The sequence below is a fragment of the Triturus cristatus genome, chromosome 1_1 (genome assembly GCF_964204655.1).
Source record: "Triturus cristatus chromosome 1_1, aTriCri1.1, whole genome shotgun sequence".
Lineage (NCBI taxonomy): Eukaryota > Metazoa > Chordata > Amphibia > Caudata > Salamandridae > Triturus > Triturus cristatus.
The window spans coordinates 485,789,959-485,862,047 of record NC_140579.1 but is presented as its reverse complement, the minus strand read 5'-3'; positions in this window follow the sequence as shown (position 1 = coordinate 485,862,047).

Genomic DNA, 72,089 nt, shown 5'->3' with positions numbered 1-72,089 from the left:
CAGCACAACCCCCTACACTACCCGAACACCACTGCTCACCCTAAACCCTGAAACACCAACCCAAGCACGTCCCTCTACACTGCCAGAGCACTACTGCTCTGCCCTAAACCCTGAAACACCAGCCCCAGCACGAACCCTACACTGCCCGAACACCACTGCACTGCCCTATACCCTGAAACACCACCCCCAGCAAGACCCCCTACACTCCCCGAACCCCACTGCACTGCCCTAAGCCCTGAAACACCACCCCCCTGCATGACCCCCTACACTGCCCAAACACCACTGCACTGCCATAAACCCTGAAACACCACCCCCAGCAAGACCCCCTACACTGCCCGAACACGACTGTCCTACACACTGAAACACCACCCCCAGGAAAACCCAAACACTGCCTGAACACCACTGCTCTGCCCTTAAACACCACCCCCTGCACGAACCCCTACACTGCCCGAACACCACTGCAAACCCCTAAACCCTGAAACACCACCCCCAGGACTACACCCTACACTGCCCGAACACCACTGCTCTGCCCTAAACCCTGAAACACCACCGCAAGCACGTCCCCCTACACTGCCCGAACACCACTGCTCTGCCATAAACCCTGAAACACCAGTCCCAACACGACCCCCTACACTGCCCTAAACCCTGAAACACCTGCCCCAGCAAAAGCCTATACACTGCCCGAACAGCACTGTACTGCCCTAAACCCTGAAACAATAGCACCAGCATGACCCCCTACACTGCCCGAACACCACTGCACTGCCCTAAACCCTGAAACACCATCCCCAGCACCACCACCCACACTGCCCGAACACCATTGCACTGCCCTAAACCCTGAAACACCAGCCCCAGCAAGACCCCTTACACTGCCCTAACACTACTGCACTGCCCAAAACCCTGAAACACCATCCCCAGCACGACCCCCCACATTGCCCAAACACCACTGCACTGCCCTAAACCCTGAAACACCACCCCCAGCAAACCCACCTACACTGCCCGAACACCACTGCCCTAAACACTGAAAGACCACTCCCAGCAAAACCCCCAACACTGCCCGAACACCACTGCACTGCCCTAAACCCTGAAACACCACCCCCAGCAAGACTCACTACACTGCCCAAACACCATTGCCCTAAACACTGAAACACCACCCCCAGCAAAACCCCCAACACTGCCTGAACACCACTGCACTGCCCTAAAACCTGCAACACCACCGCCAGCACGACCCCTACAATGCCCGAACACCACTGCACTGCCCTAAACCCTGAAACACCAACCCCAAAATAACCGCCTACACTGGCCGAACACCACTACACTGCCCTAAAACACCACAACCAGCACCAACCCTATACACTGCCCGAACACCACTGCTCTGCCCTAAACCCTGAAACACTACCCCAAGCACGTCCCCCTATACTGCCCGAACACCACTGCTCTGCCCTAAACCATGACACACCAGCCCCAGCACGACCCCCTACACTGCCCGAACACCACTGCACTGCCCTAAACCCTGAAACACCCCCCGCATGAACCACTACACTGCCTGAACACCACTGCACTGCCCTAAACCCTGAAACACCACCCCAGCACAACCCCCTGCACTGCCTGAACAACACTGCACTGCCCTAAACTGTGAAACACCAGCCCCAGCACGACCCCCTACACTGCTCGAACACCAGTGCACTTCCCTAAACTCTGAAACACCAGCCCCAGCATGACCCCCTAAACTGCCCGAACACCACTGAACTGCCCTAAACCATGAAACATCAGCCCCAGCACGACCCCCATACTGCCCGAACACCACTGCTCTGCCCAAAACCCTGAAACACCAGCCGCAGCATCATCCCCTACACTGCCCGAACACCACTGCACTGCTCTAAACACTGAAACACCACCTCCTGCAAGACGCCATACACTGCCCGAACACCACTGCACTGCCCTAAACTCTGCAACACCACCCCCAGCACGACCCCTACAATGCCCGAACACCACTGCACTGCCCTAAACCCTGAAATACCACCCCCAGCAAGACCTCCTACACTACCCGAACACCACTGCACTGCCCTAAACCCTGAAACACCACCCACAGCACGACCCCCTACACTGCCCGAACACCACTGCACTGCCCTAAACCCTAAAACACCACCCCCAGCACGAACCCCTACACTGCCCGAACACCAATGCACTGCCCTAAACCCTGAAACACTATCCCCAGCACAACCCCCTACACTACCCGAACACCACTGCTCGCCCTAAACCCTAAAACACCAACCCAAGCACGTCCCTCTACACTGCCAGAGCACTACTGCTCTGCCCTAAACCCTGAAACACCAGCCCCAGCACGAACCCCACACTGCCCGAACACCACTGCACTGCCCTATACCCTGAAACACCACCCCCAGCAAGACCCCCTACACTCCCCGAACCCCACTGCACTGCCCTAAACCCTGAAACACCACCCCCCTGCATGACCCCCTACACTGCCCAAACACCATTGCACTGCCATAAACCCTGAAACACCATCCCCAGCACCACCCCCCACACTGACCGAACACCATTGCACTGCCCTAAACCCTGAAACACCAGCCCCAGCAATACCCCTTACACTGCCCGAACACTACTGCACTGCCCAAAACCCTGAAACACCATCCCCAGCACGACCCCCCACATTGCCCAAACACCACTGCACTGCCCTAAACCCTGAAACACCACCCCCAGCAAACCCACCTACACTGCCCGAGCACCACTGCCCTAAACACTGAAAGACCACTCCCAGCAAAACCCCCAACACTGCCCCAACATCACTGCACTGCCCTAAACCCTGAAACACCACCCCCTGCATGACCCCCTACCCTGCCCCAACACCACAGAACTGCCCTAACCCCTGACACACCACCATCACGACCATCTAGCCTGCTTGAACACCACTGCTCTGCCCTATACCCTAAAACACCACCCCGCACATCCCCCATACACTGCCCGAACACCACGGCTCTTCCCTAAACCCTAAAACACCTGCCCCAGAATGACCCCTACACTGCCGGAACACCACTGCTCTGCCCTAAACCCTGAAACACCATTCCCAGCATGACCCCCTACACTGCCCGAACACCACTGCACTGCCCTAAATCCTGAAACACCAGCCCCAGCATGACCCACTACACTGCCCGAACACAACTGCACTGCCCTAAACCCTGAAACACCAGCCCCAGCACGACCCCCTACACTGCCCGAACACCAGTGCACTCCCCTAAACCCTGAAACACCACCCTCTGCAAGACCCCCTACACTGCCCAAACACCACTGCATTTCCCTAAACCCTAAAAACACCACCCCTAGCGCGACCCCCTACACTGCCCCAACACCACTGCACTGCTCTAAACCCTGAAACACCACCCCCTGCAAGACCCCCTACACTGCCTGAACACCACTGCACTAAACGAAACCCTGCAACACCACCCCCAGCATGACCCCCTACAATGCCTGAACGCCACTGCACTGCCCTAAACCCTGAAAGACCACCCCCAGCACGACCGCCTACACTGCCCGAACACCACTGCACTGCCCTAAACCCTGAAACACCACCCACAGCACGACCCCCTACACTGCCCGAACACCACTGTACTGCCTTAAACCCTAAAACACCACCCCCAGCACAACGCCCTACACTGCCCGAACACCACTGCACTGCCCTAAAACACCACCCACAGCATCAACCCCTACAATGCCCGAACACCACTACACTGCCCTAAACCCTGAAACACCATCCCCAGCACCACCCCCCACACTGCCCGAACACCATTGCACTGCCCTAAACCCTGAAACACCAGCCCCAGCAAGACCCCTTACACTGCCCTAACACTACTGCACTGCCCAAAACCCTGAAACACCATCCCCAGCACGACCCCCCACATTGCCCAAACACCACTGCTCTGCCCTAAACCCTGAAACACTACCCCAAGCACGTCCCCCTATACTGCCCGAACACCACTGCTCTGCCCTAAACCATGAAACACCAGCCCGAGCATGACCCCCTACACTGCCCGAACACCACTGCACTGCCCTAAACCCTGAAACACCCCCCTGCATGAACCCCTACACTGCCCGAACACCACTGCACTGCCCTAAACCCTGAAACACCACTCCCAGCACGACTCCCTGCACTGCCTGAACAACACTGCACTGCCCTAAACCCTGAAACACCAGCCGCAGCATGATCCCCTACACTACCCGAACACCACTGCACTGCTCTAAACACTGAAACACCACCTCCTGCAAGACGCCATACACTGCCCGAACACCACTGCACTGCCCTAAACTCTGCAACACCACCCCCAGCATGACCCCTACAATGCCCGAACACCACTGCACTGCCCTAAACCCTGAAATACCACCCCCAGCACGACCGCCTATACTACCCGAACACCACTGCACTGCCCTAAACCCTGAAACACCACCCACAGCACGACCCCCTACACTGCCCGAACACCACTGCACTGCCCTAGACACTAAAACACCACCCCCAGCATGAACCCCTACACTGCCCGAACACCAATGCACTGCCCTAAACCCTGAAACACCACCCTAGCACAACCCCCTACACTACCCGAACACCACTGCTCGCCCTAAACCCTGAAACACCAACCCAAGCACGTCCCTCTACTCTGCCAGAGCACTACTGCTCTGCCCTAAACCCTGAAACACCAGCCCCAGCACGAGCCCCACACTGCCCGAACACCACTGCACTGCCCTATACCCTGAAACACCACCCCCAGCAAGACCCCCTACAATCCCCGAACCACACTGCACTGCCCTAAACCCTGAAACACCACCCCCCTGCACGACCCCCTACACGGCCCGAACACCACTGCACTGCCATAAACCCTGAAACACCACCCCCAGCAAGACCCCCTACACTGCCCGAACACAACTGTCCTACACACTGAAACACCACCCCCAGGAAAACCCCCAACATTGCCTGAACACCACTTCTCTGCCCTAAAACACCACCCCCTGCATGAACCCCTACACTGCCCGAACACCACTGCAAACCCCTAAACCCTGAAACACCACCCCCAGGACTACACCCTACAATGCCCGAACACCACTGCTCTGCCCTAATCCCTGAAACACCACCCCAAGCACGTCCCCCTAAACTGCCCGAACACCACTGCTCTGCCATAAACCCTGAAACACCAGCCCCAACACGACCCCCTACACTGCCCGAACACCACTGCACTGCCCTAAACCCTGAAACACCTGCCCCAGCAAAACCCTATACACTGCCCGAACAGCACTGCACTGCCCTAAACCCTGAAACAATAGCACCAGCATGACCCCCTACACTCCCCGAACAACACTGCACTGCCCAAAACCCTGAAACACCAGCCCCAGCACGACCCCCTACACTGCCCGCACACCACTGCACTGCCCTAAACCCTGAAACACCATCCCCAGCACGACCCCCCACACTGCCCGAACACCACTGCACTGCCCTAAACCCTTAAACACCAGCCCCAGCAAGACCCCTTACACTGCCCGAACACTACTGCACTGCCCAAAACCCTGAAACACCATCCCCAGCACGACCCCCCACACTACCCAAACACCACTGCACTGCCCTATCCCCTGAAACACCACCCCCAGCAAGACCTCCTACACTGCCCGAACACCACTGCACTGCCCTAAACCCTGAAACACCACCCCCTGCACTACAACCTACATTGCCTGAACACCACTGCACTGCCATAAACCCTGAAACACCACCCCCAGCAAACCCACCTACACTGCCCGAACACCACTGCTCTAAACACTGAAAGACCACTCCCAGCTAAACCCCCAACACTGCCCGAACACCACTGCACTGCCCTAAACCCTGAAACACCACCCCCTGCATGCCCCCTACCCTGCCCAAACACGACAGAACTGCCCTAAACCCTGACACACCACCAGCACGACCATCTAGCCTGCCCGAACACCACTGCTCTTCCCTAAACCCTAAAACACCTGCCCCAGAATGACTCCTACACTGCCGGAACACCACTGCTCTGCCCTAAACCCTGAAACACCAGTCCCAGCATGACCCCCTACACTGCCCGAACACCACTGCACTGCCCTAAATCCTGAAACACCAGCCCCAGCATGACCCCCTACACTGCCCGAACACAACTGCACTGCCCTAAACCCTGAAACACCAGCCCCAGCACGACCCCCTACACTGCCCGAACACCAGTGCACTGCCCTAAACCCTGAAACACCACCCTCTGCAAGACCCCCTACACTGCCCAAACACCACTGCATTTCCCTACACCCTAAAAACACCACCACTAGCGCGACCCCCTACACTGCCCTAACACCACTGCACTGCTCTAAACCCTGAAACACCACCCCCTGCAAGACCCCCTACACTGCCCGAACACCACTGCACTAAACTAAACCCTGCAACACCACCCCCAGCATGACCCCCTACAATGCCTGAACACCACTACACTGCCCTAAACCCTGAAAGACCACCCCCAGCACGACCGCCTACACTGCCCGAACACCACTGCACTGCCCTAAACCCTGAAACACCACCCACAGCACGACGCCCTACACTGTCCGAACACCACTCTACTGCCTTAAACCCTAAAATACCACCCCTAGCACAACGCCCTACACTGCCCGAACACCACTGCACTGCCCTAAAACACCACCCACAGCATCAACCCGTACAATGCCCGAACACCACTGTTCTGCCCTAAACCCTGAAACACCACCCCCAGCAAGACCTCCTACACTGCCCGAACACCACTGCACTGCCCTAGACCCTGAAACACCACCCCCCTGCACCACAACCTACACTGCCCGAACACCACTGCACTGCCATAAACCCTGAAACACCACCCCCAGCAAATCCACCTACACTGCCTGAACACCACTGCCCTAAACACTGAAAGACTACTCCCAGCAAAACCCCCAACACTGCCCGAACACCACTGCACTGCCCTAAACCCTGAAACACCACCCCTGCATGACCCCCTACCCTGCCCGAACACCACAGAACTGCCCTAAACCCTGACACACCACCAGCACGACCATCTAGCCTGCTCGAACACCACTGCTCTGCCCTATACCCTAAAACACCACCCCCGCACATCCCCCTACACTGCCCGAACACCACTGCTCTTCCCTAAACCCTAAAACACCTGCCCCAGAATGACCCCTACACTGCCGGAACACCACTGCTCTGCCCTAAACCCTGAAACACCAGTCCCAGCATGACCCCCTACACTTCCCGAACACCACTGCACTGCCCTAAATCCTGAAACACCAGCCCCAGCATGACCCCCTACACTGCCCGAACACAACTGCACTGCCCTAAACCCTGAAACACCAGCCCCAGCACGACCCCCTACACTGCCCGAACACCAGTGCACTGCCCTAAACCCTGAAACACCACCCTCTGCAAGACCCCCTACACTGCCCGAACACCACTGCACTAAACTAAACCCTGCAACACCACCCCCAGCATGACCCCCTACAATGCCTGAACACCACTGCACTGCCCTAAACCCTGAAAGACCACCCCCAGCACGACCCCCTACACTGCCCGAACACCACTGTACGGCCTTAAACCCTAAAACACCAACCCCAGCACAACACCCTACATTGCCCGAACACCACTGCACTGCCCTAAAACACAACCCACAGCATCAACCCCTACAAAGCCCGAACACCACTGTTCTGCCCTAAACCCTGAAACACCACCCCCAGCAAGACCTCCTACACTGCCCGAACACCACTGCACTGCCCTAGACCCTGAAACACCATCCCCCTGCACTGCAACCTACACTGCCCGAACACAACTGCACTGCCATAAACCCTGAAACACCACCTCCAGCAACCCCACCTACACTGCCCGAACACCACTGCCCTAAACACTGAAAGACCCCTCCCAGCAAAACCCCCAACACTGCCCGAACACCACTGCACTGCCCTAAACCCTGAAACACCACCCCTGCATGACCCCCTTCCCTGCCCGAACACCACAGAACTGCCCTAAACCCTGACACACCACCAGCACGACCATCTAGCCTGCTCGAACACCACTGCTCTGCCCTATACCCTAAAACACCACCCCCCGCACATCCCCCTACACTGCCCGAACACCACTGCTCTTCCCTAAACCCTAAAACACCTGCCCCAGAATGACCCCTACACTGCCGGTACACCACTGCTCTGCCCTAAACCCTGAAACACCAGTCCCAGCATGACCCCCTACACTGCCCGAACACCACTGCACTGCCCTAAATCCTGAAACACCAGCCCCAGCATGACCCCCTACACTGCCCGAACACAACTGCACTGCCCTAAACCCTGAAACACCAGCCCCAGCACAACCCCCTACACTGCCCGAACACCAGTGCACTGCCCTAAACCCTGAAACACCACCCTCTGCAAGACCCGCTACACTGCCCGAACACCACTGCACTTCCCTAAACGCTAAAAACACTACCCCTAGCGTGACCCCCTACACTGCCCTAACACCACTGCACTGCTCTAAACCCTGAAACACCACCCCCTGCAAGACCCCCTACACTGCCCGAACACCACTGCACTAAACTAAACCCTGAAACACCACCCCCAGCATGACCCCCTACAATGCCTGAACACCACTGCACTGCCCAAAACCCTGAAAGACCACCCCCAGCACGACCCCCTACACTGCCCGAACACCACTGTACGGCCTTAAACCCTAAAACACCAACCCCAGCACAACGCCCTACACTGCCAGAACACAACTGCACTACCCTAAAACACCACCCACAGCATCAACCCCTACAATGCCCGAACACCACTGTTCTGCCCTAAACCCTGAAACACCACCCCCAGCAAGACCTCCTACACTGCCCGAACACCACTGCACTGCCCTAGACCCTGAAACACCACCCCCCTGCACTACAACCTACACTGCCCGAACACCACTGCCCTAAACACTGAAAGACCACTCCCAGCAAAACCCCCAACACTGCCTGAACACTACTGCACTGCCCTAAACCCTGAAACACCACCCCCTGCAATGACCCCCTACCCTGCCCGAACACCACAGAACTGCCCTAAACCCTGACACACCACCAGCACGACCATCTAGCCTGCTCGAACACCACTGCTCTGCCCTATACCCTAAAACACCACCCCCCGCACATCCTCCTACACTGCCCGAACACCACTGCTCTTCCCTAAACCCTAAAACACCTGCCCCAGAGTGACCCCTGCACTGCCGGAACACCACTGCTGTGCCCTAAACCCTGAAACACCAGTCCCAGCATGACCCCCTACACTGCCCGAACACCACTGCACTGCCCTAAATCGTGAAACACCAGCCCGAGCAAGACCCCCTACACTGCCCGAACACCACTGCACTGCCCTAAACCCTGAAACACCAGTCCCAGCATGACCCCCTACACTGCCCGAACACAAGTGCACTGCCCTAAACCCTGAAACACCACCCTCTGCAAGGCCCCCTACTCTGCCCAAACACCACTGCACTAAACTAAACCCTACAACACCATCCCCAGCATGACCCCCTACAATGCCTGAACACCACTGAACTGCACTAAACCCTCAAAGACCACCCCCAGCACGACCGCCTACACTGCCCGAACACCACTGCACTGCCCTAAACCCTGAAACACCACCCACAGCACGACCCCCTACACTGCCCGAACACCACTGTACTGCCCTAAACCCTAAAACATCACCCCAGCACAACGCCCTACACTGCCCGAACACCACTGCACTGCCCTAAAACACCACCCACAGCATCAACCCCTACAATGCCCGAACACCACTGTTCTGCCCTAAACCCTGAAACACTAGCCCATCACGACCCCCTACACTGCCCGAACACCACTGCACTGCTCTAAACCCTGAAACACCCCCCCCGCATGAACCACTACACTGCCCGAACACCACTGCACTGCCCTAAACCCTGAAACAACACCCCCAGCACGACCCCCTGCACTGCCTGAACAACACTGCACTGCCCTACACCCTGAAACCAGCCCCAGCACGACCCCCTACACTGCCCGAACACCACTGCACTTCCCTAAACCCTAAAACACCACCCCCAGTGCGACCCCCTACACTGCCCGAACACCACTGCACTGCTCTAAACCCTGAAACAGCACCCCATGCAAGACCCCCTACACTGCCCGAACACCACTGCACTAACCTAAACCCTGCAACACCACCCCCAGCATGACCCCCTACAATACCCGAACACCAGTGCACTGCCCTAAACCCTGAAACACCACCCCCAGCACGACCGCCTACACAGCCCGAACACCACTTCAATGCTCTAAACCCTGAAACACCACCCACAGCACGACCCCCTACACTGCCCGAACACCACTGCACTGCCCTAAACCCTAAAACACCACCCCCAGCACATCGCACTACACTGCCCAAACAGCACTGCACTGCCCTAAAACACCACCCACAGCATAAACCCCTACACTGCCCGAACACCACAGTTCTGCCCTAAACCCTGAAACACCAGCCCCATCATGACCCCCTACAATGCCCGAACACCACTGCACTAACCTAAACCCTGAAACACTAGCCCTAGGAAGACCCCCTATACTGCCCAAACACCACTGCACTGCCCTAAACCCTGAAGCGCCACCCTCAGCAAGACCACCGCTGCCCTAAACACTGAAACACCACCCCCAGTAAAACCCCCAACACTGCCCGAACACCACTGCACTGCCCTAAACCCTGAAACACCACACCCTGCACGACCCCCTACCCTGCCCGAACACCACTGCACTGCCCTAAACCCTGAAACACCACCAGTACGACCCTCTACCCTGCTCGAACACCACTGCTCTGCCCTAAACCCTAAAACACCACCCCGCACATCCCTCTACACTGCCCGAACACCACTACTCTGACCTATACCCTAAAACACCTACCCCAGAACGACCCCCTACACTGCCCGAACACCACTGCTCTGCCCTAAACCCTGAAACACTAGTCCCAGCATGACACCCTACACTGCCCAAAAACCACTGCACTGCCCTAAACCCTGAAACACCACCCCCCGCACATCCTCCTACACTGCCCAAACACCACTGCTCTTCCCTAAACCCTAAAACACCTGCCCCAGAATGACCCCTACACTGCCGGAACACCACTGCTCTTCCCTAAACCCTGAAACACCAGTCCCAGCATGACCCCCTACACTGCCCGAAGACCACTGCACTGCCCTAAATCCTGAAACACCAGCCCCAGCATGACCCCCTACACTGCCCGAACACCACTGCACTGCCCTAAACCCTGAAACACCAGCCCCAGCACGACCCCCTACACTGCCCGAACACCAGTGCACTGCCCTAAACCCTGAAACACCACCCTCTGCAAGACCCCCTACACTGCCCAAACACCACTGCACTTCCCTAAACCCTAAAACACCACCCCTAGCGCGACCCCCTACACTGCGCTAACACCACTGCACTGCTCTAAACCCTGAAACACCCCCCCCTGCAAGACCCCCTACACTGCCCGAACACCACTGCACTAAACTAAACCCTGCAACACCACCCCCAGTATGACCCCCTACAATGCCTGAACACCACTGCACTGCCCTAAACCCTGAAAGACCACCCCCAGCACGACCGCCTGCACTGCCCGAACACCACTGCACTGCCCTAAACCCTGAAACACCACCCACAGCACGACCCCCTACACTGTCCGAACAACACTTTACTGCCCTAAACCCTAAAACACCACCCCCAGCACAATGCCCTACACTGCCCGAACACCACTGCACTGCCCTAAAACACCACCCACTGCATCAACCCCTACAATGCCCGAACACCACTGTTCTGCCCTAAACCCTGAAACACTAGCCCCAGCAAGACCTCCTATACTGCCCGAACACCACTGCACTGCCCTAAACCCTGACCTGAAACACCACCCCCAGCAAGACCACCTACACTTCCCGAACACCACTGCCATAAACACTGAAACACCACCCCCAGCAAAACCCCCAACACTACCTGAACACCACTGCACTGCCCTAAACCCTGAAACACCACGCCCTGCATGACCCCCTGCCCTGCCCGAACACCACTTCACTGCCCTAAACCATGAAACACCACCAGCATGACCCTCTACCCTGCTCGAACACCACTGCTCTGCCTTATACCCTAAAACACCACCCCCGCACATCCCCCTACACTGCCCGAACACCACTGCTCTTCCCTAAACCCTAAAACACCTGCCCCAGAATGACCCCCTACACTGCCCGAACACCACTGCTCTGCCCTAAACCCTGAAACACCAGTCCCAGCATGACCCCCTACACTGCCCGAACACCACTGCACTGCCCTAAATCCTGAAACACCAGCCCCAGCACGACCCCCTACACTGGCCGAAAACCACCGCCATAAACCCTGAAACACCACCCCCTGCAATACTCTCTACACTGCCCGAACACCACTGCTCTGCCCTAAACCCTGAAACACCAGCCGCAGCATGACCCCCTATATTGCCCGAACACCACGGCACTGCCCTAAACCATGAAACACTAGCCCCAGCACAAACCCCTATACTGCCCGAACACAACTGCTCTGCCCTAAACCCTGAAACACCAGCCGCAGCATGAGCCCCTACACTGCCTGAACACCACTGCACTGCTCTAAACCCTGAAACACCACTCCCTGCAAGATCCCCTACACTGCCCGAACACCGCTGCACTGCCCTAATCCCTGAAACACCAGCCCCAGCACTACCCCCTACACTGTCCGAACACCAGTGCACTGCCCTAAACTCTGAATCACCAGCCCCAGCACGACTCCCTACACTGCCCGAACACCACTACCCTAAACCCTGAAACACCATCCCCAGCACGAACCCCCACACTGCCCGAACACTACTGCACTGCCCTAAACCCTGAAACACCCGCCGCAGCATGAGCCCCTACACTGCCTGAACACCACTGCACTGCTCTAAACCCTGAAACACCACCTCCTGCAAGATCCCCTACACTGCCCAAACACCATTGCACTGCCCTAAACCCTGAAACACCAGCCCCAGCACGACCCCCTACACTGCCCGAACACCACTGCACTGCCCTAAACCCTGAAACACTAGCCCAGCAAGACCCCCTATACTGCCCGATCATCACTGCACTGCCCTAGACCCTGAAACACCACCCCCAGCAAAACCACCTACACTTTCCGAACACCACTGCCCTAAACACTGAAACACCACCCCCAGCAAAACCTCCAACACTGCCCGAAAACCACTGCACTGCCCTAAACCCTGAAACACCACACCCTGCACGGCCCCCTACCCTGCCCGAACACCACTGCACTGCCCTAAACCCTGAAACACCACCAGTACGACCCTCTACCTTGCTCGAACACCACTGCTCTGCCCTATACCCTAAAACACCACTCCGCACATCCCCCTACACTACCCAAACACCACTGCTCTGCCCTAAACCCTGAAACACCAGCCGCAGCATGACCCCCTATACTGCCCGAACACCACTGCACTGCCCTAAACCATGAAACACTAGCACCAGCACGACCCCCTATACTGCCCGAACACCACTGCTCTGCCCTAAACCCTGAAACACCAGCCGCAGCATGAGCCCCTGCACTGCCTGAACACCACTGCACTGCTCTAAACCCTGAAACACCACCTCCTGCAAGATCCCCTGCACTGCCCGAACACCACTGCACTGCCCTAAACCCTGAAACACCAGCCCCAGCACTACCCCCTACACTGTCCGAACACCAGTGCACTGCCCTAAACTCTGAATCACCAGCCCCAGCACGACCCCCTACACTGCCCGAACACCACTGCCCTAAACCCTGAAGCACCATCCCCAGCACGAACCCCCACACTGCCCGAACACCACTGCACTGCCCTAAACCCTGAAACACCAGCCCCAGCACGACCCCCTACACTTCCCAAACACCACTGCTCTGCCCTAAACCCTGAAACACCAGCCACAGCATGAGCCCCTACACTGCCTGAACACCATTGCACTGCTCTAAACCCTGAAACACCACCTCCTGCAAGATCCCCTACACTGCCCGAACACCACTGTACTGCCCTAAACCCTGAAACACCAGCTGCAGCACGACCCCCTACACTGCCTGAACACCACTGACCTAAACCCTGAAACACCATCCCCAGCACGACCCCCCACACTGCCCGAACACCACTGCACTGCCCTAAACCCTGAAACACTAGCCCTGCAAGACCCCTATACTGCCCGAACATCACTGCACTGCCCTAAACCCTGAAACACCACCCCAGCAATACCACGTACACTTTCCGAACACCACTGCCCTAAACACTGAAACACCACCCCCAGCAAAACCTCCAACACTGCCCGAACACCACTGCACTGCCCTAATCCCTGAAACACCACACCCTGCACGACCCCCTACCCTCCCCAAACACCACTGCACTACCCTAAACCCTGAAACACCACCAGTATGACCCTCTACCCTGCTCGCACACCACTGCTCTGCCCTATACCCTAAAACACCACCCCGTACATACCCCTACACTGCCCGAACACCACTACTCTTCACTAAACCCTAAAAAACCTGCCCCAGAATGACCCCTGCACTGCCGGAACACCACTGCACTGCCCTAAATCCTGAAACACCAGCCCCAGCATGACCCCCTACACTGCCCGAACACCACTGCCCTAAACCCTGAAACACCATCCCCAGCACGAACCCCCACACTGCCCGAACACCACTGCACTGCCCTAAACCCTGAAATTCCAGCCCCAGCACGACCCCCTACACTGCCCAAACACCACTGCTCTGCCCTAAACCCTGAAACACCCGCCGCAGCATGAGCCCCTACACTGCCTGAACACCACTGCACTGCTCTAAACCCTGAAACACCACCTCCTGCAAGATCCCCTACACTGCCCGAACACCACTGCACTGCCCTAAACCCTGAAACACCAGCCCCAGCACGACCCCCTACACTGCCCGAACACCACTGCCCTAAACCCTGAAACACCATCCCCAGCACGACCCCCCACACTGCCCGAACACCACTGCACTGCCCTAAACCCTGAAACACTAGCCCAGCAAGACCCCTATACTGCCCGAACATCACTGCACTGACCTAGACCCTGAAACACCACCCCCAGCAATACCACCTACACTTTCCGAACACCACTGCCCTAAACACTGAAACACTACCCCCAGCAAAACCTCCAACACTGCCCGAAAACCACTGCACTGCCCTAAACCCTGATACACCACACCCTGCACGACCCCCTACCCTGCCCGAACACCACTGCACTGCCCTAAACCCTGAAACACCACCAGTACGACCCTCTACCCTGCTCAAACACCACTGCTCTGCCCTATACCCTAAAACACCACTCCGCACATCCCCCTACACTACCCAATCACCACTGCTCTGCCCTAAACCCTGAAACACCAGCCGCAGCATGACCCCCTATACTGCCCGAACACCACTGCACTGCCCTAAACCATGAAACACTAGCACCAGCACGACCCCCTATACTGCCCGAACACCACTGCTCTGCCCTAAACCCTGAAACACCAGCCGCAGCATGAGCCCCTACACTGCCTGAACACCACTGCACTGCTCTAAACCCTGAAACACCACCTCCTGCAAGATCCCCTACACTGCCCGAACACCACTGCACTGCCCTAAACCCTGAAACACCAGCCCCAGCACTACCCCCTACACTGTCCGAACACCAGTGCACTGCCCTAAACTCTGAATCACCAGCCCCAGCACGACCCCCTACATTACCCGAACACCACTGCCCTAAACCCTGAAGCACCATCCCCAGCATGAACCCTCACACTGCCCGAACACCACTGCACTGCCCTAAACCCTGTAACACCAGCCCCAGCACGACCCCCTACACTTCCCGAACACCACTGCTCTGCCCTAAACCCTGAAACACCAGCCGCAGCATGAGCCCCTACACTGCCTGAACACCACTGCACTGCTCTAAACCCTGAAACATCACCTCCTGCAAGATCCCCTACACTGCTCGAACACCACTGTACTGCCCTAAACCCTGAAACACCAGCCCCAGCATGACCCCCTACACTGCCCGAACACCACTGCCCTAAACCCTGAAACACCATCCCCAGCACGACCCCCACACTGCCCGAACACCACTGCACTGCCCTAAACCCTGAAACACTAGCCCAGCAAGACCCCTATACTGCCCGAACACCACTGCTCTGCCCTAAACCCTGAAACACCAGCCCCAGCACGACCCCCTACACTTCCCAAACACCACTGCACTGCCCTAAACCCTGAAACACCACCAGTACGACCCTCTACCCTGCTTGAACACCACTGCTCTGCCCTATACCCTAAAACACCACCCCGCACATCCCCCTACACTGCCCGAACACCACGGCTCTTCCCTAAACCCTAAAACACCTGCCCCAGAATGACCCCTACACTGCCGGAACACCACTGCTCTGCCCTAAACCCTGAAACACCAGTCCCAGCATGACCCCCTACACTGCCCAAACACCACTGCACTGCCCTAAATCCTGAAACACCAGCCCCAGCATGACCCACTACACTGCCCGAACACAACTGCACTGCCCTAAACTCTGAAACACCAGCCCCAGCACGACCCCCTACACTGCCCGAACACCAGTGCACTGCCCTAAACCCTGAAACACCACCCTCTGCAAGACCCCCTACACTGCCCAAACACCACTGCATTTCCCTAAACCCTAAAAACACCACCCCTAGCGCGACCCCCTACACTGCCCTAACACCACTGCACTGCTCTAAACCCTGAAACACCACCCCCTGCAAGACCCCCTACACTGCCTGAACACCACTGCACTAAACGAAACCCTGCAACACCACCCCCAGCATGACCCCCTACAATGCCTGAACACCACTGCACTGCCCTAAGCCCTGAAAGACCACCCCCAGCATGACCGCCTACACTGCCCGAACACCACTGCACTGCCCTAAACCCTGAAACACCACCCACAGCACGACCCCCTACATTGCCCGAACACCACTGTACTGCCTTAAACCCTAAAACACCACCCCCAGCACAACGACCTACACTGCCCGAACACCACTGCACTGCCCTAAAACACCACCCAAAGCATCAACCCCTACAATGCCCGAACACCACTGTTCTGCCCTAAACCCTGAAACACCACCCCCAGCAAGACCTCCTACACTGCCCGAACACCACTGCACTGCCCTAAACCCTGAAACACCACCCCCTGCACTACAACCTACACTGCCCGAACACCACTGTACTGCCATAAACCCTGAAACACCACCCCCAGCAAACCCACCTACACTGCCCGAACACCACTGCCCTAAACACTGAAAGACCACTCCCAGCAAAACCCCCAACACTGCCCGAACACCACTGCACTGCCCTAAACCCTGAAACCCCACCCCCTGCATGACCCCCTACCCTGCCCAAACTCCACAGAACTGCCCTAAACCCTGACACACCACCAGCACGACCATCTAGCCTGCTCGAACACAACTGCTCTGCCCTATACTCTAAAACACCACCCCCCGCACATCCTCCTACACTGCCCAAACACCACTGCTCTTCCCTAAACCCTAAAACACCTGCCCCAGAATGACCCCTACACTGCCGGAACACCACTGCTCTGCCCTAAACCCTGAAACACCAGTCCCAGCATGACCCCCTACACTGCCCGAAGACCACTGCACTGCCCTAAATCCTGAAACACCAGCCCCAGCATGACCCCCTACACTGCCCGAACACCACTGCACTGCCCTAAACCCTGAAACACCAGCCCCAGCACGACCCCCTACACTGCCCGAACACCAGTGCACTGCCCTAAACCCTGAAACACCACCCTCTGCAAGACCCCCTACACTGCCCAAACACCACTGCACTTCCCTAAACCCTAAAACACCACCCTAGCGCGACCCCCTACACTGCGCTAACACCACTGCACTGCTCTAAACCCTGAAACACCACCCCCTGCAAGACCCCCTACACTGCCCGAACACCACTGCACTAAACTAAACCCTGCAACACCACCCCCAGCATGACCCCCTACAATGCCTGAACACCACTGCACTGCCCTAAACCCTGAAAGACCACCCCCAGCACGACCGCCTGCACTGCCCGAACACCACTGCACTGCCCTAAACCCTGAAACACCACCCACAGCACGACCCCCTACACTTTCCGAACAACACTTTACTGCCCTAAACCCTAAAACACCACCCCCAGCACAATGCCCTACACTGCCCGAACACCACTGCACTGCCCTAAAACACCACCCACTGCATCAACCCCTACAATGCCCGAACACCACTGTTTTGCCCTAAACCCTGAAACACTAGCCCCAGCAAGACCTCCTATACTGCCCGAACACCACTGCACTGCCCTAAACCCTGACCTGAAACACCACCCCCAGCAAGACCACCTACACTTCCCGAACACCACTGCCATAAACACTGAAACACCACCCCCAGCAAAACCCCCAACACTACCTGAACACCACTGCACTGCCCTAAACCCTGAAACACCACGCCCTGCATGACCCCCTGCCCTGCCCGAACACCAGTGCACTGCCCTAAACCCTGAAACACCACCCTCTGCAAGACCCCCTACACTGCCCAAACACCACTGCATTTCCCTAAACCCTAAAAACACCACCCCTAGCGCGACCCCCTACACTGCCCTAACACCACTGCACTGCTCTAAACCCTGAAACACCACCCCCTGCAAGACCCCCTACACTGCCTGAACACCACTGCACTAAACGAAACCCTGCAACACCACCCCCAGCATGACCCCCTACAATGCCTGAACACCACTGCACTGCCCTAAGCCCTGAAAGACCACCCCCAGCATGACCGCCTACACTGCCCGAACACCACTGCACTGCCCTAAACCCTGAAACACCACCCACAGCACGACCCCCTACATTGCCCGAACACCACTGTACTGCCTTAAACCCTAAAACACCACCCCCAGCACAACGACCTACACTGCCCGAACACCACTGCACTGCCCTAAAACACCACCCAAAGCATCAACCCCTACAATGCCCGAACACCACTGTTCTGCCCTAAACCCTGAAACACCACCCCCAGCAAGACCTCCTACACTGCCCGAACACCACTGCACTGCCCTAAACCCTGAAACACCACCCCCTGCACTACAACCTACACTGCCCGAACACCACTGTACTGCCATAAACCCTGAAACACCACCCCCAGCAAACCCACCTACACTGCCCGAACACCACTGCCCTAAACACTGAAAGACCACTCCCAGCAAAACCCCCAACACTGCCCGAACACCACTGCACTGCCCTAAACCCTGAAACCCCACCCCCTGCATGACCCCCTACCCTGCCCAAACTCCACAGAACTGCCCTAAACCCTGACACACCACCAGCACGACCATCTAGCCTGCTCGAACACAACTGCTCTGCCCTATACTCTAAAACACCACCCCCCGCACATCCTCCTACACTGCCCAAACACCACTGCTCTTCCCTAAACCCTAAAACACCTGCCCCAGAATGACCCCTACACTGCCGGAACACCACTGCTCTGCCCTAAACCCTGAAACACCAGTCCCAGCATGACCCCCTACACTGCCCGAAGACCACTGCACTGCCCTAAATCCTGAAACACCAGCCCCAGCATGACCCCCTACACTGCCCGAACACCACTGCACTGCCCTAAACCCTGAAACACCAGCCCCAGCACGACCCCCTACACTGCCCGAACACCAGTGCACTGCCCTAAACCCTGAAACACCACCCTCTGCAAGACCCCCTACACTGCCCAAACACCACTGCACTTCCCTAAACCCTAAAACACCACCCTAGCGCGACCCCCTACACTGCGCTAACACCACTGCACTGCTCTAAACCCTGAAACACCACCCCCTGCAAGACCCCCTACACTGCCCGAACACCACTGCACTAAACTAAACCCTGCAACACCACCCCCAGCATGACCCCCTACAATGCCTGAACACCACTGCACTGCCCTAAACCCTGAAAGACCACCCCCAGCACGACCGCCTGCACTGCCCGAACACCACTGCACTGCCCTAAACCCTGAAACACCACCCACAGCACGACCCCCTACACTTTCCGAACAACACTTTACTGCCCTAAACCCTAAAACACCACCCCCAGCACAATGCCCTACACTGCCCGAACACCACTGCACTGCCCTAAAACACCACCCACTGCATCAACCCCTACAATGCCCGAACACCACTGTTTTGCCCTAAACCCTGAAACACTAGCCCCAGCAAGACCTCCTATACTGCCCGAACACCACTGCACTGCCCTAAACCCTGACCTGAAACACCACCCCCAGCAAGACCACCTACACTTCCCGAACACCACTGCCATAAACACTGAAACACCACCCCCAGCAAAACCCCCAACACTACCTGAACACCACTGCACTGCCCTAAACCCTGAAACACCACGCCCTGCATGACCCCCTGCCCTGCCCGAACACCACTTCACTGCCCTAAACCATGAAACACCACCAGCACGACCCTCTACCCTGCTCGAACACCACTGCTCTGCCTTATACCCTAAAACACCACCCCCGCACATCCCCGTACACTGCCCGAACACCACTGCTCTGCCCTAAACCCTGAAACACCAGTCCCAGCATGACCCCCTACACTGCCCGAACACCACTGCACTGCCCTAAATCCTGAAACACCAGCCCCAGCACGACCCCCTACACTGGCCGAACACCACCGCCATAAACCCTGAAACACCACCCCCTGCAATACTCTCTACACTGCCCGAACACCACTGCTCTGCCCTAAACCCTGAAACACCAGCCGCAGCATGACCCCCTATATTGCCCGAACACCACGGCACTGCCCTAAACCATGAAACACTAGCCCCAGCACAAACCCCTATACTGCCCGAACACAACTGCTCTGCCCTAAACCCTGAAACACCAGCCGCAGCATGAGCCCCTACACTGCCTGAACACCACTGCACTGCTCTAAACCCTGAAACACCACTCCCTGCAAGATCCCCTACACTGCCCGAACACCACTGCACTGCCCTAATCCCTGAAACACCAGCCCCAGCACTACCCCCACACTGTCCGAACACCAGTGCACTGCCCTAAACTCTGAATCACCAGCCCCAGCACGACTCCCTACACTGCCCGAACACAACTACCCTAAACCCTGAAACACCATCCCCAGCACGAACCCCCACACTGCCCGAACACTACTGCACTGCCCTAAACCCTGAAACACCCGCCGCAGCATGAGCCCCTACACTGCCTGAACACCACTGCACTGCTCTAAACCCTGAAACACCACCTCCTGCAAGATCCCCTACACTGCCCAAACACCATTGCACTGCCCTAAACCCTGAAACACCAGCCCCAGCACGACCCCCTACACTGCCCGAACACCACTGCACTGCCCTAAACCCTGAAACACTAGCCCAGCAAGACCCCCTATACTGCCCGATCATCACTGCACTGCCCTAGACCCTGAAACACCACCCCCAGCAAAACCACCTACACTTTCCGAACACCACTGCCCTAAACACTGAAACACCACCCCCAGCAAAACCTCCAACACTGCCCGAAAACCACTGCACTGCCCTAAACCCTGAAACACCACACCCTGCACGGCCCCCTACCCTGCCCGAACACCACTGCACTGCCCTAAACCCTGAAACACCACCAGTACGACCCTCTACCTTGCTCGAACACCACTGCTCTGCCCTATACCCTAAAACACCACTCCGCACATCCCCCTACACTACCCAAACACCACTGCTCTGCCCTAAACCCTGAAACACCAGCCGCAGCATGACCCCCTATACTGCCCGAACACCACTGCACTGCCCTAAACCATGAAACACTAGCACCAGCACGACCCCCTATACTGCCCGAACACCACTGCTCTGCCCTAAACCCTGAAACACCAGCCGCAGCATGAGCCCCTGCACTGCCTGAACACCACTGCACTGCTCTAAACCCTGAAACACCACCTCCTGCAAGATCCCCTGCACTGCCCGAACACCACTGCACTGCCCTAAACCCTGAAACACCAGCCCCAGCACTACCCCCTACACTGTCCGAACACCAGTGCACTGCCCTAAACTCTGAATCACCAGCCCCAGCACGACCCCCTACACTGCCCGAACACCACTGCCCTAAACCCTGAAGCACCATCCCCAGCACGAACCCCCACACTGCCCGAACACCACTGCACTGCCCTAAACCCTGAAACACCAGCCCCAGCACGACCCCCTACACTGCCCGAACACCAGTGCACTGCCCTAAACCCTGAAACACCACCCTCTGCAAGACCCCCTACACTGCCCAAACACCACTGCATTTCCCTAAACCCTAAAAACACCACCCCTAGCGCGACCCCCTACACTGCCCTAACACCACTGCACTGCTCTAAACCCTGAAACACCACCCCCTGCAAGACCCCCTACACTGCCTGAACACCACTGCACTAAACGAAACCCTGCAACACCACCCCCAGCATGACCCCCTACAATGCCTGAACACCACTGCACTGCCCTAAGCCCTGAAAGACCACCCCCAGCATGACCGCCTACACTGCCCGAACACCACTGCACTGCCCTAAACCCTGAAACACCACCCACAGCACGACCCCCTACATTGCCCGAACACCACTGTACTGCCTTAAACCCTAAAACACCACCCCCAGCACAACGACCTACACTGCCCGAACACCACTGCACTGCCCTAAAACACCACCCAAAGCATCAACCCCTACAATGCCCGAACACCACTGTTCTGCCCTAAACCCTGAAACACCACCCCCAGCAAGACCTCCTACACTGCCCGAACACCACTGCACTGCCCTAAACCCTGAAACACCACCCCCTGCACTACAACCTACACTGCCCGAACACCACTGTACTGCCATAAACCCTGAAACACCACCCCCAGCAAACCCACCTACACTGCCCGAACACCACTGCCCTAAACACTGAAAGACCACTCCCAGCAAAACCCCCAACACTGCCCGAACACCACTGCACTGCCCTAAACCCTGAAACCCCACCCCCTGCATGACCCCCTACCCTGCCCAAACTCCACAGAACTGCCCTAAACCCTGACACACCACCAGCACGACCATCTAGCCTGCTCGAACACAACTGCTCTGCCCTATACTCTAAAACACCACCCCCCGCACATCCTCCTACACTGCCCAAACACCACTGCTCTTCCCTAAACCCTAAAACACCTGCCCCAGAATGACCCCTACACTGCCGGAACACCACTGCTCTGCCCTAAACCCTGAAACACCAGTCCCAGCATGACCCCCTACACTGCCCGAAGACCACTGCACTGCCCTAAATCCTGAAACACCAGCCCCAGCATGACCCCCTACACTGCCCGAACACCACTGCACTGCCCTAAACCCTGAAACACCAGCCCCAGCACGACCCCCTACACTGCCCGAACACCAGTGCACTGCCCTAAACCCTGAAACACCACCCTCTGCAAGACCCCCTACACTGCCCAAACACCACTGCACTTCCCTAAACCCTAAAACACCACCCTAGCGCGACCCCCTACACTGCGCTAACACCACTGCACTGCTCTAAACCCTGAAACACCACCCCCTGCAAGACCCCCTACACTGCCCGAACACCACTGCACTAAACTAAACCCTGCAACACCACCCCCAGCATGACCCCCTACAATGCCTGAACACCACTGCACTGCCCTAAACCCTGAAAGACCACCCCCAGCACGACCGCCTGCACTGCCCGAACACCACTGCACTGCCCTAAACCCTGAAACACCACCCACAGCACGACCCCCTACACTTTCCGAACAACACTTTACTGCCCTAAACCCTAAAACACCACCCCCAGCACAATGCCCTACACTGCCCGAACACCACTGCACTGCCCTAAAACACCACCCACTGCATCAACCCCTACAATGCCCGAACACCACTGTTCTGCCCTAAACCCTGAAACACTAGCCCCAGCAAGACCTCCTATACTGCCCGAACACCACTGCACTGCCCTAAACCCTGACCTGAAACACCACCCCCAGCAAGACCACCTACACTTCCCGAACACCACTGCCATAAACACTGAAACACCACCCCCAGCAAAACCCCCAACACTACCTGAACACCACTGCACTGCCCTAAACCCTGAAACACCACGCCCTGCATGACCCCCTGCCCTGCCCGAACACCACTTCACTGCCCTAAACCATGAAACACCACCAGCACGACCCTCTACCCTGCTCGAACACCACTGCTCTGCCTTATACCCTAAAACACCACCCCCGCACATCCCCGTACACTGCCCGAACACCACTGCTCTGCCCTAAACCCTGAAACACCAGTCCCAGCATGACCCCCTACACTGCCCGAACACCACTGCACTGCCCTAAATCCTGAAACACCAGCCCCAGCACGACCCCCTACACTGGCCGAACACCACCGCCATAAACCCTGAAACACCACCCCCTGCAATACTCTCTACACTGCCCGAACACCACTGCTCTGCCCTAAACCCTGAAACACCAGCCGCAGCATGACCCCCTATATTGCCCGAACACCACGGCACTGCCCTAAACCATGAAACACTAGCCCCAGCACAAACCCCTATACTGCCCGAACACAACTGCTCTGCCCTAAACCCTGAAACACCAGCCGCAGCATGAGCCCCTACACTGCCTGAACACCACTGCACTGCTCTAAACCCTGAAACACCACTCCCTGCAAGATCCCCTACACTGCCCGAACACCACTGCACTGCCCTAATCCCTGAAACACCAGCCCCAGCACTACCCCCACACTGTCCGAACACCAGTGCACTGCCCTAAACTCTGAATCACCAGCCCCAGCACGACTCCCTACACTGCCCGAACACGACTACCCTAAACCCTGAAACACCATCCCCAGCACGAACCCCCACACTGCCCGAACACTACTGCACTGCCCTAAACCCTGAAACACCCGCCGCAGCATGAGCCCCTACACTGCCTGAACACCACTGCACTGCTCTAAACCCTGAAACACCACCTCCTGCAAGATCCCCTACACTGCCCAAACACCATTGCACTGCCCTAAACCCTGAAACACCAGCCCCAGCACGACCCCCTACACTGCCCGAACACCACTGCACTGCCCTAAACCCTGAAACACTAGCCCAGCAAGACCCCCTATACTGCCCGATCATCACTGCACTGCCCTAGACCCTGAAACACCACCCCCAGCAAAACCACCTACACTTTCCGAACACCACTGCCCTAAACACTGAAACACCACCCCCAGCAAAACCTCCAACACTGCCCGAAAACCACTGCACTGCCCTAAACCCTGAAACACCACACCCTGCACGGCCCCCTACCCTGCCCGAACACCACTGCATTGCCCTAAACCCTGAAACACCACCAGTACGACCCTCTACCTTGCTCGAACACCACTGCTCTGCCCTATACCCTAAAACACCACTCCGCACATCCCCCTACACTACCCAAACACCACTGCTCTGCCCTAAACCCTGAAACACCAGCCGCAGCATGACCCCCTATACTGCCCGAACACCACTGCACTGCCCTAAACCATGAAACACTAGCACCAGCACGACCCCCTATACTGCCCGAACACCACTGCTCTGCCCTAAACCCTGAAACACCAGCCGCAGCATGAGCCCCTGCACTGCCTGAACACCACTGCACTGCTCTAAACCCTGAAACACCACCTCCTGCAAGATCCCCTGCACTGCCCGAACACCACTGCACTGCCCTAAACCCTGAAACACCAGCCCCAGCACTACCCCCTACACTGTCCGAACACCAGTGCACTGCCCTAAACTCTGAATCACCAGCCCCAGCACGACCCCCTACACTGCCCGAACACCACTGCCCTAAACCCTGAAGCACCATCCCCAGCACGAACCCCCACACTGCCCGAACACCACTGCACTGCCCTAAACCCTGAAACACCAGCCCCAGCACGACCCCCTACACTTCCCAAACACCACTGCTCTGCCCTAAACCCTAAAACACCACCCCCAGCACAATGCCCTACACTGCCCGAACACCACTGCACTGCCCTAAAACACCACCCACTGCATCAACCCCTACAATGCCCGAACACCACTGTTCTGCCCTAAACCCTGAAACACTAGCCCCAGCAAGACCTCCTATACTGCCCGAACACCACTGCACTGCCCTAAACCCTGACCTGAAACACCACCCCCAGCAAGACCACCTACACTTCCCGAACACCACTGCCATAAACACTGAAACACCACCCCCAGCAAAACCCCCAACACTACCTGAACACCACTGCACTGCCCTAAACCCTGAAACACCACGCCCTGCATGACCCCCTGCCCTGCCCGAACACCACTTCACTGCCCTAAACCATGAAACACCACCAGCACGACCCTCTACCCTGCTCGAACACCACTGCTCTGCCTTATACCCTAAAACACCACCCCCGCACATCCCCCTACACTGCCCGAACACCACTGCTCTTCCCTAAACCCTAAAACACCTGCCCCAGAATGACCCCCTACACTGCCCGAACACCACTGCTCTGCCCTAAACCCTGAAACACCAGTCCCAGCATGACCCCCTACACTGCCCGAACACCACTGCACTGCCCTAAATCCTGAAACACCAGCCCCAGCACGACCCCCTACACTGGCCGAACACCACCGCCATAAACCCTGAAACACCACCCCCTGCAATACTCTCTACACTGCCCGAACACCACTGCTCTGCCCTAAACCCTGAAACACCAGCCGCAGCATGACCCCCTATATTGCCCGAACACCACGGCACTGCCCTAAACCATGAAACACTAGCCCCAGTACAAACCCCTATACTGCCCGAACACAACTGCTCTGCCCTAAACCCTGAAACACCAGCCGCAGCATGAGCCCCTACACTGCCTGAACACCACTGCACTGCTCTAAACCCTGAAACACCACTCCCTGCAAGATCCCCTACACTGCCCGAACACCACTGCACTGCCCTAATCCCTGAAACACCAGCCCCAGCACTACCCCCACACTGTCCGAACACCAGTGCACTGCCCTAAACTCTGAATCACCAGCCCCAGCACGACTCCCTACACTGCCCGAACACCACTACCCTAAACCCTGAAACACCATCCCCAGCACGAACCCCCACACTGCCCGAACACTACTGCACTGCCCTAAACCCTGAAACACCCGCCGCAGCATGAGCCCCTACACTGCCTGAACACCACTGCACTGCTCTAAACCCTGAAACACCACCTCCTGCAAGATCCCCTACACTGCCCAAACACCATTGCACTGCCCTAAACCCTGAAACACCAGCCCCAGCACGACCCCCTACACTGCCCGAACACCACTGCACTGCCCTAAACCCTGAAACACTAGCCCAGCAAGACCCCCTATACTGCCCGATCATCACTGCACTGCCCTAGACCCTGAAACACCACCCCCAGCAAAACCACCTACACTTTCCGAACACCACTGCCCTAAACACTGAAACACCACCCCCAGCAAAACCTCCAACACTGCCCGAAAACCACTGCACTGCCCTAAACCCTGAAACACCACACCCTGCACGGCCCCCTACCCTGCCCGAACACCACTGCACTGCCCTAAACCCTGAAACACCACCAGTACGACCCTCTACCTTGCTCGAACACCACTGCTCTGCCCTATACCCTAAAACACCACTCCGCACATCCCCCTACACTACCCAAACACCACTGCTCTGCCCTAAACCCTAAAACACCAGCCGCAGCATGACCCCCTATACTGCCCGAACACCACTGCACTGCCCTAAACCATGAAACACTAGCACCAGCACGACCCCCTATACTGCCCGAACACCACTGCTCTGCCCTAAACCCTGAAACACCAGCCGCAGCATGAGCCCCTGCACTGCCTGAACACCACTGCACTGCTCTAAACCCTGAAACACCACCTCCTGCAAGATCCCCTGCACTGCCCGAACACCACTGCACTGCCCTAAACCCTGAAACACCAGCCCCAGCACTACCCCCTACACTGTCCGAACACCAGTGCACTGCCCTAAACTCTGAATCACCAGCCCCAGCACGACCCCCTACACTGCCCGAACACCACTGCCCTAAACCCTGAAGCACCATCCCCAGCACGAACCCCCACACTGCCCGAACACCACTGCACTGCCCTAAACCCTGAAACACCAGCCCCAGCACGACCCCCTACACTTCCCAAACACCACTGCTCTGCCCTAAACCCTGAAACACCCGCCACAGCATGAGCCCCTACACTGCCTGAACACCATTGCACTGCTCTAAACCCTGAAACACCACCTCCTGCAAGATCCCCTACACTGCCCGAACACCACTGTACTGCCCTAAACCCTGAAACACCAGCCGCAGCACGACCCCCTACACTGCCTGAACACCACTGACCTAAACCCTGAAACACCATCCCCAGCACGACCCCCCACACTGCCCGAACACCACTGCACTGCCCTAAACCCTGAAACACTAGCCCTGCAAGACCCCTATACTGCCCGAACATCACTGCACTGCCCTAAACCCTGAAACACCACCCCAGCAATTCCACGTACACTTTCCGAACACCACTGCCCTAAACACTGAAACACCACCCCCAGCAAAACCTCCAACACTGCCCGAACACCACTGCACTGCCCTAAACCCTGAAACACCACACCCTGCACGACCCCCTACCCTCCCCAAACACCACTGCACTGCCCTAAACCCTGAAACACCACCAGTATGACCCTCTACCCTGCTCGCACACCACTGCTCTGCCCTATACCCTAAAACACCACCCCGTACATACCCCTACACTGCCCGAACACCACTACTCTTCACTAAACCCTAAAAAACCTGCCCCAGAATGACCCCTGCACTGACGGAACACCACTGCACTGCCCTAAATCCTGAAACACCAGCCCCAGCATGACCCCCTACACTGCCCGAACACCACTGCCCTAAACCCTGAAACACCATCCCCAGCACGAACCCCCACACTGCCCGAACACCACTGCACTGCCCTAAACCCTGAAATTCCAGCCCCAGCACGACCCCCTACACTGCCCAAACACCACTGCTCTGCCCTAAACCCTGAAACACCCGCCGCAGCATGAGCCCCTACACTGCCTGAACACCACTGCACTGCTCTAAACCCTGAAACACCACCTCCTGCAAGATCCCCTACACTGCCCGAACACCACTGCACTGCCCTAAACCCTGAAACACCAGCCCCAGCACGACCCCCTACACTGCCCGAACACCACTGCCCTAAACCCTGAAACACCATCCCCAGCACGACCCCCCACACTGCCCGAACACCACTGCACTGCCCTAAACCCTGAAACACTAGCCCAGCAAGACCCCCTATACTGCCCGAACATCACTGCACTGACCTAGACCCTGAAACACCACCCCCAGCAATACCACCTACACTTTCCGAACACCACTGCCCTAAACACTGAAACACTACCCCCAGCAAAACCTCCTACACTGCCCGAAAACCACTGCACTGCCCTAAACCCTGATACACCACACCCTGCACGACCCCCTACCCTGCCCGAACACCACTGCACTGCCCTAAACCCTGAAACACCACCAGTACGACCCTCTACCCTGCTCAAACACCACTGCTCTGCCCTATACCCTAAAACACCACTCCGCACATCCCCCTACACTACCCAATCACCACTGCTCTGCCCTAAACCCTGAAACACCAGCCGCAGCATGACCCCCTATACTGCCCGAACACCACTGCACTGCCCTAAACCATGAAACACTAGCACCAGCACGACCCCCTATACTGCCCGAACACCACTGCTCTGCCCTAAACCTGAAACACCAGCCGCAGCATGAGCCCCTACACTGCCTGAACACCACTGCACTGCTCTAAACCCTGAAAACACCACCTCCTGCAAGATCCCCTACACTGCCCGAACACCACTGCACTGCCCTAAACCCTGAAACACCAGCCCCAGCACTACCCCCTACACTGTCCGAACACCAGTGCACTGCCCTAAACTCTGAATCACCAGCCCCAGCACGACCCCCTACATTACCCGAACACCACTGCCCTAAACCCTGAAGCACCATCCCCAGCATGAACCCTCACACTGCCCGAACACCACTGCACTGCCCTAAACCCTGTAACACCAGCCCCAGCACGACCCCCTACACTTCCCGAACACCACTGCTCTGCCCTAAACCCTGAAACACCAGCCGCAGCATGAGCCCCTACACTGCCTGAACACCACTGCACTGCTCTAAACCCTGAAACACCACCTCCTGCAAGATCCCCTACACTGCCCGAACACCACTGCACTGCCCTAAACCCTGAAACACCAGCCCCAGCATGACCCCCTACACTGCCCGAACACCACTGCCCTAAACCCTGAAACACCATCCCCAGCACGACCCCCCACACTGCCCGAACAGCGAACACCACTGCACTGCCCTAAACCCTGAAACACCACCAGTACGACCCTCTACCCTGCTTGCACACCACTGCTCTGCCCTATATCCTAAAACACCACCCCGCACATCCCCCTACACTGCCTGAACACCACTACTCTGACCTATACCCTAAAACACCTACACCAGAACGACCCCCTACACTGCCCGAACATCACTGCCCTAAACCCTGAAACACCACCGTCTGCAAGACCGCCTACACTGCCCAAACACCACTGCACTTCCCTAAACCCTAAAACACCACCCCAGCGCGACCCCCTACACTGCCCGAACACCACTGCACTGCTCTAAACCATGAAACACCACCCCCTACACTGCCCGAACACCACTGCACTGCCCTAAAACCTGAAACACCACCAGTACGACCCTCTACCCTGCTCAAACACCACTGCTCTGCCCTATACCCTAAAACACCACCCTGCACATCCCCCTACACTTTCCGAACACCACTACTCTGACCTATACCCTAAAACACCTACCCCAGAACGACCCCCTACACTGCCCGAACACCACTGCTCTGCCCTAAACCATGAAACACCAGTCCCAGCATGACCCCCTACACTGCCCAAACACCACTGCACTGCCCTAAATCCTGAAACACCAGCCCCAGCACAACCCCCTACACTGCCCGAACACCACTGACCTAAACCCTGAAACACCACCTCCTACAAGACCCCCTACACTGCCCGAACACCACTGCTCTGCCCTAAACCCTGAAACACCAGCCACAGCATGACCCCCTATACTGCCCGAACACCACTGCACTGCCCTAAACTATGAAACACTATCCTCAGCACGACCCCCTATACTGCCCGAAAACCACTGCACTGCCCTAAACCTTGAAACACCAGCCCCAGCACAACCCCCTACACTGCCCGAACATCACTTCCCTAAACCCTGAAACACCACCCTCTGCAAGACCCCCTACACTGCCCAAACACCACTGCACTTCCCTAAACCCTAAAACACCACCCCAGCGCGACCCTCTACACTGCCCGAACACCTCTGCACTGCTCTAAACCCTGAAACACCACCCCCTGCAAGGCCCCCTACACTGCCCGAACACCATTGCGCTAACCTAAACCCTGCAACACCACCCCCAGCATGACCCCCTACAATGCCCGAACACCACTGCACTGCCCTAAACCCTGAAAGACCACCCCCAGCACCAGCACGACCGCCTACACTGCCCGAATGCCACTGCACTGCCCTAAACGCTGAAACACCACCCACAACATGACCCCCTACACTGCCCGAACACAACTGCACTGCCTTAAACCCTAAAACACCACCCCAGCACAACGGCGTACACTGCCCGAACACCACTGCACTGCCCTAAACCCTGAAACACTAGCCCCAGCAAGACCCACTATACTGCCCGAACACCACTGCACTGCCCTAAACCCTGAAACACCACCCTCAGCAAGACCACCTACACTTCCTGAACACCACTGCACTGCCCTAAACCCTGAAACACCAGTCCCAGCACGACCCCCTACACTGCCCGAATACCACTGCACTGCCGTAAACCCTAAAACACCATCCCCAGCATGACCCCCCACACTGCCCGAACACCACTGCACTGCCCTAAACCCTGAAACACCACCTCCTACAAGACCCCCTACACTGCCCGAACACCACTGCTCTGCCCTAAACCCTGAAACACCAGCCACAGCATGACCCCCTATACTGCCCGAACACCACTGCACTGCCCTAAACTATGAAACACTATCCTCAGCACTGTGGTAAATAATTTAATTACCGGGACTTAATTTGATGCGGAAAATCTATAATAATAGCTCAGTAAAATAAGAGGCAGAATCCGTGGTATTAGAGGTTCGGAACGGGCTTTATTCCAAAATCAATTCGAATTGAGGACTCCATATTCCATCACCACGAAGGTTCAGGAATTGAAGGACCCTACTTTATTGACAAGTAATCATTTTTATACAATAGGCATTACAGTGAAACAGATGCCGGAGGCGTAACAGTTGATAACAAAGATAAGAACATACATGCGTAACTAAAGTGGGTGTAACTAAAGAACGTCATCAGGTATGATGTCATAAATGGGTGGTTCCATGAAAGAATTTCGCAATGTCAGCAGAAATACTTGGCAGAGATGCGCGCGCAGCAGCATGACGTGTGATTGACGTGCAACTAGGGGATGAAGGGGACTTGACATTTAGCTCTACATGTGGAGACAGAAGTCTGGGGTTATGTCAACCTAATCCCAAATCATATCTAATATCCTATGTTTAAAGAACTGTGTTATCCAGAAAGAAAGGTCTCTTAGGATAGAATCTTATTCTATACTGACTATACTGTCCGTTAGTGCGTGTACAAGCGTCTAAGTGTCTACACTAGATGCGAGGGCAGAAATCTTCCATAGTAATAGGGCTATTAATTACTTGCATGAAGACAGAGAAGCCGGGCCCTTTGCTCGGTAGCTGGGAGAATGTTTACTTAAACTACTAGACAGGAATGTATTGGATAGGGAGCGGAGCAAAGCAGATAATCTTGAAGGTGAAATACAGTTTTTGGCAGGCAACAGGCTAGAGTCAGGCACCGTTAGCCGCGCAGGGAGTAGGACAAAGTTCATGGGTACAGATGCGAGCTCAGACTGGAGCTTTCAGAGGCAGAAGGCAGAAAAAACTTGATGGCAGAATCAGGGCCTACTCGTCTGAACTGTAAAATGGGATAAGTGAACCATATAAAGCCGGTGGCCTTTCATACTTAGGAATAGAATATCCGGCCCATTCATGGCGGATCTGAAAGAGGACATGTTGACGGTGGACGCACATGTGTTTGCGTCTTCATAACTGGAACTGGAGGAAACATACATGTACTTATGGTTTATACATGAAACCGTTGGGGTCCAAGATAGGGGACATAACTGACCATAAAAATCCATATTTCCACATTCCCTCCTTGTCCCCTACTTGCCCTTAAGAGATATCAATCGTCATCAATCCGTTGATCTGTTCATATAGCATCATTTGTTCTTCTTTCTTCTTCCGGAATCTTGAATGAAAACTTGGATGTGGGATACACGAGGTGGCACACAGACCACAAATCGCTGGTCCACATTGTAGGCATAAACAGCAACTGAATAGTATGAGAAAGCCAATACCTAGGAAGGATAGGACCCTCCATCCAAAGGTAGATAATACACTCCAAAACCAACTGGACCAAGTCCAGGTGCCTGGATTCTGGTGTATCTGGCTTACAATCTTATGAAGGCGAGTTATGGCTTTATATACAGATGGCGAATTTTCTGGTATGAAAATGCAACAGCTTGATCCGATGACCCTACAAGCTCCGCCCCTATCGGCCAGGATGACGTCAAGGACAAGACGATTTTGAAGCACAACAATCCGCATAGCAGACTGCTCTTCTGTTAAATTGCCTAAGGCGGAAATAGTTTCGTTCACTACTGCTTCAAGGGTTCTGGTTAATCTACGTATCAGCTTACTATTGGTAACTGTACCTATATAGGGAAAGAGACCTTTATTGAAATCTGTGTATTTTTCCCATGCTGTCTCAGTGTAATCGACTATTGGGAGATCTCTCCGTTCTCTATTGTGTACTAAATGAGTATTTCTATGATAATCAGGAGGAGCTAGGAAAACAGGTGGCAAAAGGAATCCAATGTAGCAGGTACCATCCCAATCTAGAGGCAAACGTATATATGCAGTCTGACCACATACAAAGTAGGAATGGCGAGAAGCTCTAAATGTAGACTTGCCTTGATCACTGAATTCTATTACAGTGGTGCATTTACTGTGGCCCATGTGTATAGAGCCATTCTTTCTTATACATAATTCACCTTTAACTGGAAATACTGACATAGCGGGCAAAATTGGTGCAGCTTCGGATTCGACATTCAGGATCATGAGATTAAGCGTGAAATTACCTAATCCATATACTTCATTTTCTAGATCAGTTCCTGTTCTTTTGGGAAGTCCCTTCTTGTCAGGGTAGCAGACTTTAAGTAAAACTAAGTGCAGGTTTCCCCATACCCAGTTGTCTTGATAAACTGCAGAATTCGAATCTTGGGAATTAATTAGACTAAACCATGCTCCACAGGAGCCATTGTGTGTGAACGGGTATGGGAAGAGAGGCAGAATTCCTTTATAGTTCTGATAGGGAGGGAGTCGGCCACATATCCAACAATTTGTAGCATTGCTAACCTGATGGGAATGATGTAACATACTAATAAAAGTGTTGTTGCGCAGCGCAAATCTATATGACAACTCATGCGGGGGAAGTTCACTAAAAGAATGTTCAGCAGTAACATTATGAACATGTTTAGAAATAGGATAATATATGTGCAACAATATACTTGCAGCTATTATTAAAAGACATAAGAAAAACAAAATTAATAACGTCACTGTGCAATGACTACGCAGTGATTTATAGTACGCATGTTGTTTCATTCGCTTCCTTCGGTGTCTTTCTCTATTCAGGTCTAGGGGATTCATGTCAGGGACAAATTCGACCGATTCACCTTGGAGAGGACTTAAACAATCAAATTGTCTGACTTGGTAGACCTTAATTTTAGTCTGTATTGTTCTTTGTCATTCAGTTCAACCAAAGGAAGCTTTGAGTCAATCGGTGAAGACACGCAAGGTGTGTCATTTACATCGGACGGTAGTCCATGAAATTTCTTGATATGACTTGAATGTATCCAGCCTTTTCGACCTTCGATCTTCACGGCTGTCCTCGTTGTTAACAGTACGAGTTGAGGCGATCTCCACCTAGGATCCAGCTGGGACTTCCGGTCAAAATTCCTCACTAACACCAAATCCCCTGGAATTACGTCATGGGGTTTCACCTCGGTGTTGTCGGGAAAGGCTGCAGCTACCTGTGAACGACAAGATTGTAGTGCAGACATCAAGGAAGCCAAGTAATCTGTCAGCATGTTACAGTCAACATCAGTTATTTTTCGTGGTATAGGCGTCCCCCACATATTTGGTGGTCTACCAAAGACCACCTCATAAGGGGATAGCCCTGTTCGAGAGTGCGCTACCATTCTCATGTAAAAGAGTGCAACTGGTAAGGCTACTACCCAGTCGACACCTTTCTCTCTACATATTTTGGACAATCTAATTTTCAGAGTTTGATTATGTCGTTCCACGAGACCTGCTGCCTCGGGGTGTCGGACACAGTGAAATCTCCACTGATAGCCTAACAAAAGTGAAACGTGTTTCATTAGTTCGGAGGAGAACGGCTGGCCGTTATCTGAGTAGACAACGCGTGGTAAACCGTATCGTGGGAAGAATTCTCGAACCAACTGTTTGGCAGTAGTCGGGGCAGTGTAATCTGAAACCGGGTATGCCTCTGTCCAACGGGAAAGAGCACAGACAACTACGAGAACATATTTGAATCCTCGACATCGTTCCATCTGGATATAATCCATCTGGAGGACTTCAAAAGAGTGATCAGGAGGCTGAAATCCACCCTGTTCTACGGGAATGCTTTTACCTGGGTTAAACTGACAACAGATCATACAGGTACGGACTTTTTGTTTAGCTGCTGCTCGTAAATGTTTGTTGAACCAAATGTGTTGAATGCTGTCTAGCATAGCCTCCTAGGTGCGCTGGACTATGTACAGTGTTAATGATAACTTGGACCATTGAACCAGGAAGGAACCACACAGATTTTTCCTTCGTCATCCATCCTTGATCCGTTTGGGTCCCTCCTAATTCAGTCCATTTCTTTATTTCATCTGGTGTAGCATGTGTCTGTATGTCAATTACGTCAAGAGCGGGATCCTTAACCGTCATGCAATGTGTTGGTGTCGGAACTATTGTCTTTGTCATGTCAGACGTGTGGGTTTGAGCAGTCTGTTTAGCTGTTCTGTCAGCTAAATCATTGCCTTGGGAAATGATATCAGTAACTTTCGTATGAGCTTTACATTTCATAATTGATATTGCAGTGGGTAGATGTATTGCATCTAGTAAGGCATGAATAAGGGGTCCGTGCTGAATGTGGGTACCGTGAGAAGTTAAATAACCTCTCTCTCGCCACAGCACGCCGAAGTCATGTACAACTCCGAATGCATAACGTGAATCAGTATATATGTTGACTTTTTTATTCGTAGCTTGAATACAGGCTTGTGTCAGAGCGACGAGCTCTGCTACTTGAGCGGACAAGGTATTTATGCGATTTGTTTCAATAACTTCAGTATCTGTTGTGACTGCATACGCGGCCACTAACTCTCCTGTACTTGTTCTCATACATGACCCATCTACATACAACGTCAGGTCTGGATCTGACAATGGGACGTCTGTCAAGTCTTGTCTAGGTTTCGTCGTGATAGTGATAACTTCAATACAATCATGTGCAAGTGGGTCTGTTCCGTTTACTGGTAACAGTGTGGCAGGATTCAATGTACTACAACGTCTGATTTCTATATGTGGCTGAAACAATGTTAATTCGTAACCAGTGAGTCGTGCTATAGTCAAGTGTTGTGTCTGTGTGCGGTTCAAGAGAACCTCTACTGCATGTGGTACTTGTACTGTCAATTGGTGTCCTAACACTATGGCATCGCTTTGTCTGATTGCTAAAGCTGTTGCTGCCACTGATTTCAGGCACGCAGGGAGAGCCTGAGCTACGGGATCTAATGTACTAGAAAAATAAGCACACGGTTTGTGTGATCCTGCTTGTTCCTGTGTGAGTACTGATAAAGCAGTACCTTCGCGTTCTGTAACAAAGAGTGTAAAATGTTTATAGTAACATGGTGTTGCTAAAACGGGTGCTTGACATAAAGCTTTCTTTAGGCTTTCAAAAGCTTGTGTATGTTCCTGTGTCCAAGGGAGGACAGTCGATGTGGCTGCCTCCTGTGTTGTCAACTGAATGAGTGGTTTTGCTAGAAATGCATACTGAGGGATCCACTGCCTACAATATGAAGTGAGGCCTATAAAAGCCCGCACCTCCTTTTGTGTCTTGGGTATTGGCATGTTAGCAATTAACTGGATGCGATCTGGTGTAAGCTGCCTTCCCTCCTTGGACAGCGAGTGACCAAGGTAAACAACTCGCTGGACACAGAATTGCAGCTTAGAAGGGGACACCTTGTGCCCCTTTTCGGCCAAAAAATGTAAAACCGTCAGTGAGGCTTTTTCACATTCAGGTTCGCTTCTAGCGGTGATCAGCAGATCATCGACATATTGAAGCAGGGCAGTGTTGACTGGCATGTGTATACTGTCAAGTTCTCGTTTCAGTGCTTGGCTATAGATGCTGGGGCTTTCTGTGAATCCTTGGGGTGCGCGTGTGAATTTAAAGCTTCGTCCATTTAAACTAAATCCGAACAAGTATTGGCTTTCCGGATCTATTGGGACGCTGAAAAAGGCATTCTTGAGATCAATTACAGTAAAGAATGTTGCTTCGGAATCAATAGCTGTCAGTAATGAAGAAATGTCTGGAACTACGGGGTATTGTGGTACAATACATTTATTTAATTCGCGCAGATCAATGACCAATCGATATACTGGCGGGGCCTTTGGATCAGTTCGTTTAAGAATCGGAATTATCGGTGAATTACATACATTGGAGTCTGTTTCCACAACCACTCCTTGGGTAATAAGTTCGTCAATGATTTGCAGTAAAGCCACTACAGCATCTGGTGGTAACTTGTATTGTCGCATTCGTGGTAGTACCACTCCTGCCTTTAGTGTGACTCGATATGGTGTAATGTTCATGCAACCAACATCTGTAGGGCCTTGTGCCCATAAATGTGTGGGTAAAGTCTGCAGTCGGTGATCCATGTCTCGGGACACATAGTGCCCTTTGAAATCACGTAAAAACAATCTTACTCCTTCCGGAGAACAACATATTATAGCTCCTAGAGCTTTCAAAGTTTTTATACCTAACAAGTTTTCTGGGCATGATTTAGTAAGCAATAAATCTGTAGTTCGTGTCAAAGGACCAATCGTAAGGGGAAGAGGCTGTGATACTTCGTTAACGATAGGTTTTCCTGAAAAGCCAAGGGAAATATTCTGTGAGCCTGAGAGGGGTGCCCCTGGAACTTCACTACGTTTTATTGTTGTTCGGCTTGCCCCTGTATCAAGTAAAAATTTTCTATCTTGGCCTAATAGTTCACTGTGTACATAAGGTCCTTCTTGATCTACAGGGACCTCAATAAGGGGTAAGCCAACTTCCCTCTCTAGGCTGTTTCATGAGTATCGTTGATAATCAGGATAGTCATACTGTGCGGTCTGGTACATCTGTTGTGTCGTTGTTTGTGTGGCAGCAATAGGCTGCGATGGTGGAGCCGGCAGAGACTGTTGCGGAGCTGGCATGGACTGTGCATGCTGCGGGGCTCCTTGTTGGTTCTGATCCTGTCTAGGTGGCCGTGGTCTTTCTTTTGTATTACCTATGGCGATATTATGTTTTAAAACTGGACAATCGTGTACATAATGACCTGGCTGTTTACAATAGTTGCATGTCCCTTTTACAGGACCTGTTGAAACACTGGACTGTGTCATACCCTTTTTATGACCATCAGCTGGAACTGTCTGGGAAACTAGCATTTTCATTTTCGTGTCTTTCATGCGTCTTTGTTCATGTTCTTGTTCCTCTCTAATTCTATTGTGATGGTACTGTAGCATTTGTAACATTTGTGACGGAGTGTTACCTTGCCAGGTACTCTCGAATTTCAATACTCTATTCTTAACTTGGGGCAAAGAATTTTCAACTAACTTTGTCACAAACAGATGTGGATACGACTCGCTACTTGCTTTTATTCCACTATTTATACCAAAACATTTTTCGAATCGGGCGTAGAAATCACTAGTGTCCTCGTCTGGTTTTTGTTTACAGGCTGAGATTGCACCCCAGTCTTCCTTTTTCGTAGTTAATAAACGTGGCAGTACCTGTACTAGTAAACCTGGTAGTGTTTTGGTCTTCTCCCCAAGCCCTGCACCTGGACCTCGAGCTTTTTCTTCGTTTTCTAATGCTGTCCAATCTATCTTTTGGTCTCCCACCTCCCAATCCTTTTCCTTGAGTTTTTCATAAATGCCCGCAGGCATTAATACCTTCAATATTGTCATAATGTCGGGGTAGGTATATTCTCCCATGAGTAACATGTCTTTAATTTCTCGGTGGAAACCCGCTGGGTCTTTGTCATGACTGGGTACCACCTTCTTCATTTCCAATAGTTCTATTTTAGATATGGGTGTGTATACAAACACACGTTTAAACTGATTGTCCTCACCTTTTAGCGGGTGCACTTCGCGTAAGGGATTCTGTCTATCCATATAGTACGTCGTTCTTTCCTTGATGGGCAGTGAAACATGTTCGGGACATACAAAAAGAATGTACTGCTTTCTGGATTCTAGTATTTCTCTAATTAGCTCAGTACCTGAACCTCTCCATTTATTCGTGAGTAATTTAGTCAATATATCAGGTAAGGGACCAGGGTCGGAGTGTTGGCTTTTATATAATATAAGGAGTTGTTGAATCATATAGATACCAGCTAAACGCTGTTCATCTGGGGCGAGGTTCAAAAACGTGTGTGCTAATGTATCATCACTATATTTTCCGGGACTATCAACCCAATGAACGGCTGACCTGGCTAATTCTTGTTCGTCCATAGAATCGAGTATATGATAACCCCTTCGTTCTCGGAGTATGTTGTCAGCGGCTTGGAACGAATGTTCGGGGGACCTTATATTTATTATAGGAGTTTGGAAATTTCTGCTATTATCTGGACGTACCGGACGTATCGGATCACTGAAGCATCTAGTATTATTGCAAGATCTTCCTCTACCTACATAGGCCATGGTTTCTAACTGTCCTGTGGGTAGTTCTAATTCTTCCTCGTCTTCGGTTTGTTCAGGTTCGTCTACTGCTAATCTTTCTTCGTGTATTCGTTCTATTTCTTTGCGGATCTTTCGGCACATAGCTACTATACATGATCGTTTATCATGTCTCCCCTCTGATATATTCTGACTCCATGTGGTAAGAATTTGCATTTCTTTCGGATTTACCCCTGGTTGGTCTTGATTTCTGATCACACAATTTATGAGGAAACGTAACAGTTCCCCCTGTATTTCCACTTTTTGGTACTCCATGGCTCTGTTAATACTCTCAGAATCTCGCCCTGACTGGACAAAGTGATATATATTTTCTAAGTGTGTAGTCATTCCTGGTAGCTTCCCTAAATATATAGCAGCTCGTCGGATACGTAATGATGCTAGCATCATTTCGTCCCCTTTTCCGGGCACAGGGTCATATCTACAATCTATTAGAAGTTCCTTGAGCGTGTTGGGAGTTACTAGTTTGGGCGTACGTTGGTGGGCTAATTCTTGAAAGGAAAGTTTATTTACTCTGGGTGGCGTGGAAAAAATGTTTGATGTACCTCCGGTAGCCCCACCTGGGGTGCTGGATGTGAAAGGATTCGTCGAACGTGATATAGCAACTATAGGTGTGGATACAGATGTCGAAGCAGATGTGCTTGCCTGAACTTGTGTCGGAGTTTGCTGTTGCGGAGGTACAGACGGAAGAGGGTCTTGGCGTTGAACCCCCTCTGCAGGCGGTCTATGTGGCGCAGCATTAGCATACTCGGGAGCTGCGTCGTCTAAATAAGAGGAAAGAAAAACATCTTCTGCGGTTCTGGGATGCCCTTTGGGATGTACTTTTATCGGAAACAATGGGGGTGGCAAGTCTTTTGGTATCTCCGGAGTAGCCTTAGGTAATCCTTCGGCCAGGAGAGGATACATACCATTCATAAGGGCATTTCGTTGTCTGTCTACTTGTTCTGATTTTACTCGAGTACCTTCTTCAATTAATATATTTTCTCGAACTTTATTTAAATTCTCCTTACTCTTCTCTTCCTGTCTACGTGCTTTTTCTGTACGTCTATACGATTCTTTACGCCATAATTCAATGGCGTCTTTCTGTGATTGTCTAGCTTTCTTTTTCCATAATTCTTCCTCTACTTTCACGATGCAATCTGCATCCCAGGTCCCAGCTGCGGGCCACCTCTGACTTTCTGGTAATTCCTTGGTGTAGTCTACCCATAAATCAAGAAATAATATGGCGTCTAGGCCATGTTTATGATACATAAAGTACCCTGGAGTGTCCCTAGGAGGAATGGGAACAGCTTCTTCCAGTACCCCTTTTCTAGTTTTGATCTGTCTTAATTTCGAAAAGAGCGGCATTTTGAGAACTGATCTGATCTGATACCTAATTTTGAACACGTTTAATACAACGAAACACAATAATGAACAGTCATTCACACCACAATATGCAGAACGTATTTAAAACATTTAACATTTAACATTTAATGAACAACAATGATGGCCGTTCACTTAAGCATAATACTCGCTACTAACTAGATAATTCTGACTTCATATACTAGACATACTTGATATACTGCTGAACAGTACAGATACACTGCTGAAACAGTGCAGACCGGATTTGTGTACCCAAACCCGTCTTGACCGGCACAACCTATGTGCACGTCAGAACGCCTCCCCGACAATGGTACTCACCGGGTAGCTCGGAACGGAAGGCCTCGGAACTGAACTGAACTGGACTCGGACCGGACTGGACTCGACTCGATACTTCGGAACTTCGGAACTTCGGAACTGGTGGGCCTCTGTATACCTCGGATCTTGCTCTCTCAGCTAGGCTCTGGTCGGGATACTTCGCACTTCTCACCGCCTCGTCTGGGTGTTGATCGCAGCCTCAGTTACCCCCGCTCGGCAGGAGGGAGATACAGGAAATCCTGTGGGTACGCGTTGTTGTCCGTCCAGCTGTGACAGGAGACCGGGCCTGCAACGCACCTCCGGCGCGTGAGATGAGAAAGTGTCCCTATTCGGGCGCCATATATGTGGTAAATAATTTAATTACCGGGACTTAATTTGATGCGGAAAATCTATAATAATAGCTCAGTAAAATAAGAGGCAGAATCCGTGGTATTAGAGGTTCGGAACGGGCTTTATTCCAAAATCAATTCGAATTGAGGACTCCATATTCCATCACCACGAAGGTTCAGGAAGTGAAGGACCCTACTTTATTGACAAGTAATCATTTTTATACAATAGGCATTACAGTGAAACAGATGCCGGAGGCGTAACAGTTGATAACAAAGATAAGAACATACATGCGTAACTAAAGTGGGTGTAACTAAAGAACGTCATCAGGTATGATGTCATAAATGGGTGGTTCCATGAAAGAATTTCGCAATGTCAGCAGAAATACTTGGCAGAGATGCGCGCGCAGCAGCATGACGTGTGATTGACGTGCAACTAGGGGATGAAGGGGACTTGACATTTAGCTCTACATGTGGAGACAGAAGTCTGGGGTTATGTCAACCTAATCCCAAATCATATCTAATATCCTATGTTTAAAGAACTGTGTTATCCAGAAAGAAAGGTCTCCTAGGATAGAATCTTATTCTATACTGACTATACTGTCCGTTAGTGCGTGTACAAGCGTCTAAGTGTCTACACTAGATGCGAGGGCAGAAATCTTCCATAGTAATAGGGCTATTAATTACTTGCATGAAGACAGAGAAGCCGGGCCCTTTGCTCGGTAGCTGGGAGAATGTTTACTTAAACTACTAGACAGGAATGTATTGGATAGGGAGCGGAGCAAAGCAGATAATCTTGAAGGTGAAATACAGTTTTTGGCAGGCAACAGGCTGGAGTCAGGCACCGTTAGCCGCGCAGGGAGTAGGACAAAGTTCATGGGTACAGATGCGAGCTCAGACTGGAGCTTTCAGAGGCAGAAGGCAGAAAAAACTTGACGGCAGAATCAGGGCCTACTCGTCTGAACTGTAAAATGGGATAAGTGAACCATATAAAGCCGGTGGCCTTTCATACTTAGGAATAGAATATCCGGCCCATTCATGGCGGATCTGAAAGAGGACATGTTGACGGTGGACGCACATGTGTTTGCGTCTTCATAACTGGAACTGGAGGAAACATACATGTACTTATGGTTTATACATGAAACCGTTGGGGTCCAAGATAGGGGACATAACTGACCATAAAAATCCATATTTCCACAGCACGACCCCCTATACTGCCCGAACACCACTGCACTGCCCTAAACCTTGAAACACCAGCCCCAGCACGACCCCCTACATTGCCCGAACATCACTTCCCTAAACCCTGAAACACCACCCTCTGCAAGACCCCCTACACAGCCCAAACACCACTGCACTTCCCTACACCCTAAAACACCACCCCAGCCCGACCCTCTACACTGCCCGAACACCTCTGCACTGCTCTAAACCCTGAAACACCCCCCCCTGCAAGACCCCCTACACTGCCCGAACACCATTGCGCTAACCTAAACCCTGCAACACCACCCCCAGCATGACCCCCTACAATGCCCGAACACCACTGCACTGCCCTAAACCCTGAAAGACCACCCCCAGCACCAGCACGACCGCCTACACTGCCCGAACGCCACTGCACTGCCCTAAACGCTGAAACACCACCCACAACATGACCCCCTACACTGCCCGAACACAACTGCACTGCCCTAAACCCTAAAACATCACCCCCATCACATCGGCGTACACTGCCCAAAAACCACTGCACTGCCCTAAAACACCACCCACAGCATCAACCCCTACACTGCCAGAACACCACTGTTGTGCCCTAAACCCTGAAACCAGCCCCATCACGACCCCCTACACTGCCCGAACACCACTGCACTGCCCTAAACCCTGAAACACTAGCCCCAGCAAGACCCACTATACTGCCCGAACACCACTGCACTGCCCTAAACCCTGAAACACCACCCTCAGCAAGACCACCTACACTTCCCGAACACCACTGCACTGCCCTAAACCCTGAAACACCAGTCCCAGCACGACCCCCTACACTGTCCGAACACCACTGCACTGCCCTAAGCCCTAAAACACCAGCCCCAACATGACCCCTCACACTGCCCGAACACCACTGCACTGCCCAAAACCGTGAAACACCACCCGCAGCAAGACCCCCTACACTGCTCGAACACCACTGCACTGCCCTAAACCCCAAAACACCACCCCCAGCAACACCCCCTACACTGCCCGAACACTACTGCCCTAAACACTGAAACACCACCCCCTGCCAGACCTCCTACATTGCCCGAACACCACTGCCCTAAACCCTGAAACACCACCCCCAGCAAGACCCCCTACACTGCCAGAACACCGCTGCACTGCCCTAAACACAGAAACACCACCCCCACTACGGACCCCTGCACTGCCCGAACACTGCTGCTCTGCCCTAAACCCTAAAACACCACCCCCAGCACGAACCCCTACACTGCCCGAAAACTGCACCGCCCTAAACCCTGAAACACCAGCCCCAGCACGGCCCCTACACTGCCCGAACACCACTGCACTGCCCTAAACCCTCAAACACCAGCCCCATCACGACCCCTACGCTGCCCAAACACCACTGTACAGCCCTAAACCCTCAAACACCAGCCCCAGCACGAACCCCTACACTGCCAGAACACCACTGCACTGCCATAAACCCTGAAACACCATCCCCAGCATGACCCTTACAATGCACGAAGACTACTGCACTGCCCTAAACCCTGAAACACCAACCCCAGTACGATCCCCTACACTGCCCAAACACCACTGCACTGCCCTACACCCTGAAACTCCACCCCCAGGATGACCCTCTACTCTGTCTGAACACCACTGCACTGCCCCAAACCCTGAAACTCCAGCCCCAGCACGACCCCCTACACTGCCCGAACACCACTGCACTGCCCTAAACCCGGAAACACCACCCCCAGCATGACCCGCTACACTGCTCGAACCCCACTGCACTGCCCTAAACCCTATAACACCACCCTCAGCACGACCCTCTACACTGCCCGAACACCACTGCACTGCCCTAAACCCTAAAACACCAACCCAGCATCACCGCCTACACTGTCCGAACACCACTGCACTGCCCTAAGCCCTAAAACACCAGCCCCAACATGACCCCTCACACTGCCCGAACACCACTGCACTGCCCAAAACGGTGAAACACCACCCTCAGCAAGACCCCCTACACTGCCCAAACACCACTGCACTGCCCTAAACCCTGAAACACCACCCCCAGCAAGACCCCCTACACTGCCCGAACACTACTGCCCTAAACACTGAAACACCACCCCCTGCAAGACCTCCTACATTGCCCGAACACCACTGCCCTAAACCCTGAAACACCACCCCCAGCAAGACCCCCTACACTGCCAGAACACCGCTGCACTGCCCTAAACACAGAAACACCACCCCCACTACGGACCCCTGCACTGCCCGAACACTGCTGCTCTGCCCTAAACCCTAAAACACCACCCCCAGCACGAACCCCTACACTGCCCGAAAACTGCACTGCCCTAAACCCTGAAACACCAGCCCAAGCACGGCCCCTACACTGCCCGAACACCACTGCACTGCCCTAAACCCTGAAACACCAGCCCGAGCGCGAACCCCTACACTCCCCAAACACCACTGCACTGCCCTAAACCCTGAAACACCAGCCCCAGCACGAACCCCTACACTGCCAGAACACCACTGCACTGCCATAAACCCTGAAACACCATCCCCAGCATGACCCTTACAATGCACAAAGACTACTGCACTGCCCTAAACCCTGAAACACCAACCCCAGTACGACCCCCTACACTGCCCAAACACCACTGCACTGCCCTACACCCTGAAACTCCACCCCCAGGATGACCCTCTACTCTGTCTGAACACCACTGCACTGCCCCAAACCCTGAAACTCCAGCCCCAGCACGACCCCCTACACTGCCCGAACACCACTGCACTGCCCTAAACCCGGAAACACCACCCCCAGCATGACCCGCTACACTGCTCGAACCCCACTGCACTGCCCTAAGCCCTATAACACCACCCTCAGCACGACCCTCTACACTGCCCGAACACCACTGCACTGCCCTAAACCCTAAAACACCAACCCAGCATCACCGCCTACACTGTCCGAACACCACTGCACTGCCCTAAGCCCTAAAACACCAGCCCCAACATGACCCCTCACACTGCCCGAACACCACTGCACTGCCCAAAACGGTGAAACACCACCCTCAGCAAGACCCCCTACACTGCCCAAACACCACTGCACTGCCCTAAACCCTGAAACACCACCCCCAGCAAGACCCCCTACACTGCCCGAACACTACTGCCCTAAACACTGAAACACCACCCCCTGCAAGACCTCCTACATTGCCCGAACACCACTGCCCTAAACCCTGAAACACCACCCCCAGCAAGACCCCCTACACTGCCAGAACACCGCTGCACTGCCCTAAACACAGAAACACCACCCCCACTACGGACCCCTGCACTGCCCGAACACTGCTGCTCTGCCCTAAACCCTAAAACACCACCCCCAGCACGAACCCCTACACTGCCCGAAAACTGCACTGCCCTAAACCCTGAAACACCAGCCCAAGCACGGCCCCTACACTGCCCGAACACCACTGCACTGCCCTAAACCCTGAAACACCAGCCCGAGCGCGAACCCCTACACTCCCCAAACACCACTGCACTGCCCTAAACCCTGAAACACCAGGCCCAGCACGAACCCCTACACTCCCCAAACACCACTGCACAGCCCTAAACCCTCAAACACCAGCCCCAGCACGACCCCCTACACTGCCCGAACACCACTGCATTGTCCTAAACCCTGAACACCACCCCAACACGACCCCCTACACTGCCCGAACACCACTGCACTGCCCTAAACCCTGAAACACAACACCCAGCAAGACCCACTACAATGCCCAAACACCACTGCCCTAAACCCTGAAACACCACCCCCATCATGAGCCACTACCTTGCCCGAACACCACTGCACTGCCCTAAACCCTGAAACACCACCCCCTGCACGACCGCCTACACTGCCCCAACAGCAATGCACTGCCTTAAACGCTGAAACACCAGCTCCAGTATGACCCCCTACACTCCCCAAACACCACTGCACTGCCTTAAACCCTGAAACACCACCCCCAGCATGACCCCCTACACTGCGAGAACACCACTGCACTTCCCTAAACCCTGAAACACCAACCTCTGCACGACCCCCTATAATGCCCGAAAACCACTGCATTGCCCTAAACCCTGAAACACAAGCCCCAGCACGACTCACTACACTCCCCGAAACCACTGCACTGCCCAAAACCCTGAAACACCAGCCCCAGCACTACCCCTACAGTGCCTCAACACCACTGCACTGCCCTAAACTCTGAAACTCAACCTCCCTGAACGAACCCCTACACTGCCCGAACACAACTGCACTGCCCTAAACCCTGAAACACCACCCCCAGCACGACCCCCTACATTGCCCGAACACCACTGCACTGCCCTAAACCCTCAAACACCAGCCCCAGTAAAACCTCCTACACTGCTCAAACACAACTGCACTGCCCTAAACTCTCAAAAACCACCCCCTGCACAAACCCATACACTGCCCGAACTCCACTGCACTGCCCTAAACCCTGAAACACCCCCCTCTGCATGACCCCCTACCCTGCCAGAATACCAATGCACTGCCTTAAACCCTGAAACACCAGCCCCAGCACAACCGCCTACACTACCCAAACACAACTGCACTGCCATAAACCCTGAAACACCACCCCAGCATGACCCCCTACACTGCCAGAATACCACTGCACTGCCCTAAACTCTGAAACAACACCCACCTGAACGAACCCCTACACTGCCCGAACATCACTGCATTGCCCTAAACCCTGAAACACTAGCCCCAGCATAACCCCCTACACTGCCCGAACACCACTGCACTGCCCTAAACCCTGAAACACCAGCCCAGCACGAACCCCTACACTCCCCGAACACCACTGCACTGCCCTAAACCCTGAAATACCACGGCCTGAATGATCCCATACACTGCCCGAACAACACTGCACTGCCCTAAACCCTGAAACACAACCCCCAGCATGACCCCCCGTTACTGCCCGAACACCACTACACTGCCCTAAACCCTGAAACACCAGCCCCAGCATGACCTCCTACACTCCCCAAACACCACTGCACTGCCCTAAACCCCGAAACACCAGCCCCAGCACAACCCCTACACTGCCCGGACACCACTCACTGCCCTAAACCCTGAAACACCAGCCCCAGCATGACCCCCTACACTCCCCGAACACCACTGCACTGCCTTAAACCCTGAAACACCAGCCCCAGCATGACCCCCTACAGTGCCTCAACACCACTGCACTGCCGTAAACTCTGAAACACCACCCCCCTGAGCGAACCCCTACACTGCCCGAATACCACTACACTGCCCTAAACCCTGAAACACCACCCTCAGCACGACCCCCTACACTGCCCGAACACCACTTCACTGCCCTAAACCCTGAAACTCCAGCCCCAGCATGACCTCTACACTGCCCGAACACCACTGCACTGCCCTAAACCCTGAAACACCAGCCCAGCACGAACCCCAACACTGCCCGAACACCACTGCACTGCCCTAAAACCTGAAATACCATGGCCTGAATGATCCCCTACACTGCCCGAACACCACTGCACTGCCCTAAACCCTGAAACACAACACCCAGCAAGACCCACTACAATGCCCAAACACCACTGCCCTAAACCCTGAAACACCACCCCCATCATGACCCACTACCTTGCCCGAACACCACTGCACTGCCCTAAACCCTGAAACACCACCCCCTGCACGACCGCCTACACTGCCCCAACACCAATGCACTGCCTTAAACGCTGAAACACCAGCTCCAGTATGACCCCCTACACTCCCGAAACACCACTGCACTGCCTTAAACCCTGAAACACCACCCCCAGCATGACACCCTACACTGCCAGAACACCACTGCACTTCCCTAAACCCTGAAACTCCACCCCCTGCACGACCCCCTATAATGCCCGAAAACCACTGCACTGCCCTAAACCCTGAAACACAAGCCCCAGCACGACCCACTACACTCCCCGAAACCACTGCACTGCCCAAAACCCTGAAACACCAGCCCCAGCACTACCCCCTACAGTGCCTCAACACCACTGCATTGCCCTAAACTCTGAAACTCCACCTCCCTGAACGAACCCCTACACTGCCCGAACACAACTGCACTGCCCTAAACCCTGAAAGACCACCCCCACCATGACCCCCTACATTGCCTGAACACCACTGCACTGCCCTAAACCCTCAAACACCAGCCCCAGTAAAACCTCCTACACTGCTCAAACACAACTGCACTGCCCTAAACTCTCAAAAACCAATCCCTGCACGAACCCATACACTGCCCGAACTCCACTGCACTGCCCTAAACCCAGAAACACCACCCCCAGCATGACCCCCTACCTTGCCCAAACACCACTGCACTGCCCTAAACCCTGAAACACCACCCTCTGCATGAACCCCTACCCTGCCTGAATACCAATGCACTGCCTTAAACCCTGAAACACCAGCCCCAGCACGACCGCCTACACTACCCAACCACCACTGCACTGCCATAAACCCTGAAACACCACCCCCATCATGACCCACTACCTTGCCCGAACACCACTGCACTGCCCTAAACCCTGAAACACCACCCCCTGCACGACCGCCTACACTGCCCCAACACCAATGCACTGCCTTAAACGCTGAAACACCAGCTCCAGTATGACCCCCACACTCCCCAAACACCACTGCACTGCATTAAACCCTGAAACACCACCCCCAGCATGACCCCCTACACTGCCAGAACACCACTGTACTTCCCTAAACCCTGAAACACCACCCCCTGCACGACCCCCTATAATGCCCGAAAACCACTGCACTGCCCTAAACCCTAAAACACAAGCCCCAGCACGACCCACTACACTCCCCGAAACCACTGCACTGCCCAAAACCCTGAAACACCAGCCCCAGCACTACCCCCTACAGTGCCTCAACACCACTGCACTGCCCTAAACTCTGAAACTCCACCTCCCTGAACGAACCCCTACACTGCCCGAACACAACTGCACTGCCCTAAACCCTGAAACACCACCCTCAGCTTGACCCCATACACTGCCCGAACACCACTCCACTGCCCTAAAACCTGAAACACCAGACCCAGCACGACCCACCTACACTCCCCAAACAGCACTGCACTGCCCTAAACCCTGAAACACTAGCCCCAGCATAACCCCCTACACTGCCCGAACACCACTGCACTGCCCTAAACCCTGAAACACTAGCCCCAGCATAACCCCCTACACTGCCCAAAACCACTGCACTGCCCTAAACCCTGAAACACCAGCCCAGCACGAACCCCTACACTGCCCGAACACCACTGCACTGCCCTAAACCCTGAAATACCACTGCCTGAATGATCCCATACACTGCCCGAACACCACTGCACTGCCCTAAACCCTGAAACACCACCCCCAGCATGACCCCCTATACTGCCCGAACACCACTACACTGTCCTAAACCCTGAAACACCAGCCCCAGCATGACCTCCTACACTCCCCGAACACCACTGCACTGTCCTAAACCCCGAAACACCAGCAACAGCACAACCCCTACACTGCCCGGACACCACTGCACTGCCCTAAACCCTGAAACACCAGCCCCAGCAAGACCCCCTACACTCCCCGAACACCACTGCACTGCCTTAAACCCTGAACACCAGCCCCAGCATGACCCCCTACAGTGCCTCAACACCACTGCACTGCCGTAAACTCTGAAACACCACCCCCCTGAGCGAACCCCTACACTGTCCTAATACCACTACACTGCCCTAAACCCTGAAACACCACCCTCAGCACGACCCCCTACACTGCCTGAACACCACTTCACTGCCCTAAACCCTGAAACTCCAGCCCCAGCATGACCCCTACACTGCCCGAACACCACTGCACTGCCCTAAACCCTGAAACACCAACCCAGCACGAACCCCACCACTGCACTGCCCTAAAACCTGAAATACCACGGCCTGAATGATCCCCTACACTGCCCGAACACCACTGCACTGCCCTAAACCCTGAAACACAACACCCAGCAAGACCCACTACAATGCCCAAACACCACTGCCCTAAACCCTGAAACACCACCCCCATCATGACCCACTACCTTGCCCGAACACCACTGCACGGCCCTAATCCCTGAAACACCACCCCCTGCACGACCGCCTACACTGCCCCAACACCAATGCACTGCCTTAAACGCTGAAACACCAGCTCCAGTATGACCCCCTACACTCCCCAAACACCACTGCACTGCCTTAAACCCTGAAACACCACCCCCAGCATGACCCCCTACACTGCCAGAACACCACTGCACTTCCCTAAACCCTGAAACACCACCCCCTGCACAACCCCCTATAAGGCCCGAACACCACTCCACTGCCCTAAAACCTGAAACTCCAGACCCAGCACGACCCACCTACACTCCCCGAACAGCACTGCACTACCCTAAACCCTGAAACACTAGCCCCAGCATAACCCCCTACACTGCCCGAACACCACTGCACTGCCCTAAACCCTGAAACACCAGCCCAGCACGAACCCCTACACTGCCCGAACACCACTGCACTGCCCTAAACCCTGAAATACCACGGCCTGAATGATCTCATACACTGCCCGAACACCACTGCACTGCCCTAAACCCTGAAACACCACCCCCAGCATGACCCCCTATACTGCCCGAACACCACTACACTGCCCTAAACCCTGAAACACCAGCCCCAGCATGACCTCCTACACTCCCCGAACACCACTGCACTGCCCTAAACCCCGAAACACCAGCCCCAGCACAACCCCTACACTGCCCGGACACCACTGCACTGCCCTAAACTCTGAAACACCAGCCCCAGCATGACCCCCTACACTCCCCGAACACCACTGCACTGCACTGCCTTAAACCCTGAAACACCAGCCCCAGCATGACCCCCTACAGTGCCTCAACACCACTGCACTGCCGTAAACTCTGAAACACCACCCCCCTGAGCGAACCCCTACACTGCCCGAATACCACTACACTGCCCTAAACCCTGAAACACCACCCTCAGCACGACCCCCTGCACTGCCCGAACACCACTTCACTGCCCTAAACCCTGAAACTCCAGCCCCAGCATGACCCCTACACTGCCCGAACACCACTGCACTGCCCTAAACCCTGAAACACCAGCCCAGCACGAACCCCAACACTGCCCGAACACCACTGCACTGCCCTAAAACCTGAAATACCACAGCCTGAATGATCCCCTACACTGCCCGAACACCACTGCACTGCCCTAAACCCTGAAACACCACCCCCAGCACGACCCCCTATACTGCCCGAACACCACTGCACTGCCCTAAACCCTGAAAGACCAGCCCCAGTATGACCTCCTACACTCCCCGAACAACACTGCCCTGCCCTAAACCCCGAAACACCAGCGCCAGCATGACCCCTACACTGCCCGAACACCACTGCACTGCCCTAAACCCTGAAACACCAGCCCAGCACAACCCCCTACACTGCCCTAACACCACTGACACTGCCCTAAACCCTGAAATACCACGGCCAGAATGATCCCCTACACTGCCCGAACACCACTGCACTGCCCTAAACCCTGAAACACCACCCCAGAACGACCCTCTATACTGCCCTAACACGACTGCACTGCTCTAAACCCTGAAACACCAGTCCCAGCACGACCCCTACACTGCCTGAACACCACTGCCCTGCCCTAAACCCTGAAACACCACCCCCCTGCACGACGCCCTACACTGCCCGAACACCACTGCACTGCCCTAAACGCTGAAACACCACCCCCAGCACGAACCCCTACACTGCCCGAACACCACTGCATTGCCCTAAACACTAAAACATCATCTCCAGCAAGACCCTCTACACTGCCCGAACACCACTGCCTTAAACCCTAAAACACCACCCCCAGCAAGACCCCCTACACTGCTCTTACACCATTGCACTGCCCTAAACCCTAAAACACCAGCCCCCGCACGACACCCTACACTGCCCAAACAAAACTGCACTGCCATAAACCCTGAAACACTAGCCCCCGTACAACCCTTAACCCTGCCCGAACATCACTACACTGCCCTAAACTCTTAAACACTAGCCCCCACTTTACACCCTACACTACCTAAACACGACTGCACAGCCCTAAACCCTGAAACACCAGCCCCCGCATGACCACTCACACTGGCCGAACACCACTGCAGTGCCCTAAACCCTAAAACACCAGCCCAGCACGACCCCCTGCAGTGCCCGAACACCACTGCACTGCCCTAAACCCTGAAACACCAGCCCAGCACGACCCCCTACACTGCCCTAACACCACTGACACTGCCCTAAACCCTGAAATATCACGGCCAGAATGATCCCCTACACTGCCCGAACACCACTGCACTGCCCTAAACCCTAATACACCACCTCCAGCAAGTCCCTCTACACTGCCCGAACACCACTGCACTGCCCTATACCCTAAAACACCACCCCCAGCATGAGCCCTACACTTCCCGAACACCACTGCACTATCCTAAACACTAATACACCTGCCCAAGCACGACTTCTCACACTGCCCGAACACCACTCCAGTGCCCTAAACTCTGAAACACCAGCCCCAGCATGACCCCTCACACTGTCCGAACACCACTGCACTGCCCTAAACCCTAAAACACCACCCCCAGCAATACCCCCTACACCGCCTGAACACCACTGCCCTAAACAATGAAACACCATTCCCAGCACGACCCCCTAAACTCCCCGAACACCACTGCACTGCCCTAAACCCTGAAACACCAGCCCCAGCACGACCCCTACACTGCCCGAACACAACTGCTCTGCCCTAAAATCTCAAACACCAGCTCCAGCACGACCCCTACACTTCCCGACCACTGCACTGCCCTAAACCCTCAAACACCAGCCCCAGCACGACCCCCTACACTGACCAAACACCACTGCACTGCCCTAAACGCTCAAACACCAGCCCCAGCACAACCCCTACACTGCCCGAACACTACTGCACTGCCCTAAATCCTGAAACACCAACCCTTTTATGACCCCCTACACTGCCCAAACACCACTGCACTGCCCTAAACCCTGAAACTCTACCCCCAGGACGACACACTATACTGCCCAAACACCACTGCACTGCCCTAAACCCTGAAACACGAGCCCCAGCACGACCCCTACACTGCCCAAACACAACTGAACTGCCCTAAACCCTGAAACACCAACCCCAGTATGACCCCCTACACTGCCCGAACATCACTGCACTGCCATAAACCCTGAAACACCACCACCAACATGGCCCCCTACATTGCCCGAAAACCATTGCACTGCCCTAAACCCTGAAACACCACCCCCAGCACGACCCCCTATACTGCCCGAACACCACTGCACTGCCCTAAACCCAGAAACACCAGCCCCTCACGACCCCCTACGCTCCCCGAACACCACTGCACTGCCCTAAACCCTCAAACACCAGCCCCTGCATTACCCCCTACATTGCCCAAACACCACTGCACTGCCCTAAACCCTGAAATTCAACCCCACAGCACGACCCTCTACACTGCCAAAACACCACTGCCCTGCCCTAAACCCTGAAACACCACCCCCCTGCACGACCCCTTACACTGCCCTATCACCACTGCACTGCCCTAAACCCTAAAACACCCCCCCCTAGCAATACCCCCTACACCGCCTGAACACCACTGCATTAAACAATGAAACACCACCCCCAGCAAGACCCCCAACTTTGCCTGAACACCACTGCACTGCCCTGTACCTTAAAACACCACACCAGCACGACCCCCTACACTACCCGAACACCACTTCACTGCCCTAAACCCTAAAACACCAGCCTCTGCAAGACCCCTACACTGCCCGAACACCACTGCACTGCCCTAAACCCTCAAACACCAGCCCCTGCATTACCCCCTACATTGCCCAAACACCACTGCACTGCCCTAAACCCTGAAATTCAACCCCACAGCACGACCCTCTACACTGCCAAAACACCACTGCCCTGCCCTAAACCCTGAAACACCACCCCCCTGCACGACCCCTTACACTGCCCTATCACCACTGCACTGCCCTAAACCCTAAAACACCCCCCCTAGCAATACCCCCTACACCGCCTGAACACCACTGCATTAAACAATGAAACACCACCCCCAGCAAGACCCCCAACATTGCCTGAACACCACTGCACTGCCCTGTACCTTAAAACACCACACCAGCACGACCCCCTACACTACCCGAACACCACTTCACTGCCCTAAACCCTAAAACACCAGCCTCTGCAAGACCCCTACACTGCCTGAACACCACTGCATGCCCTAAACTCTGAAACACCAGCCCCCGCATGACTCCATACACTGCCCGAACATCACTGCACTGCCCTAAACCCTGAAACGCCAGCCCCCGCATGACCCCCTACACTGCCCGAACACCACTACACTGCCCTAAACCCTGAAACACCAGCCCCAGCATGACCCCCTACACTGCCCAAACACTACTTCACTGCCCTAAACCTGGAAACACTACCCCCAGCAAGACCCCTACACTGCCGGAAAACCACTGCACTGTCCAAAACCGTGAAACACCAGCCCCAGCATAACCCCTACACGGCCCAAACACCACTGCACTGCCCTAAACCCTCAAACACCAGCCTCAGTACGACCCCCTACACTGCCCAAACGCCACTGCACTTCCCTAAACCCTGAAACACCACCACCTAACTGACCCCCTACACTGCCCGAACACCACTGCACTGCCCTAAACCCTGAAACACCATTCCCAGCACGACCCCCTAAACTGCCCGAACACCACTGCACTGCCCTAAACCCTGAAACACCAGCCCCAGCACAACCCCCTACACTCACCGCACACCACTGCACTGCCCTAAACCCTGAAACACCACCCCCTGCAAGACCCCCTACAATGCCCGAACACCACTGCACTGCCCTAAACCCTAAAACACCAGCCCCCTGCATGACCCCCTACACTGTGCGATCACCACTGCACTGCCCTAAACCCTAAAACACCACCCCCGCACATCCCCCTACACTGCCCGAACACCTCTGCACTGCCCTAAACCCTGAAACACCAGCCCCCGCATGACCCCCTACACTGCCCGAACACCACTGCACTGCCCTAAACCCTGAAACATGAGCCCCAGCACCACCCCCTACACTGCTCAAACACCACTACACTGCCCTAAACCCTCAAACACCAACCCCAGCATTACTCCCTACACTGCCCAAACACCACTGCTCTGCCCTAAAACCTGAAAAACTACCACCAGCATGACCCCCTACACTGCCCGAACATCACAGCACTGCCCTAAACCCTGAAAAACCACCCCCAGCAAGACCCACTACACTGCCTGAGCACCACTGCACTGCCCTAAAACCAGAAACACCAGCACCCGCAAGACCCCCTACACTGCTCGAACACCACTGCACTGCCCTAAACCCTGAAACACCAGCCCCAGCTCAACCACCTACACTGCCCGAACACCACTGCACTGCCCTAAACCCTAAAAAAGCAGCCCCAGCACGAGCCCTCACACTGCCCGAACACCACTGCACTGCCCTAAACCCTGAAACACCACCCCCAGCAAGACCCCATACACTGACCGAACACCACTGCCCTAAACCCTGAAAAACCACCCCCAGCAAGACCCAGCAAGACCCCCTACACTGCCCGAATACCACTGCACTGCCCTAAACCCTGAAACACCACCCACAGTAAGGCCCCCTACATCTGCCAGACCACCGCTGCACTGCCCTAGACCCTAAAACACCAACCCCAGCACGAACCCCTTCACTGCCCGAACACCACTGCACTGCATTAAACCCTGAAACACCACCCACAGCAAGACCCCCTACACCTGCCAGACCACCGCTGCACTGCCCTAAACACTGAAACACCCCCAGTACGAACCCCTGCACTGCCCGAACACCGCTGCTCTGCCCTAAACCTTAAAACACCAACCCCAGCACGAACCCCTTCACTGGCCGAACACCACTGCACTGCATTAAACCCTGAAACACCAGCCCCAGCACGACCCCTATACTGCCCGAACACCACTGCTCTGCCCTAAACCCTCAAACACCAGCCCAAGCATGACCCCTACGCTGCCCAAACACCACTGTACAGCCCTAAACTCTCAAACACCAGCCCCAGCACGAACCCCTACACTGCCTGAACACCACTGCACTGCCATAAACCCTGAAACACCATCCCCAGCATGACCCCTACAATGCCCGAACACTACTGCACTGCCCTAAACCCTGAAACACCAACCCCAGTACGACCCCCTACACTGCCCAAACACCACTGCACTGCCCTAAACCCTGAAACTCCACCCCCAGGATGACCCTCTACTCTGTCTGAACACCATTGCACTACCCTAAACCCTGAAACACCAGCCCCAGCACGACCCCTACACTGCCCAAACACCACTGCACTGCCCCAAACCCTGAAACTCCAGCCCCAGCAAAACCCCCTACACTGCCCGAACACCACTGCACTGCCCTAAACCCTGAAACACCACCCCCAGCATGATCCGCTACACTGCTCGAACCCCACTTCACTGCCCTAAACCCTAAAACACCACCCTCAGCACGACCCTCTACACTGCCCGAACACCACTGCACTGCCCTAAACCCTAAAACACTACCCCAGCATGACCCCCTACACTACCCGAAGACCACTGCACTGCCCTAAGCCCTGAAGCACCATCCCCTTCATGAACCCCTACACTTGCGAACACCACTGCACTGCCCTAAATCCTGAAACACCACCCCCAGCATGACCCTTACACTGCCTGAACACAACTACACTGCCCTAAACCCTGAACACCACCCCAACACGACCCCCTACACTGCCCGAACACCACTGCACTGCCCTAAACCCTGAAACACCACACAAAGCAAGACCCACTACAATGCCCAAACACCACTGCCCTAAACCCTGAAACACCACCCCCATCATGACCCCCTACCTTGCCCGAACACCACTGCACTGCCCTAAACCCTGAAACACCACCCCCTGCACGACCGTCTACACTGCCTCAACACCAATGCACTGCCTTAAATGCTGAAACACCAGCTCCAGCATGACCCCCTACACTCCCCAAACACCACTGCACTGTCCTAAACCCTAAAACACCACCCCCAGCATGACCCCCTACACTGCCAGAACACCACTGCACTGCCCTAAACCCTGAAACACCACCCCCTGCACGACCCCCTATAATTCCCGAAAACCACTGCACTGCCCTAAACCCTGAAACACAAGCCCCAGCACGACCCACTACACTCCCCGAAACCACTGCACTGTCCTAAACCCTGAAACACCAGCCCCAGCACTACCCCCTACAGTGCCTCAACACCACTGCACTGCCCTAAACCCTGAAACATCACCTCCCTGAACGAACCCCTACACTGCCCGAACACCACTGCACGGCCCTAAACCCTGAAACACCACCCCCAGCACGACTCCCTAAACTGCCCGAACACCACTGCACTGCCCTAAACCCTCAAACACAAACCCCAGTAAAACCTCCTACACTGCTCAAACACCACTACACTGCCCTAAACCCTTAAACACCACCCACAGCATGACTCCCTACACTGCCCAAACACCACTGCACTACCCTGAACCCTGAAACACTACCCCCATCACAACTCCCTACACTGCCCGAACACCAATGCACAACCCTAAACCCTGAAACACCATTCCCAGCACGACCCCCTAAACTGCCCGAACACCACTGCACTGCCCTAAACCCTGAAACACCAGCCCCAGCACAACCCCCTACACTCACCGCAGACCACTGCACTGCCCTAAACCCTGAAACACCACCCCCTGCAAGACCCTCTACAATGCCCGAACACCACTGCACTGCCCTAAACCCTAAAACACCAGCCCCCTGCATGACCCCCTACACTGTGCGATCACCACTGCACTGCCCTAAACCCTAAAACACCACCCCTAGCAATACCCCCTACACCGCCTGAACACCACTGCCCTAAACAATGAAACACCATTCCCAGCATGACCCCTTAAACTGCCTGAACACCACTGCACTGCCCTAAACCCTGAAACACCAGCCCCAGCACAACGCCCTACACTCACCGCACACCACTGCACTGCCCTAAACCCTGAAACACCACCCCCTGCAAGACCCCCTACAATGCCCGAACACCACTGCACTGCCTTAAACCCTAAAACACCAGCCCCAGCACGACTCCCTACACTGCCTGAACACCACTGCACTGCCCTAAACCCTGAAACACCAGCCCCCACACATCCCCCTACACTGCCCGAATACCTCTGCACTGCCCTAAACCCTGAAACACCAGCCACCGCATGACCCCCTACACTGCCCGAACACCACTGCACTGCCCTAAACCCTGAAACATGAGCCCCAGCACCACCCCCTACACTGCTCAAACACCACTACACTGCCCTAAACCCTCAAACACCAACCCCAGCATTACTCCCTACACTGCCCAAACACCACTGCTCTGCCCTAAAACCTGAAAAACTACCACCAGCATGACCCCCTACACTGCCCGAACATCACAGCACTGCCCTAAACCCTGAAAAACCACCCCCAGCAAGACCCACTACACTGCCTGAGCACCACTGCACTGCCCTAAAACCAGAAACACCAGCACCCGCAAGACCCCCTACACTGCTCGAACACCACTGCACTGCCCTAAACCCTGAAACACCAGCCCCAGCTCGACCACCTACACTGCCCGAACACCACTGCACTGCCCTAAACCCTAAAAAAGCAGCCCCAGCACGAGCCCTCACACTGCCCGAACACCACTGCACTGCCCTAAACCCTGAAACACCACCCCCCGCAAGACCCCCTACACTGACCGAACACCACTGCCCTAAACCCTGAAAAACCACCCCCAGCAAGACCCAGCAAGACCCCCTACACTGCCCGAATACCACTGCACTGCCCTAAACCCTGAAACACCAGCCCCAGCACGACCCCTATACTGCCCGAACACCACTGCTCTGCCCTAAACCCTCAAACACCAGCCCAAGCACGACCCCTACGCTGCCCAAACATCACTGTACAGCCCTAAACTCTCAAACACCAGCCCCAGCACGAACCCCTACACTGCCTGAACACCACTGCACTGCCATAAACCCTGAAACACCATCCCCAGCATGACCCCTACAATGCCCAAACACTACTGCACTGCCCTAAACCCTGAAACACCAACCCCAGTACGACCCCCTACACTGCCCAAACACCACTGCACTGCCCTAAACCCTGAAACTCCACCCCCAGGATGACCCTCTACTCTGTCCGAACACCATTGCACTACCCTAAACCCTGGAAGACCAGCCCCAGCACGACCCCTACACTGCCCAAACACCACTGCACTGCCCCAAACCCTGAAACTCCATCCCCAGCAAGACCCCCTACACTGCCCGAACACCACTGCACTGCCCTAAACCCTGAAACACCAGCCCCAGCATGATCCGCTACACTGCTCGAACCCCACTTCACTTCCCTAAACCCTAAAACACCGCCCCAGCAAGACCCCCTACACTGCCCGAACACAACTGCACTGCCCTAAACCCTAAAACACCACCCCAGCATGACCCCCTACACTACCCGAAGACCACTGCACTGCCCTAAGCCCTGAAGCACCATCCCCTTCATGAACCCCTACACTTGCGAACACCACTGCACTGCCCTAAATCCTGAAACACCACCCCCAGCATGACCCTTACACTGCCTGAACACAACTACACTGCCCTAAACCCTGAACACCACCCCAACACGACCCCCTACACTGCCCGAACACCACTGCACTGCCCTAAACCCTGAAACACCACACAAAGCAAGACCCACTACAATGCCCAAACACCACTGCCCTAAACCCTGAAACACCACCCCCATCATGACCCCCTACCTTGCCCGAACACCACTGCACTGCCCTAAACCCTGAAACACCACCCCCTGCACGACCGCCTACTCTGCCTCAACACCAATGCACTGCCTTAAATGCTGAAATACCACCCCCTGCACGACCCCCTATAATTCCTGAAAACCACTGCACTGCCCTAAACCCTGAAACACAAGCCCCAGCACGACCCACTACACTCCCCGAAACCACTGCACTGTCCTAAACCCTGAAACACCAGCCCCAGCACTACCCCCTACAGTGCCTCAACACCACTGCACTGCCCTAAACCCTGAAACATCACCTCCCTGAACGAACCCCTACACTGCCCGAACACCACTGCACGGCCCTAAACCCTGAAACACCACCCCCAGCACGACTCCCTACACTGCCCGAACACCACTGCACTGCCCTAAACCCTCAAACACAAACCCCAGTAAAACCTCCAACACTGCTTAAACACCACTACACTGCCCTAAACCCTCAAACACCACCCCCAGCATGACTCCCTACACTGCCCAAACACCACTGCACTACCCTGAACCCTGAAACACTACCCCCATCACAACTCCCTACACTGCCCGAACACCAATGCACAACCCTAAACCCTGAAACACCACACCCCAGCAAGACCCCCAACACTGCCCGAACACCACTGCCCTGCCCTAAACCCTGAAGCACCACCCCCTGCAAGACCCCCTTCACTGCCCGAACACCACTGCGCTGCCTTAAACCCTAAAACACCAGCCCCAGCATGACCCCTACACTGCCCGAACACTATTGCACTGCCCTAAACCCTCAAACACCAGCCCAAGCACGACCCCTACGCTGCCCAAACACCACTGTACAGCCCTAAACTCTCAAACACCAGCCCCAGCACGAACCCCTACACTTCCTGAACACCACTGCACTGCCATAAACCCTGAAACACCATCCCCAGCATGACCCCTACAATGCCCGAACACTACTGCACTGCCCTAAACCCTGAAACACCAACCCCAGTACGACCCCCTACACTGCCCAAACACCACTGCACTGCCCTAAACCCTGAAACTCCACCCCCAGGATGACCCTCTACTCTGTCTGAACACCATTGCACTACCCTAAACCCTGAAACACCAGCCCCAGCACGACCCCTACACTGCCCAAACACCACTGCACTGCCCCAAACCCTGAAACTCCAGCCCCAGCAAGACCCCCTACACTGCCCGAACACCACTGCACTGCCCTAAACCCTGAAACACCACCCCCAGCATGATCCGCTACCCTGCTCGAACCCCACTTCACTGCCCTAAACCCTAAAACACCACCCTCAGCACGACCCTCTACACTGCCCGAACACCACTGCACTGCCCTAAACCCTAAAACACCACCCCAGCATGACCCCCTACACTACCCGAAGACCACTGCACTGCCCTAAGCCCTGAAGCACCATCCCCTTCATGAACCCCTACACTTGCGAACACCACTGCACTGCCCTAAATCCTGAAACACCACCCCCAGCATGACCCTTACACTGCCTGAACACAACTACACTGCCCTAAACCCTGAACACCACCCCAACACGACCCCCTACACTGCCCGAACACCACTGCACTGCCCAAAACCCTGAAACACCACACAAAGCAAGACCCACTACAATGCCCGAACACCACTGCCCTAAACCCTGAAACACCACCCCATCATGACCCCCTACCTTGCCCGAACACCACTGCACTGCCCTAAACCCTGAAACACCACCCCCTGCACGACCGCCTACACTGCCTCAACACCAATGCACTGCCTTAAATGCTGAAACACCAGCTCCAGAATGACCCCCTACACTCCCCAAACACCACTGCACTGCCCTAAACCCTAAAACACCACCCCCAGCATGACCCCCTACACTGCCAGAACACCACTGCACTGCCCTAAACCCTGAAACACCACCCCCTGCACGACCCACTACACTCCCCGAAACCACTGCACTGTCCTAAACCCTGAAACACCAGCCCCAGCACTACCCCCTACAGTGCCTCAACACCACTGCACTGCCCTAAACCCTGAAACATCACCTCCCTGAACGAACCCCTACACTGCCCGAACACCACTGCACGGCCCTAAACCCTGAAACACCACCCCCAGCACGACTCCCTACACTGCCCGAACACCACTGCACTGTCCTAAACCCTCAAACACAAACCCCAGTAAAACCTCCTACACTGCTCAAACACCACTACACTGTCCTAAACCCTCAAACACCACCCCCAGCATGACTCCCTACACTGCCCAAACACCACTGCACTACCCTGAACCCTGAAACACTACCCCCATCACAACTCCCTACACTGCCCGAACACCAATGCACAACCCTAAACCCTGAAACACCACACCCCAGCAAGACCCCCAACACTGCCCGAACACCACTGCCCTGCCCTAAACCCTGAAGCACCACCCCCTGCAAGACCCCCTTCACTGCCCGAACACCACTGCGCTGCCTTAAACCCTAAAACACCAGCCCCAGCATGACCCCTACACTGCCCGAACACTACTGCACTGCCCTAAACCCTGAAACACCAGCCCCAGCACGACCCCTACACTGCCCGAACACTACTGCACTGCCCTAAACTCTGAAAATCCTACCCCAGTACGACCCCCTAAACTGCCCAAACACCACTGCACTACCCTAAACCCTGAAACATCACCCCCAGGACGACCCTCTACACTGTCCGACAACTGCACTGCCCTATACCCTGAAACACCAGCCCCAGAACGACTCCTACATTGCCCGAACACGACTGCACTGCCCTAAACCCTGAAATACCACCCCCAGCACGACTCCCTATACTGCCCGAACACCAATGCACTGCCCTAAACCCTGAAACACCAGCCCCAGCACAACCCCCTACACTCCCCAAACACCACTGCACTGCCCTAAACCCTCAAACACCAGCCCCAGCATGACCGCCTACATTACCCGAACAGCACTGCACTTCCCTAAACCCTGAAACTCCACCCCACACTACGACCCTCTACACTGCCTGAACACCACTGCCCTGCCCTAAACCCTGAAACACCACCACCTACATGACCCCCCCACACTGCCCAAACACCACTGCACTGCCCTAAACCCTGAAACACCACCCCCAGCACGACCCCCTATACTGACCAAACACCAATGCATTGCCCTAAACCCTGAAACACCAGCCCCAGCAAGACCCCCTACACTGACCGAACACCACTGCCCTAAACCCTGAAACACCGCCCCAGCAAGACCCCCTACACTGTCCGAACACCACTGCACTGCCCTAAACCCTGAAACACCAGCCCCAGCAAGACCCCCTACACTGACCGAACACCACTGCCCTAAACCCTGAAACACTGCCCCAGCAAGACCCCCTACACTGTCCGAACACCACTGCACTGCCCTAAACTCTGAGACACCACCCCCAGCAAGACCCCCTACAATGACCGAACATCACTGCCCTAAACCCTGAAACACCACCCCCAGAAAGACCCCCTACACTGCCCGAACACCACTGCACTGCCCTAAACACTAAAACACCACCTCTAGCAATACCCCCTACACTTCCCGAACACCACTGCCCTACACCTTAAATCACCACCCACAACACGACCCCCTACATTACCCGAACACCAATGCACTGCCCTAAACCCTGAAACACCACCTCTAGCAATACCCCCTACACTTCCCGAACACCACTGCCCTACACCTTAAAACACCACCCACAACACGACCCCCTACATTACCCGAACACCAATGCACTGCCCTAAACCCTGAAACACCAGCCCCAGCACAACCCCCTACACTCCCCAAACACCACTGCACTGCCCTAAACCCTCAAACACCAGCCCCAGCATGACCGCCTACATTACCCGAACAGCACTGCACTTCCCTAAACCCTGAAACTCCACCCCACACTACGACCCTCTACACTGCCTGAACACCACTGCCCTGCCCTAAACCCTGAAACACCACCACCTACATGACCCCCCCACACTGCCCAAACACCACTGCACTGCCCTAAACCCTGAAACACCACCCCCAGCAAGACCCCCTACACTGACCGAACACCACTGCCCTAAACCCTGAAACACCGCCCCAGCAAGACCCCCTACACTGTCCGAACACCACTGCACTGCCCTAAACCCTGAAACACCAGCCCCAGCAAGACCCCCTACACTGACCGAACACCACTGCCCTAAACCCTGAAACACCGCCCCAGCAAGACCCCCTACACTGTCCGAACACCACTGCACTGTCCTAAACTCTGAGACACCACCCCCAGCAAGACCCCCTACAATGACCGAACATCACTGCCCTAAACCCTGAAACACCACCCCCAGAAAGACCCCCTACACTGCCCGAACACCACTGCACTGCCCTAAACACTAAAACACCACCTCTAGCAATACCCCCTACACTTCCCGAACACCACTGCCCTACACCTTAAAACACCACCCACAACACGACCCCCTACATTACCCGAACACCAATGCACTGCCCTAAACCCTGAAACACTACCCCCTGCAAGACCCCATACACTGCCCGAACACCACTGCACTGCCCTAAACCCTGAAACACTAGCACCATCTAGAACACCAATACTCCTGGAACATCACTGCACTGCCCTATACCCTGAAATACTAGCCCCAGCATGACCCCCTACACTGCCCGAACACCACTGCACTGCCCTAAACCCTAAAATACTAGCCCCAGCATTACCCCCTATACTGCCCGAACACGACTGCACTGCCCTAAACCCTGAAACACCACCCCCAGCACGACCCCCTATACTGCCCGAACACCAATGCACTGCCCAAAACCCTGAAACACCAGCCCCAGCACGACCCCCTACACTCCCCAAACAGCACTGCACTGCCCTAAATCCTCAAACACCAGCCCCGGCATGACCGCCTACATTACCCGAACAGCACTGCACTTCCCTAAACCCTGAAACTCCACCCCACAGTACGACCCTCTACACTGCCCGAACACCACTGCCCTGCCCTAAACCCTGAAACACCACCACCTACATGACCCCCCCACACTGCCCAAACACCACTGCACTGCCCTAAACCCTGAAACACCACCCCCAGCACGACCCCCTACACTGACCAAACACCAATGCATTGCCCTAAACCCTGAAACACCAGCCCCAGCTCAACCCCCTACACTCCCCAAACACCACTCCACTGCCCTAAACCCTGAAACACCAGCCCCAGCACGACCCCTCAGACTGCCCGAACACAGCTGCAATGCCCTAAACCCTGAAACATCATCCCCAGCAAGACCCCCTACACTGACCGAACATCACTGCCCTAAACCCTGAAACACCGCCCCAGCAAGACCCCCTACACTGTCCGAACACCACTGCACTGCCCTAAACCCTGAAACACCACCCCCAGCAAGACCCCCTACACTGACCGAACACCACTGCCCTACACCCTGAAACACCACCCCCAGCAAGACCCCCTACACTGACCGAACACCACTGCCCTAAACGCTGAAACACCACCCCCAGCAAGACCCCCAAACTGCCCGAACACCACTGCACTGCCCTAAACACTAAAACACCACCTCTAGCAATACCCCCTACACTTCCCGAACACCACTGCCATAAACCCTGAAACACCACCCCCAGCAAGACCCCCAACACTGCCCGAACACGAATGCACTGCCCTAAACCCTGAAACACCACCCCCTGCAAGACCCCACACACTGCCCGAACACCACTGCACTGCCCTAAAGTCTGAAACACTAGCACCAGCTAGAACACCAATACTCCTGGAACATCACTGCACTGCCCTATATCCTGAAATACTAGCCCCAGCATGACCCCCTACACTGCCCGAACACAAATGCACTGCCCTAAACCCTGAAACACTAGCCCCAGCATAACCCCCTACACTGACAGAGCACCACTGCACTGCCCTAAACCCTGAAACACCAGACCCAGTATGACCCCCTACATTGCCCAAACACCACTGCACTGCCTTAAGCCCTGAAACACCAGCCTTAGCACGACCCACTACACTGCCCGAACACCAATGCACTGCCCTAAACCCTGAAACACTACCCCCAGCAAGACCCCCTACACTGCCCGAACACTAATGCACTGCCCTAACCCCTGAAAGATCACCTCCAGCAAGTCCCCCTACACTGCCCGAACACCACTGCCCTAAACCCTGAAACACCACCCCCAGCAAGACCCCCTACACTGCCCGAATACCACTGCACTGTCTTAATCCCTAAAACACCAGCCCCTGCATGACCCCTATACTGCCCAAACACCACTGCACTGCACTGCCCTTAACCCTAAAACACCAGCCCCCGTACAAGCCTCTATACTGCCTGAACACCACTGCACTGCCCTAAACCCAGAAACACCAGCCCCAGCACGACAAACTACACTGCCCGAACACCACTGCACTGCCCTAAACCCTGAAACACCAGCCACAGCACGACCACCTACACTGCCCGAACACCACTGCACTGCCCTAATCCGCGAAACACCACCCCCAGCATGACCCCCTACACTGCTCGAACCCCACTGCACTGCCCTAAACCCTAAAATACCACCCCCAGCACGACACCCAACACTGCTCGAACACCACTGCACTATCCTAAACCCTAAAACACCAGCCGCAGCACGACCACTCACACTTCCCGAACACCACTCCAGTGCCCTAAACCCCAAAACACCAGCCCCAGCACGACACCCTCCACTGCCCGAAAACACTGCACTGCCCTAAACCCCGAAACACCACCCCCAGCATGAGCCTCTACACTGCCCGAACACCACTGCACTGCCCTAAACCCTAAAACACCACCCCCAGCATGACCTCCTACACTTCCCGAACACCACTGCACTATCCTACACCCTAGTACACCAGCCCCAGCACAACCACTCACACTGCCCGAACACCACTCCAGTGCCCTAAACCCTAAAACACCAGCCCAAGCACGACCACCTACACTGCCCGAACACCACTGCACTGCCCTAAACCCTAAAACACCAGCCTCTGCACAACCCCTCACACTGCTCGAACACCACTGCACTGCAGTAAACCCTGCAACACCACCTCCAGCAAGACCCCTTACACTGACCGAACAACACTGCCCTAAACCCTGATACACCACCCCAGCAAGACCCCCTACACTGCCCGAACACCACTGCACTGCCCTAAACCCTGAAACACCACCCCTAGCAAGACCCCATATATGATCTGAACACCACTGCCCTAAACACTGAAACACCACCCCCAGCAAGACCCCCTACACTGCCCGAACACCACTGCCCTAAACCCTGAAACACCACCCCCAGCAACACCCCCTACACTGCCAGACCACCGCTCCTCTGCCCTAAACCCTATAACACGAACCCCAGCACGAACCCCTTCACTGACCGAACACCACTGCACTGCATTAAACCCTAAAACTCCAGCCCCAGCATGACCCCCTACACTGCCCGAACACAAATGCACTGCCCTAAACCCTGAAACACTAGCCCCAGCATAACCCCCTACACTGCCAGAACACCACTGCACTGCTCTAAACCCTGAAACACCACCCCCTGCACGACCCCCTATAATGCCCAAAAACCACTGCACTGCCCTTAACCCTGAAACACAAGCCCCAGCACGACCCACTACACTCCCCGAAACCACTGCACTGCCCTAAACCCTGAAACACCAGCCCCAGCACTACCCCCTACAGTGCCTCAACACCACTGCACTGCCCTAAACTCTGAAACTTCACCTCCCTGAATGAACCCCTACACTGCCCGAACACCACTGCACGGCCCTAAACCCTGAAACACCACCCACAGCATGACTCCCTACACTGCCCGAACACCACTGCACTGCTCTAAACCCTCAAACACCAACCCCAGTAAAACCACCTACACTGCTCAAACACCACTACACTGCCCTAAACCCTCAAACACCACCCCCAGCATTACTCCCTACACTGCCCAAACACCACTGCACTACCCTGAACCCTGAAACACTACCCCCATCACAACTCCCTACACTGCCCGAACACCAATGCACAACCCTAAACCCTGAAACACCACACCCCAGCAAGACCCCCAACACTGCCCGAACACCACTGCCCTGCCCTAAACCCTGAAGCACCACCCCCTGCAAGACCCCCTTCACTGCCCGAACACCACTGCGCTGCCTTAAACCCTACAACACCAGCCCCAGCATGACCCCTACACTGCCCGAACACTACTGCACTGCCCTAAACCCTGAAACACCAGCCCCAGCACGACCCCTACACTGCCCGAACACTACTGCACTGCCCTAAACCCTGAAAATCCTACCCCAGTACGACCCCCTAAACTGCCCAAACACCACTGCACTGCCCTAAACCCTGAAACACCACCCCCAGGACGACCCTCTACACTGTCCGACAACTGCACTACCCTAAACCCTGAAACATCAGCCCCAGCATGACTCCTACATTGCCCGAACACGACTGCACTGCCCTAAACCCTGAAACACCACCCCCAGCACGACCCCCTATACTGTCCGAACACCAATGCACTGCCCTAAACCCTGAAACACCAGCCCCAGCACGACCCCCTACACTCCACAAACAGCACTGCACTGCCCTAAACCCTCAAACACCAGCCCCAGCATGACCGCCTACATTACCCGAACAGCACTGCACTTCCCTAAACCCTGAAACTCCACCCCTCAGTACGACCCTCTACACTGCCCGAACACCACTGCCCTGCCCTAAACCCTGAAACACCACCACCTACATGACCCCCCACACTGCCCAAATACCACTGCACTGCCCTAAACCCTGAAACACCACCCCCAGCACGACCCCCTATACTGACCAAACACCAATGCATTGCCCTAAACCCTGAAACACCAGCCCCAGCTCAACCCCCTACACTCCCCTGACACCACTCCACTGCCCTAAACCCTGAAACACCAGCCCCAGCACGACCCCTCAGACTGCCCGAACACAACTGCAATGCCCTAAACCCTGAAACATCATCCCCAGCAAGACCCCCTACACTGACCGAACACCACTGCCCTAAACCCTGAAACACCGCCCCAGCAAGACCCCTACACTGTCCGAACACCACTGCACTGCCCTAAACTCTGAGACACCACCCCCAGCAAGACCCCCTACAATGACCGAACATCACTGCCCTAAACCCTGAAACACCACCCCAGAAAGACCCCCTACACTGCCCGAACACCACTGCACTGCCCTAAACACTAAAACACCACCTCTAGCAATACCCCCTACACTTCCCGAACACCACTGCCCTAAACCCTGAAACACCACCCCCAACAAGACCCCCAACACTGCCTGAACACCACTGCACTGCCCTACACCTTAAAACACCACCCACAACACGACCCCCTATATTACCCGAACACCAATGCACTGCCCTAAACCCTGAAACACAAGCCCCAGCACGACCCACTACACTCCTGGAAACCACTGCACTGCCCTAAACCCTGAAACACCAGCCCCAGCACTACCCCCTACAGTGCCTCAACACCACTGCACTGCCCTAAACTCTGAAACTTCACCTCCCTGAACGAACCCCTACACTGCCCGAACACCACTGCACGGCCCTAAACCCTGAAACACCACCCCCAGCACGACTCCCTACACTGCCCGAACACCACTGCACTGCCCTAAACCCTAAAGCACCAACCCCAGTAAAACCTCCTACACTGCTCAAACACAACTACACTGCCCTAAACCCTCAAACACCACCCCCAGCATTACTCCCTACACTCCCCAAACACCACTGCACTACCCTGAACCCTGAAACACTACCCCCATCACAACTCCCTACACTGCCCGAACACCAATGCACAACCCTAAACCCTGAAACACCACACCCCAGCAAGACCCCCAACACTGCCCGAACACCACTGCCCTGCCCTAAACCCTGAAGCACCACCCCCTGCAAGAACCCCTTCACTGCCCGAACACCACTGCACTGCCTTAAACCCTAAAACACCAGCCCCAGCATGACCCCTACACTGCCTGAACACTACTGCACTGCCCTAAACCCTGAAACACCAGCCCTAGCACGACCCCTACACTGCCCGAACACTACAGCACTGCCCTAAACCCTGAAAATCCTACCCCAGTACGACCCCCTAAACTGCCCAAACACCACTGCACTGCCCTAAACCCTGAAACACCACCCCCAGGACGACCCTCTACACTGTCCGACAACTGCACTGCCCTAAACCCTGAAACACCAGCCCCAGCACGACTCCTACATTGCCCGAACACGACTGCACTGCCCTAAACCCTGAAACACCACCCCCAACACGACCCCCTATACTGCCCGAACACCAATGCACTGCCCTAAACCCTGAAACACCAGCCCCAGCACGACACCCTACACTCCCCAAACAGCACTGCACTGCCCTAAACCCTCAAACACCAGCCCCAGCAAGACCGCCTACATTACCCGAATAGCACTGCACTTCCCTAAACCCTGAAACTCCACCCCACAGTACGACCCTCTACACTGCCCCAACACCACTGCCCTGCCCTAAACCCTGAAACACCACCACCTACATGACCCCCCCACACTGCCCAAACACCACTGCACTGCCCTAAACCCTGAAACACCACCCCCAGCA